Here is a 72,089-nt window from a genome sequence, read left to right on the forward strand (position 1 = left end):
ATCTAATTCTTTTTATAAAATCCTATTAATTAAATTACATGATTTAGAAAACAGTTAAAATTAGTTAAAAAAATAAATATGTAAAAATTAAATCTTTTTTTAAGTATGACCTTGTTTAATAAGAGAGCAAATAAGAGAGAGAAATATAAATGATAAAATAAATGATGAAAAAGAATGAAATATGAGAAAAAAGATTAGGAGAGAGAATAAAAAATTAATTAAGGACCAAAATTTGTAAAAACATATTTAATGTTCAAACAATCTTTTATAAGATTATTTAATATTCAAACAAAAGTTTATAAGATCTTATAAGAACAACCAAACCAATTCAAATTTTGTGATCTTACAAATAGGATTGGACGAAACACTACTCTTTGGAATTGAACTCCCAACCATTTGGTTAAATGACGAGAATTCGTACAACTCATGCTAACATAAAATGGCCATTCAAATCAAACTTAGAGAATTAAGACAAGGCAAGACATAAGCACAGACAAGAAAAGACATAAGCAAATGCAAATACATATGATTAAGAATAGACAACCATATTATTGTGGATGATATGCTTTGAAATAAAGAAGTGGCTAATGGTTATGGGTTAGGTTGGATATTAGGTGTTGGTGAGCAACATTGTATGTGTACTCCAGAACCATTCATGTTACATCATCTTAATTTCTAACCATATCAAAGCTTTCTCATCACACGTTTAAGCTATATTTTATAAATATTTTGTTGTTGTTATTATTAGTTATGATTTATTATATTTATATTATGAATCGAGTGGTTGTACCTTCCAAATAAAGTTTTCTGAGCCATAACCACCTTCTTGTACGTCCTCTATTATTTTTTAAAATTCTTCATGCACGTATGTATATATAAAGTAATTACATTTGAGGATTTTCCTAACTGTGCTTTAATTTGATTTCATCATGGGACCCTTATATATTTTAAAATTAGGAATTTAGGCGTTTCATTATTTACATATATTTAGAATTAGAAGAGAATCTTTTATTTCTGAAGTAAGTTTGCTTGCTAGCCTTCAAATAAAATTTTTTTTTGAAGCAACACGAAAACTTTTAAAATAGATTTATATTTTTTTAATTATTTTAAATATCACTTGTTTTCTTTTGATAGCTTGGGAGGTAGCAATTCTTAGCAAAAGGCATGCAAAGTTATTATATATCTTAAAAGTCGTAATCAGGAGTATATTTCAATCCATAATTTCAAATATAATCTCACACATAACGCAGTTGTCAAAGGAGATTAATGGCAATCGAGTTTTCTAGATCACAAGTAAACTTACTGGCGTCCATGGGTGGGGAAGTATAACTAGGAGAAGCCCGAAGAAGGAGACTAATGAGCCTAAACGAGACATGTCTTAATTAAATACTCCTCCGATCCTTAATATAAGACCTATTTAATTAATTTGATTAGATTAAGAAAGTTAGGTAAGTTAGTTAATTATAAAAAATGTGACACGTTTTTCCTAAAACACCATAATTATTTTTCTTAATGCCCCCTCTCCCTCTTCTACTTGATTATAACTAAGGGAGTATCCATAGGAGTAATTTAGAGAAAATTAATAAATATAAAAAATAGGTCTTATATTTAGGACCAAAACTAACTTAACAATTGGATCCTATATTAAGGACCGGAGGAGTATTTAATTTTCATTACTAAAAAATTGAAAAACCAGCGGAAAGTCCCAAATTAAAAATTTTATTATACAGAATGATTTGACATGTTTTTATACATAAAAGATACAAGTGCTCTGTAGAATTTCATACACGAAAAGTATTTGTATTTCAAGTCAAGTTCTTTCAACCAATAAAATTTTTAAAGATGTATGGAATTTTTATCAATTATTTTTTTAAGAAAAAAATTCTATAAACGTTGCATTAAAGCTGAATCCCAATGACCCTAAACCATGATTGTTACATGAGAGAGGAAATGGCAAGGGAATGTTTGGTTGCTATAATTGAGAATGCCTGAAGTGTTAAACAAGATTGTTTGGTTCATATAGCAAATTAAAAAGTGGTGACTGAAATGCTTCTTTAATTCCCTGATTCACATATGGCTTTCTCCCTTGATGTTATAATCATGATTGCTTACAATGGAATTCTACAATATCTTTCTTGGCACGCAACTTCTTCTACAATCCTACTCATATCCCACTATATATTTTCCCTAGAAAATTCATATGCGTTTACCAAGAAAATAGACATACCTAAGTTCAAGTTTAATATATATACTCGTCTGATCCTTTTCCCATTTGATTATGTTTATAACGCACTCTCACCAAATGTTATAAACTTATAAAAGTATTTAGAGTTAATTTATTATTCTAATTTTTCCCCAAAAGGATCATAATATTCTAAAACTATTCTAGAGAAGAAAATATTTGTATACAGCTATCTTATATCTAGTATTATTGGGCCAAAATCGAAATGATGAGGACTTTTTTTTTTTCCAATGTAGTTATTTCAATGTGATTTTTTTTCCACATGAAAAGTTTGAGCTGTATTATTGAGTCCCTTTCACTTTACACACTATTATTAGTAATATTCTGTTACTTCCAATTTTATTTATAAGATCTCGTTTGTAGATTACAAACGAGGTCTTATAAATAACACCAGAGGTAGTATCTAAGTATTCAAAACTCGTATTAAATATGGACTGGACGGACTAGAGGGAATGAGCCTTGGCTGTTCATTTTTTAGATGAAAAATGAGCATTCAAACCGGTTCTATGTCACGGATCCTAAGCAGAAAAGGCTTAATTTTTTTCATTTATAAAGCTCGTTTTCCAAATCCTATTTAAGTATTATGCGCCGTTTAATTACTTGATAATAACGTGTTGGTTATGTATTTCATTCTCCAAATAACTTTAAATCTTTTCCTCATTTTCCCACTCAAAGTCCTAGACGTTACTGGATTACCTGAGTTGAATGATGATGTGATCCACATAAGCTAATTCGTTAAATTAAAATAATTAACACGTAACGTTATTCTATAAGCCACACACACACACACACGTTCAACCTGACACATGCAAAGCAAGTTCTTGAACAATAATTCACCAGAAATGATTTTGTAAAGAGTTCTATTCGGGAAGCCAATTACAAATTAAATTTTGCTTTTATAAATTTTATTAGAAGTAAAATATAATTTTGACTATCAAATATTGGACGTTGTGTTTGTACAATCCCACGAACAGCACACAATAATAATTTTGACCATCAGATACCGGATGTTATGTATGGAGAATTCATGTCCTTTTGATTCAGTTGAAACTGATGGGCTCCTCAACTTTAACTCACTGTAGCTCAATTTACAATTTTAATCATTTAAAATTTTAGTTACTAAATTTTATGAAATACATAATTTTATTTTGTGTTAATATAATTTTTTTTCCTCAGGTTTACCTTTATTTTGATTTTGGTTCCTTGAGGTTTTTTTTTTGTGACCGAGTTTCCTCAAGCTTCAAACCACAGATTTTGATCCCTCAAAGGGCAAAATGGTCCAAGTTTTTATTGAATTATAGGGACTAATATTTTAAATAAAAAGAAACTTGAGGGATCAAAATCTATGATTTAAAATTTGATGGACTAAAATTAAAATGAAGGCAAGTTTGAAAAATCAAATATTGTATTAAAGTTTATTGACTAATATTTTGAATGATTAGGACTAAGATAAATATCAAAATTATGGAGACTGCAGGGGTGTTTGGATGAAAACCAAACCATAATTTTAAAAGTAATTTTACTATATATGAAATAAGTAAATGAGAAATGTTCTGCATCGAATTGGATGAAAGCACATTTTAAAAGTGCTTTCTGATTATTTCAAACACCCCGTGCACATTGTGTCAAGTAAAAGTTTATAAATTGAGTTATAATCAAATCCAACATATAAGGGCAAAAAAATTATTTTTTCCAAATATTTTAATGGATTATAATTAGCCAAGTGATTAATATTTTTAACAAATATTATATTATGATCAAATTCATGACTTGTCCCATTTTCGCCACCGCACCTTTTTTTTTTGGAAAAATCCTAAAAAATATTACTTAAATTTCAAAAATTTAAATCAGTCTTATTTCTTACACTTTAACAACAATTGATTATATTTGAAAAACAAATGATAACACATTTTTTTAAGAATTAGAGGTTTGGAAATTTAAATAGTATTTTTTTGGAATTTTTTATTTTTTATTTTTGGTAAAACCATAGAAAAATTATTGGATACATTAATATGAACAGGCCTCATACACACAATTGCCACATAAATTGACTGTTAATTCACTTGTAGTTATGAAAAGGGAAAGTTAAAAGAAATTGAGCGGCAAAAAGTCGGGTTGGATGACAAAGTCAAATTTTAGGTTGTTTTTAGAGATTATGTTTGATCGTGTCCGTTGGAAACCCCAAAAAATAAAAAAGTATCTAACATCTCAAAATATTTTTTCAGGTACATCCAGCACCTTCAAGTATTTTATAGTGCATTCAGCATCGCAAAGTATTTTTTAGATGTGTTTAACACTCTGAAGTATTGTTTTTCCTTTGGTACTAGATGCATCAAAAAAAATATTTTTGGATGTTATACGCACCTAAAAAAAATTATTTTGAGGTACTGGATGCACCAAGCAATACTTCACCGTGTTGGATGTCTCTAAAAAAATACCTCAGGATATTAGATGCATCATAAGATATTTTAGAATGGTGGATACATATGAAAAAATACCTCAAGACGTGAGATACACTTGAACCCAAAAAAATGACCTTGTCCCTTTCAGTTTACTTTTTTAATAAATAAAATTTATAATAATTTGAGCCTTGGGTCCCCATAACAATCACCTCAAGAAAACAGTAATTTACATGAAAAAACTAAGTATCAAATCTTGCAAATGCATGCAAAATTTCCGCCTTATACGCTTCCAATAATAATTAGTAAATATGTAATAATATAATCATTATATTGTTATTTTTATTTATTTAATATATGAAGAATTAAAAAGTTGAAATATGCTACAAATGATGTGTGATTTCAAACTACAAGGGAGAGGACCCACACACCGATACTTCAAATACGCCCTCCCACTTTGATCCTTGTTGGTATAGGACCCACAGCCTCTTCGATAAGAAAAGGTTTAGGGTGTTATTGAAGTATGAGATTCTTGACTTGTATCCATTACACTCAATATCTATAATGAAACGAGCTAGAGATGAGACTCGGGTTCTATAAATTAAAGTAAGCTTCCCTCCTAATGACTTTTATAAGAAATGGGAACAAAGTGGAAGGGAAAGTGTGGGAAACAACAAATGGGCTAGATAGCAACGGAAGAAGATGTGATAAGCATAATCTCAAAAGGGATGGTTCAATCCCAAAAGACTAACCTATTAGGAAGGAGAGCCTTTTAAACTTATAAATCTCACAACATTAAATCCCACAACATTTGTGAGATTTCCTAGTGTGGAACTCATAACAAAACACTCCCTCGAGAGCTAATGGGGGTACTTCACTCGGATCCTTTCCGGTTGGTTGACTCTCAATGAAAGCACTAATATGATAAGCATAAGCCTAAGGAAAGAGTCCAATCCCAAAAGACCAGCCTATTAGGAGGGAAAGCCTCTTAAATTTATAAACCTCATAATATTTATGAGATTTCCCAATATAGGACCCATAATAGAAGAAGAATGAGTGTAAGATCCCATAATTTAAAACTTAAGGCTCAAATTTATGGTTATTTATTTATTTATAATATTTAACACATTTAGTGCACTAGTGATCACCAGACGTGTTTTGGTCTTAAAAATGGGGGAAAAGAACAAATGGGCGATGAGTAGCTAGCAGAACCAACGCCATATCTTGCCATATAATTTCTCACTACTTAAAAAAAGGCTAATATTATTGTTAATCATTACATTTCGATCTTTCAATCTTGATCGAATTTTGACTTTGGCACTATAATTTTATAAGAAATTGGTCTATGTTAATGTCGTTAAGTATAAAGATAAAAATTAAAATTTATTGAAAGTATAGGGGCCAAATTCATTTATTTTCTGTACCTTTAATAATTTTTTATTTTAGTTCCTGTACTTTCAACCAACTAGTGTTGGTCTTTATATTTAATGACGTTAAACAAAATTTAACACTTCAGTTAATGTTATTAAAGTCAAACAAAGTCTTCTAGAAACTATAAGAATTAAAAGCAAAATTCAATGGAACTGTAATAATATTAATCATATAAATAATATATGACCTCATGTCCTTAATATAAAAGCTAGTTAACTAATTTGAGTAGATTAAGAAAACTAGTTAAGTTAGTTATTTGTAATAAATAGGTGTTGTATTTCCTAAAATATTATTGCTAATTAAGTGTATTAACTAGAACTATTATTATTATAAGAACCATCTTGATAAAAAAATTAATAAATATGAGAGACAAAATAAATTAAATATAAGACTAAAATAAAAGTCAAATAAATTTTCATATTAAAAAATAATATATAGAGCGTTTTCCATATCTGAAAAGGAGGTAAAGTTGAATTAATTCAATGATAGAAATAAGAATTCAAAATGTGCAGGGGGCAGCCTTAAAGCAAAAATTGGTCTTCCTATGATCTTCCAAGACAGTACGAAAAAGAAAAGAGAAAGAAACAATTCAAGTCAAATTAATAATACATAGATTCGGAAACGACAGCAAACAATAAAAAAGCAGGTAGGAATTAGACAGAATTAAGGCATACTACTGAGGGTACAAATTAAAAAGGGGACAAAGGCTGTTCTTTTTCCTCTGATTTTTTATTTATTTTTCAATTCATCTTTTTTTTTTTCCTGGGTTGGGGACCCTCCTTCTCCTTTTCTCTCACACCATTTTTGAAATAAATTAGCAAGTTGTGTTTTGACTATTGAAAACGGTACACTAACTGACCTTTATGTTAAAGACAAATATTATTGTCGGCCACAACTTATAATAAGGACAATTCCTTCTTAATACTCACTCAAGTCATGTACATGGATATCTGTAGTTTTTAACCGGGTTCCATTTGTTTTCTTGGTCTTTATTGACACTAACAAGTCATGTCTCATGTTTCCTATTAATTTTGGTTTGGGTAAATTGAATTCTCCCTTCTTTTTTTTTTAAAATTAGTCAGTAAGTTATAAAAGCTTTACGTGATTTTTAATCAGGTTAATGAAATTTTTCTTAATATGTCACTTGAAACTATGGGAATGAATCGGATTAAAAACAGGTAAAATTATAATAATTTGACCGATAAAAAGAAAGATACCAAAAACCTGATTTAAAATCAGGTGAAATCATAAGAACTTGATAAAAAAATATTATAGAAATTTTGACTAAAAATCATATGAGATTATATTAAAATATAGAAATTTACAGATTAATTTTTCCTTTTTGTTTTGCCTTTCATCGGAAAATGATTTTCCAGAGAGATACTAGATCATCACTAATTTGCATTGGGTCAGATTGATGACATGTTTGTAATTCTATCCCAACAACATTTTTTTTTTCCATATCTAAGACTAGAATTCAAAATTTTGTTTAAGAAAAACCAAATCATGCTAGAACTAGCTAGTTATAATCACTAAATTTGTAATTGATGAATGAACTTAATTCTCTTTGTTCATGTATTTGTGCATTTGACAACGCAAGATGACCCATGTGACCGGATGTTAAGTTCAAAATCGGTGATGGTAATTCTACTGTCTTTTGGCTTGATAACTGGTCTGAGATAAATGTTCCTCATGTTGAACTTATTCCCGATTATGAGGATATGATTAATGAGAAAGAGAGGGTTGTTCATTTTGTGACTCCTTGGGGATAATCGGACCAAAATAAGTTGAATGCTTGGTTCCACATCATTGATTGCATCATGAGTGCACATCCACATTGTGAGGAAAGAGGAGATGACAAATTTATATAGAAGCTGTCCACTGATGGAATTTACAGTTAATTCTGCCTATCATTTCCATTTTGCAGTCTCCATTAGGAAGCCGATAGTATTTGGAGACTTCTTCGGAGATGAAAGGTGCAGGGGAAAATGAAAGTTTTTATGTGGCTTTTTACACACAATAGGGTGCATACAACTCAACTATGGGCTAAGGAAGGTATTACAGAGTTAGGGAGATGCCCAATTGGCTGTGAGCAGGAAGAAGATCCAATGCACTTATTGAGAGCTTGCTTCAGTGCTAGACAACAATGTCTGTTGGTAATCAATGACACATTGTGGGAAATCTTCTCCTCGCTACAAGGTGCAGATTGGATTAAGAGGAATCTTAAACACGAAATGGGTAAAGAATTTACAAAAAAAAGTTTCTTGGCCTGTTCTCTTTGGATATAGTTGGGGACATGTGGTTATGTAGATACAAAAAGCTTTTTCAGGAAGAGGATCCTTTTGGGCATGAGAATGGGCATGCCAGCCTATTTCGCGCTTTCTAGGACCAAGATGTAGCCAATTGTAAGTCCTATAAGCGGATCTCCAGGCAGGAACCGAACAACTTTCCCAATACGAAAGAGTTTTGTCAAACTACAAACTGATGCTTCGGTTCTTTCCTCTGATCCAAGGGGGTGTGGAGTGCTATTTTGGGGGAGGATGGAAGTTGGATTTCGGGATATAGCTACAAACTTATGGCAGTCCCACTAGCTATATCCAAAATAATAGAAATTATCCATGGTTTGCATCTAAGCTAGAACAAGGGAATCAACAAACTCAAAAGATTGTTCTGATTGCATTGAGGTAGTTAATATGATGTTGCGAGGATGTGACATAAATTACTCTTAAAGGACATTTATTGTAGATGAAGGCAAACTCTTATTTCATAAAAACTGGCAAATATTTATCAAACATGTTCCTAGGGACAGTAACACCAGGGCAGATCAACTTGCTCATAATCTTGTAAGGAATTTTTATATCTTTGAACAACCACCTCCTCCCATTATTGAAGAAAAGGCTGTTGTTTAAAGAGATTAGGTTGCTTTTTCTTTATTTTCTTTTAATTTTTTCTGGGCTAATGTTTGTCTCCTTCATCGGTTGTAATTACTTGTGAAGTATATTTAGTTCGCATTCAAAAAGAAAAAGTTCATATATAACTCTCTCTTTCCCTAAATATAGTAATTATTACAATGTCAGTGTATAAATTAAAGGAAGAATTACCATTGAGTCTTGAAGAAAAAATTGTATTACCCTAAAGTCTATTGACAACTTGAAGAGCATGCAATGACAAATTCTAGAGTAAAAAATGACGACAAATTCATATTGGTCACTTGTCATTGGAATTTCTTGATAATTAAATTTCTTTCTTGGGACTGCGTGGTAATTCTCTCTAAATTAATTTATAACAAGTCCAGCATTTTCACATAATAATGCACTAATAATATAATAAATTACATAATTAGTTCTTTAGGAAAACGTTATAGCACTAAGCTCTGATTTGATACATGTGTTGTTATTAGCAAATCATTTGGTTATTGAAGAAATGTTGTTAAATATAATTATAATATTAATATAACTATAAAGAAGTGTAATTTGACTTCAAAAAGCTTAACTGTCAAACAAATGATAATTTAATAAAATTTAATTAAAAAAACAATGTTGTAAAGTCATACAAGCAATGAACTGTGGCAGTGTGGCTGGATTGCTGAATATATGATGCTGCCAATTGAAGCATGATGGTTGGCTTTCCTGTCCCCGTTAAGTCGTTCTTCTCATAATGGTTTGACTTCCAATTTTTTAAACATAAAATTAATAATCTTCTAAATTAAAAAAATTTAATTAGTACTTAAGCACCACTTATTTTGTCAACAATCTCATGGTGCACATTAAAAAGTACCGAGAATCAAAGCTTTTATAATTTTTCGTGTGAATGTATAATTTTAATTTTAATTTATTATTAATTTATTTTTATGAAAAATAATATATATTAAATAGGGATAAAATTGAAAAGTTATTGACTTTTAAAACATAATTAATGAAGTTTCAAATTTTTTTAATATAAAAAATTGATTTATAAATAGACCCAAAGAAGTAAGTTAATGCACCTCCTCTATTGTTACCCTAATTAATTATATGTTTTCTTATATATCTTTTTTCACTCACTCTCTTTCATCTCTTTTTCCCATCATTCTCTTTCTTACTCATCATCTTTATGTGTAACGGTATATTTGAAAAAATAATTAAGTCTGTTACATATTTATTACTTTTAATTAATTTTAACCAATATTTTGATGTATACAATTTGGTTAGTTGTTTCTCATTTGGTTCTATTTATATGTCACTTTTAACATATTTTACCAGAAATTAAAAAAAACCTTAAATCTCATTAACCTTGGCTTAAAATTTAACATTTTTCTATTTTGTCATTATATATAATATATATACACTTTTTAATAATAAATAAAAATAAAATAACACATTTACATAAAAATTTTAATAAAATGATTTATAAATAGAACTAGAAGAGAGTATTTAATACTTATTATACATAGTAGAAAAAAAGCAATAATATTTAAAATTTTGAATTTTTTCTTCTTTTTTCTTTCTTTAATTTTTTTTATAATACGTCATGTTTTTTTTTGGCCTTTTTATAATACGACATCTAAACTTTTAATTTTAAAAAAAAGGTCTTTATTCACCCTTTAGGAAATAAACTAGGAAAAATTGCAATTAAATCCCATCAAAAGGAGTTAAATAAAAAAAATCCCTTAAAATATGAAATTATTCTAATGTTTCAAGGAAGCTTTTTACAATAAATTTTATTTGTTTAATTACCAAATTATTCTTTTTTTTTTTTAAGATTTGTATTGACAACTAAAAGAGTAGGTTTGACAACTCAAGATGTAAGAATTGACAACTATCGCGGCATGTATTAATAATTCATACATTACATTTTATGATGTGCCGAGAAAATGTGTTATCAATACCTGCCATAATAGTTGTCAATTCTTACATTTTGAGTTGTTAACTACTACTTTGAGTTGTCAATGCAAACTTAAAAAGAAAAAAGTAATTTGTACTTCAAGTAAATTGGGCTTTGATAATAGAAGACCCAAACCTGCCTTGGTTTTATTTTTATAGTGGCCCTTTGTCTCAAAGCCCAATAAATCTCACATAGCCTATTTTGTGGGGAGAATTATAATGAGGTCAAAAAAAATTATAAAAAAAAAATTTCAATAACAAGCTGAGCCGCCTATAATGAGAAGTTTTAGAATAGAAAATAAAAAAAATTTAAAATTTTTTTATATTTATTTTCTCTTTTTGGGACTTCATTGTAATTCTTCCTCTTCTCATTTTTTTTGCCAACTTCTTTTCTCACCTTTAAATATTGCGCATGTGCAATCAATTTAATCACCAATTGTAACAAAAATTTAATCACCAATTCATTCAGTAGAATCTCCTACCAGCTTTAAAATCAAAAAATATACTCAATAATTAGGCCCATCTTTAGTCTATCTCTAAATTATATATTTTGAACCAAAATACCTCAGTTTTAAAAAAAATATTATTTAAACATTATTGGGTTAGGAAAAATAATTTTAATGCATATATTTTTTATATAAGTCAAACCAGGGGGCTTTTTGTATCTAACTTTTAAAAATTTGTAATCACATGGAATCCTTTAAATAAAATATTCCATTTTATTTATTCTTGGGATTCATTAAGGTCAGGGCATATATTCAGACCCAAAGAACACTAATAAAATATTTACAGATTAGTTACTAATAAGACTTTTATATTGATAGTAAGATTTCAACTCATAATTTTATAATCCTTATCAATTGGACCCATCTTTGTTGGTAAAATATTCTGACGCCAGGAGATAGGTTTCGTGGCTTTGTCCTCTTTCGGTTTCTTTTTTTTTTTTTCTTTTTTTTTTGCCAACGTCCTCTTTCGGTTTCTTTGGTTGGGTAGTTTGCAGAGTTTTTAAGATTTCAACTCATAATTTTATAATCCTTATCAATTGGACCAATCTTTGTTGGTAAAATATTCTGACGCCAGGAGATAGGTTTCGTGGCTTTGTCCTCTTTCGGTTTCTTTGGTTGGTTAGTTTGCAGAGTTTTTCATTAAAAAAAAGCAAAAAATATTCTGATGCCTTAACAGTTGTCCCAGTGATAGGCCCAAGCTTTCCTCCGGTTCAGTTAGGCTTGACTGTGCCCTTTGCTCTCCAAAAGCCCAATAAATTCTCCAATATGTGCCATTGCAGTTTAGTTTTGAAAAAAATTATCACATTTTTATAATTAACTAACTTACCTAACTTTCTTAATCTAATCAAATCAGTTGTTAAGGTTTATAATAGGTTTATATTAAAGACCGGAGGAGTACTTCCTACCAAAAGGAGAAAAAATAATTACAAAAAAATCTCAAAAGTTGTCATTTTTTATTTGAAATTTGTTATTACAAGTTACTTAGTAAAATTTTTTAGTATTTATTTTTCTTTTTTAAAATTTCATTATAATTCTTCCTTAAAAAAATTATAAAGGCCCAATAAAAAATTAATTAAAGAATAAAATCCCAATAGAGAATTTTGAATCTTTTTGTTTACAAAACCAGCATAGGATATATTTAGGAATAGCTTATAAATAGTTTTTAATCATATGAGATAAATGTGTAAGAAAGAATTTTGTTTCGTTTTATAAATGGTTTTAATCGCTATTAAAAAAAAATGGGGAAGGAGCTGAAGTGCGCAGGTGTCCTTCAACGGACAAATGTATTCCTTTTCGGCACTTCACAGAATTTCTCTCATGGCCTCCAAATCTCAGCGTCTCCATCAAAGTATCTATCTTTCTGCTTCCTGTGCCCTGTAATTTGGTATCTTGTTTGTGTTCTCGTTGACGCACGCCGTAATAGTCGCTGCTTAAGTGGGCATCACACTGATTTCAGTTTCAATTTCGTTTTGTCTGTAGTTGCTGGGTCCAACTTGCAGGGTTCGACGAAAAGGGCTAGAACAATGACCACTAATTCCTCTATGAAAGATGCTTTTGCCAAATATGCTGAATATCTGAACGACCTGGTAATGCCTCTTTTCCATCTCTTGCAATCCCTTTAAACAATGATAATGTTCTAGTGTTAGAGTTTAAGATTTATTACCCTTTGAGTTTCGTTGGAAGACTGTGATAGTTCTGACTGGATGAAATGATTAGTTCTGTTCTCATTCGGCTTTTGTTCGATTAGTTGGAGATTAGGGGATCTTTGGTTGGCCGAACAAGCTACAAGAACTTAGGAAGTACTTTTTCCCCCTTTAGATGCTTTCTACTGTGATGTGTAAATAGTTTTCAATCTAAGAGTTGGATTGGTTAGGAATTAATTCTTCTGGCATCTAGGAGATATTCTGATGCCGTTGTTTGTTTTCATCGCTGCCGCTTTCAATTTGTTGTATTGATTGTTGAAGCCATTATATTTCATGCCACTAGAATCCCTCCCCTCCCCTCCATTGAACCAAACACCATGTTAGGGTTACTGACGAGGTTGGAAATAGCATCAAAGGGGAAGTCTGTGACCTGTTAGTGGTTGTAATTTGTGAAAGAGTGTTAGGACATTGGAACTTTTAATCAATTAATTCCTCTGCTCTCAGCTTACTGTTGGAGAAGCACATGTATGTAGTGGAGATTTTTATGTTGGAAGTGTGGATTTTTGTGATGCTTTGGAGCACACTTCCCCTTTATAGAGAAATTTGCTTCACCCATAATATTCACCTGTCTGTCACAAGTTGTATAAATGGCTCTGAATCTTCCGTAGAGTTAGCCATTGATGAGGGGCAGTCCGCAGACACTGATTCCTGTTATTTTAATGCTTGTTAAATTTATTTGTGTAGAATGACAAACGGGAAAGAGTAGTCAAAGCAAGCCGTGATGTTACGATGAATAGTAAAAAAGTCATATTTCAAGTGCACCGGTAACCTGTCTTTCTCCCCTTTCTACCCTCTCTCTCTCTCTCTGTTTTTTTTTTTTGGGTAACAAACGGTAGAACTTTATCTTTAGAGAACTCGTTTTTTTTCCCTTGGCCAGACTGTAGAGAACTCATTATTATTCGTACACATGTTGACATATTTTAATTTATTAATCAGTATGAGTAAATATAATAAAGAAGAAGTTCTTGAGAAAGCAGAAAAGGACTTAGCAGCTGTCACAGATCACCATGTGTCTCGACTAGTCAAAGAATTGCAAGGAACTGACTTTTGGAAGCTTAGGAGAGCATACTCTCCTGGGGTATGCTGAAATTACCTTCCCTGTTGAGGCTTGGCTTACTGTTCCTCCGTATCTCCTAATACTTGTCTTGGATTTGGCAGATACAAGAGTATGTTGAAGCAGCAACATTCTGCAATTTCTGCAAAAATGGAAGTCTTTTGAAGCTTGATGAGATAAATTCTACTTTATTGCCACTCAGTGATCCATCTCTTGAACCTCTGCAGATAAATATTCTTGACTATCTTTTAGGGGTAATATTTTATACTGTTAACTTTTAATTTTTTTATTTATTTGCAAATAAGATAAAACTCAAGAAGCAGTGTTAGCCGTGTTAGGGTTACTCATATAAGGGAAGATTCAAGAATAAACGAAAAAGATCTAGTTCTACACAATCTTTTTAGTTTTTGAACTACTGGCCTTTCTTTTCTTTTCTTTTTATTAGTTTTTTTTTAATAATCCATTAATGGTATGAAGATACAAATCCATGTACTCTATTTGTTCACACCCTTCTCTTCTCATGGAAAATGCACTCTTATTTTACAGCTTGCAGACTTGACTGGAGAGCTAATGCGTTTGGCAATTGGTCGAATATCAGATGGCGAGCTTGAATTTGCTGAAAAGATATGCAGATTTGTACGTGATATATACAGGGATCTTACCTTGGTAGTACCAATTATGGATGATAGTTACGATATGAAGACAAAGATGGACACAATGCTCCAAAGTGTCATGAAAATAGAGAATGGTAAGGTGCTGGCAGTTTATTTCCAGAAATCTGTTTCCATGACTAGTGTTCATCTATACCATAGTTGGATGTCGTAGAATCTTAGTTGGAGGTACAAATAAAACAAACTAAACAGTTAATTGGAAAAGAAATTGCTTATCCCATTGTCCACTTATATTGTAAAAAAATTTACGACCAGAATGTTTATAGCATCATGAAAAATATGGCTAATGTCAAGTGAATGGGATACCTTTTGGAGCATTCTATTGCAATTTATGTCTGTTCGAAATTATGAATCCATCTGCACGAGTTAGATTGTATATTAAAATAAAATAGACTGCATTTGTAATCAAGTGCGGTCTACACTTAGCTGAATCGATAAACAAAAATTTGGGAATCATGCATACTTTGACATTCATTGATTTTTGAATTTTTCTTGTCACAACTCACAACTGTCACACTGGTTCATTGCTCATTGCTCTTGCTACTCTAACTAAGATCTTCTACGCTATTCCATGAAGAGAGTGATGACAAGGTTTAAATTACTTGATTCCTTTTGGGGGAGAGTTTGTTTTACAACTTGGTTTTATTTTGATTCAAGAACCTTCCTTGTGTAAATGCCATTGGTATTAGTATGGTAACAATCCTATCTTATACATCAAATCTAAATCTCATGGCACTCCTAGAACTATATAAGTGAGGTGAGGCATGACTTCTAGATCACCTAGTGCATGACATGTGATGGTGATTTGTATTTAACTTTTTGCCGCGTTAATTTTGAGTTCTTTCTGCTGCAGCTTGCTTTAGTGTTCACGTGAGGGGATCGGAGTATATTCCACTGCTTGGATCTAATGATCCAAGTTCTTTCTTAGTGGGATTGCCAGATATTGAACTATGAAGTAATCTCCTGTCAGCCTCTCAGCTTGTTCTTCTGAATGTCTGTTATAACTTTCCCAAGTTGAGAAGAGTTTTCCTTACTGTTCTACCTTTTAATGCCAGTAAAGTAATATATTGCAAAATAGTTCATTGGAGGATATCAAGTTTGGCTAAATTTTGTAAAAAGCTTAGCATAACCATCAACTTTGGAAATTGCAGCTAATACATTGGGAAGATGACATGTATGTGTTGTAGCTGAAGAGGCCGAGCAGACTGCATACTATCAGTTAGACTGGATTTTCTTTGATATTTTGACATAAACTCAATCATGCGAGTGTTTCCAGGTGAATTTTAGTAAATGTTTTGTGAAAAGAGGAGTGGGGAAATTCTTTTTTTTTTTTTTTTTAATGTCTACGTGTACTACGTGTTGGTCATATAATTTGGGCAAGCATCTTGTGGAGTTGTTTGGAATTACTAGGATAATAATAATTGTGTGAAGGGATTCATGTACAAAATCAGTTCAGCTAGTTGTCCTAACGGAGCTAATATTATTTGAGGTATTGTTAGGCACTAAATGTGGATAATTTTTTGAGCAGAAATTTAAACTTTGATTTGCCTTTTTATAAAAGACTAGCCTTTTAACCTAGACTAAACTCTTATGGGTAGCTCTCTCATTACTGAATTAAAAGAAATCCTTGAAGGGTTTAAAAAGAGGCTTGAAAACATTGGGTTCATTTCTCAGGCCCATACGTTGATAGACAGTTAGACAAAGAAGGGCCCATGGGAGGCTCGGCCTCCATGACAATAACAAAATACTTCCTTCCTTCCATTCTAATGGATTGGTGGGGGAGTCTGTTTTAGTTCTATTTGCAAGATTAATCTGTTTTTTCCCTCCCTTATTAATTAATTTCTTCTTCTAATACACAGTTTCTTCGCGGCAAAATACTGGGTTGAAGGAACTTTGTTTTTAGGAGTACTCACTATTCTAAAGTAATTTGTACTTTTGTAGTATAATTTTGCTTCTAAAGTATTTTTTTTTAAAAGTAATTTTATTCCTAAAGTATTTGCCAGGAGCAATTTCCCCCGGTTAACTCCTAAAAAAGAAAAAGCTCAATGCTACTGAAAAAATATTTTAGGGAGGCAGATGCACCTTACCGAGCGGATTTTTTGAGGAGTTGACCGCAAGTTACAATTGCTCCAGAAAGAAATGACTTTAAGTGTAAAATTGCTTCTGAAAGAATTGGGGTCGTCATTGATGTAGCTGACAGGTGGTAATTTGAGGAACAAAAAAGAGAGTATTGTTTCTTTGACCCAACTTGCTGTCATCTGCTGGTGATTTACAGTAAAGAACGAGAGAGAGAGAGAGAGAGAGAGAGAGAGAGAGAGAGAGAGAGAGAGATAGAGAGAGAGAGAGAGAGAGAGAGAAGAGAGAGAGAGAGAGATCATAGAAGGAAATAGGCGTCAGGGCGTGCTTCTCCTGGGCATGAAGGCTACAAGACATTGATTCCGCTCTGGGAACAAGTGTTTTGAAAGGGAAGGCCAGAAGCCAAAAATGGAAATTATGGAATCAAATGTCGTTAATTTAATTATATGACCCGTACTGTGTTAGAAATAAAATGTGATAAATGTTTGCAGTTGTAATTATCGTATTTATGACCGACAGTTACATGGACATGTATACATACCAAGCACATGATGCTATTTCTCTTCTCTCTTGCCAAGCAGCAATTTCCTTTCTGTTTTTCTCCTTTTCTTTTGGTATTTTGAGGCCAACATTTAGAGATCATAATGAGGAAATAAACCTACAAGCAGAGCAACCACATATTTGTGTGGTTTCTATTTTTATTGGGTTAAACTCTAATTTTATCCAAAAGTTTTTATCGAGGAACTGTGAGTATTTGCAAGTTTTTCTGTGATATGATGCAATATCTTTTGTAAGTTTAAAAACTTAGTAATATTATCCTAACTATTATTTCAAATTAAGTTTAACAGTTAAAGACCACACTCAATATGCCATCTCATCCCACCTCATCATCACCTCACCATCCAATTTATGCATATACTAATGTCTTCTTACTCTGCCCCCATCTTGCCTTTTTTTTTTTTTTTTATTTGACCCTCTCCCTTCCTTTCCTTTACTGACAAATCATTGGACTTGGTTACCAAAAATCAAACCAGACACTGAAGAACCCAGAAATTTAATTTATACCAATGTTTTAATAGAGAAGCAGCAACATTATGAGAATGAACCATAAACCAAAGTCAGCGCCAAGTTTGCATTTTTCTCCAACCCTTCAACCCCACGATCACGCACAATCTGAGAGAGTTCATCCCATCCATATTCTTCCGGCAGTGAGTGGAAATGATGAATCTTAAATCCCCCGTAATACTCCTTCGGTCCTTAATATAGGACCTAATTCTTGAGTTAGTTTTGGTCCTAAATATGAGACCCATTTCTCATATTTATCAATTTTATCTAAATTACCCTTATGCATACTGCTTCAACCATATCAAGTAGAAGAGGGAGAGGAGTATTAAAAAAGATGATTATTGTATTTTAGGAAAAATGTGTCACTTTTCTTATAATTAACTAATTTACCTAACTTTCTTAATTTAATCAAATTAGTTAAATGAGTCTTATATTAAGGACCGAAGGAGTATATAACTATTTGATGATTCTATAAGTAGAGAATATCTTACCTCTTAATATGTTGACTTTTTCATCATTTTAGATTAAGTTTTTTTTCCTTATCATTATTATAATTTTTAAGACATTAAAGTCGTAATCTTAAAGGGTGAAGGTGAATCCAACATCTTGAATATTTGTAAATGCATCTAATATGTTAAAGTATTTTGGAGTGCATTCAAAACTCTGAAACATTTTTTTCAAATGCATCTAGCAACCTAACATATTTTACACTTAGTAATTTAGGATATTAGATATATTAAAAAATATGTGATAGACACACCTGATAAAATACTTTAAGATGCAAAATGCATATAAAAAAAAACTTTAAAATGCTAGATATATCTTGACCCATCTTAAAAAGCTCATCAATCACCTAGTTATCAGAGGAAGGATTCACCCCCTTGTTGTACTTAAAAACTACAATAATCACAAACCCATATTTCTTGAATCAGTGATAGCAAGAAATGGAAAAACAAAAATTGACTTTTTTCTATCACAGACGAGTCAGTCAAGCATAGCTCATAAGAATTCTATTACTTTTCTCTAAGAACAACCAATTTTCTCTTTTTCTGAGTTCATAGATCCAAAACCAAATCCCAACGAATCAAACAACACAACTTTAAAAAAAAAAGAAGCAATAAATTAATTGAATTAGAAAACAGGAAATCGCAAAAAAAGACCGCCGAAATAGAAAAATTGCATATAGGACCTGTTCATAAAAATTATCGTCAAAACCCATACTGATGTTGTCATAGACTCATGGTTCTCTATTTACAATTTTTGTATTTCGGTGGTCTTTTTTTGTGATTTTCCCAAAACTCTTCTTGAATACTGGGGAAAGTGGAGGAACACATCCATGTTGGTTCCAAAACGGGGGGATGAAGACGATGAGGTTAGTTAAATGGTGGGGATTAAGGAGATGCAAACAGAAAAGATGAAGAGGGCATTTTGGTCAAGTAGAAGAAGTGGGTGGCGATGAGGCGGCATATTACTGTAATATCTGAGTGTCATGTGTCTTTAATGATCCAACTTAACTTGGAATAACAACCAATGCCACATTGTTATGTTCTGTAAGTTTTTGCACGATATTGCCCAAAAAAGAAATTCGGATATTCATATGTTTTTAGTAAAAATTTCGAGACAAAATTGGACCTTGCCCTCTTTTTATTTAAAAAGAAGAAGAAGAACAAACAAACTAAGTTTATATAAGCGTACAAACACAATGATGCAGTATTTAACTTTGAGATAGGATCTGTAAACCAAAAAAAAAAACACTTTGAGATAGGATCTGTTTTGGTCTCTTTACTTTGTTTTGTTTCATGCCAATCCTTTAACTTTTAGAGGTATTTTAACTGGAGAGACTATTATATATTTGTCAAAATTAACTAATTCATTGAACTTTTTAAATTTATTTAAGTTAGTTAAGTAGTAACTTGCACCTTGATTAATTTTATAATTACAATTGAAATATTTATGAGACTTAAAATAAAAAATTACCTACTTAAAAATATTTTAATTAAAGATAATAAAAAATTGTAATCTTAAAATAAATAATTTTTGCTTTCTAAAATATTTTAGTCCCATCTTGAATTAAAATATTTTTTTATATCATGAAATGATAACATCGAAGATTTAGTTAATTAAGATTATATATAAATATTGAGTAAAAAATAGAAGGTCAAATCAGGGAATATGTAACCCTAAATATCAATTGACACAGTTTGGTTATGCCATGGCAATAAATAACGCAGTTTCAACTTTGTTTTACAGTGAATTGAATAAGTTTTATGTTGTTCTTATGATGATTAGGATTATTTGTGTTTGCCATCACATGATCGATTAGAAATTTGATCTCAAATAAAAATTTGACACCTACGTGTGGGTGCAATACTCAATTAAATTCAGAAGTAATTAAAACTGAAATCAAACTTATATCTATCTTTATTAATTTTTCTTTCTAATAATATTTGACAACATTTTGAAACCCCTAACTAGGCCTATTGATCAGATTAAAAACTAATTAAAAGTGTATGCCTGAATTTAAATTTGGGTCAAAGTTCATCCAGACTTAATATCCATGCATTTTTGTTTTAAAAAGTCCAGATACAAACAAAACTATATAATCATAAATAGAGGAGAAAATCCGAGGGCCTTACTTTTATCTGATAAAAATAGGAGAAAATCCGATTTGTTGGCGATTTAAAAAAAAAAGAGAGGAGAAAATCCCATTATATCATGAATGATTTGGTGCAGATTTTCTACTGTTAAATAAAAGACCACTAGGAAAACGACATGGAAAGATGATCTACTCCAACCATGGAGAGTTGTTTCAGGTTAATGAAACGTCATGGGTTCAATTTTGTGAGCATATAATAATGGTAGAATCGCCAGTCATGAGGGTCCTACCATGATCCGATCTAGATTAGTTTTGTTTATAATTTTTTGAAGGGTTGATTATAAGACCCCATTTGACTTTTTATTTGGTCCTAATTATAAGACCCTAATCCATTTTGTCTCTTATATTTATGCATTTTTTCCAAGATAATCCTTCTAATAATGATAGTTTTAGCCAATATACTTAATTAGCAAGGATATTTTAGGAATGGCAACACTTATTTATTATAAATAACCAACTTACTTTACTTCCTTAATCTCCTCAAATAAATCAATTGGGTCTTATAATTAAAACCGGAAGAGTATAAGATTTTGTTCATAGTTTATAAATAAAGCCTTATAATTAAAAGCGGAGGTAGTAATAATTTGTTGATCTAATCCAAACATTGAAAATAGGAAATAAAGTTAAAACAATATAATATATTATCTTTATTTCTTTTGGGCATTATAATATATTTTGTCCGGAACAACCCAGCAATATGATTATTGCTTTAAACAAGAATAATTTAAAAAAATAGCACAACCGGATGTCTGTAAGGGACCCCAAAAAAAAAAAAAGCTACTCAAATGAGTCTAAATAGTAAGAATTTAAGACCATATATATTATGCTGGCTCTCATCCTTTTTGTAAAATTCAATTATTGAATGATTTAAAAATATGTTGACATTAATTAAATTAAAGTGATAAATATAAGTAAAGAAATGCATGTTTTTAAATACGCTCTTAGAGTAGGTGTGATTTATGAGAGAGAAACAGTAAGGGAAAAAAGTTAAAAAAAATATGTATGAGAAAAGATAATATAATTAATCAACAGTAAAATTTATAAAATATATTTAATATCCAAACAACTCAAACTGGATCTTATAAAAAAAGGTTAGAAGTATAATCTTCTAAAACAGCTGTTTGGATGCCTATGTGACTGCTCCTTTTTTTTTTTGTTTTTTTTTTGTTTTCCAGAATGTGCATAAATGCTTTTTGAAGTTTAATTTTTTTGACAAAATAAATATAAGCAGCTTTTTTTGGGGGCTACAATTATTATGTACTCATCATATTATTTATAAGTCACTTTTAACATGTTTATATAAATTAAAAAAAATCTTATTTTTTATTAACTCTCATTTAAAGTTTAACAATTTTTTAATTTTATCTTATTTATTCAATATACGTTTTATCCCACACAAACAAAGTTAACATAATATAAATGAGAGGTAAAATTATACATCTTATAAAAAAAATTTCTCTCAAAATTCTATAATATGACAAAAAAATATCTTTTCTCTGCCCTATAAATAAGACTAGAGGAGTACTTCCCTCATCCCTGTATTTATTAAAAAAAAATTAAACTGGCTAATAATGTGACTCAGCTTTTTTTTTTTAAAAAAAACACAACATTAAAAATTTTCCAACATTTCAAAATTCCATTTATTATTATGAATTATGACCGATTTGAAATTGCGAATTTCAAATAACTTTTTGAAGTTTTTGAAATTCAATTATTTCCTTTAGTTTAAAATATAAACATTAAATTTTTAAGGAGGTTTAATTTTTTTTTATAAATATAAAGTATATATTAAACATCAACTTATTTTTCTAGAATTTCTCTCTCATCATAACTGGCTCTGTCAACTTTCGTTTCTGAGATTCACAATATACTTTCTTTCGTCAATTTCACCACGGACAACTTGTCCCCCGGCCCCACCCCCGGGGGGGGGGAGAGACAATGGGCTGTTTTAATAAAACCAAATACGATAAACAGTAAAACTTTTTACCAAAATGCTACACTTTTAAAACTATTTACCAATATGCTACACTTAAAATCGTTCTTGGCAAGAACGATTTTCAAATTACACACAAGAAGTCGTTTCTTGGCGTGAACGATTTCACTTTAAATTTTTTCTTAAATCAAAAAGGTGAAATCGTTCTTGGGGGTGAACGATTTCTGAAATCGTTCACGCCAAGAACGATTTCACCCTTACATGCAAAAATAAGAATCCCTGACGATGCTCCAGTAAGGCTATAACATATATAGTAAATTTTACTTCATCTGACTTATATTGGATTAAAATTTGAAAACCCCAGTTTTTTTTAAATTTTTTTTCAAATAGAGCTTGATGAAATTTTCTATCATTTCCTCTTCTTTTTATCTATCTCATACCAAACAGTATGTAACAAAAAAAGTTATGTTTTGATTGTAAATTTTTAATTGTAGCAATTAAGTTGTAAGACTAAATTATTATTATTATTATTTTGGTCACAGGCATAAAAGGCCCATGCCCAATACTTGATTTCTTGTCAAACCGAACAAATACCACACGACAGGCTTTTTTTACCAAAATACTACAAACTGTAAAATTATACATCAATATGCTGCACTTTTAAAAGTATTTACTAATATATTACACTTAAAATCGGTCTTCAGGTGAATAATTTTTAAAGTCATTTATCTGGTGAACGACTTCTTCATAATCTGTCCTTGATGTGCATGAGGTGAATGAAAATCGTTCTTCTGGTGAACAACTTCAAAACTTCATCTGCTGTTGAATGACTTCTCCCCTTCTCTCCTGATTAAAATGATTAGTATAATGATTTATCAATCATTTGAATGACAAAATCATGACTATATAATGAGAGAAAAATGTTATAATGATGTTAAAACTAATTGTGAAATAAGTATAAGATTAAAAATAAAAAGTAATAAATAAAGTTTAAGTTTATAAAGAAAAAATTATCCACCTTACTGATAGTGACTTCCAGTACCACATCTTGGCCTTCTTCTCATACGTTGTGGGCGTTGTTGTTGTATGTCAATTTCTTGAGCTTCAAATGTCTCATTTGTTTGTGTAGTTGGCGTGTTCAAATCAAACCAGGGTGATTCATTTAAATGTATAGATTGTCGAGGAGTGACAAATGCTTCATTTGATGGTCCACCATGTTCAAAAGTAGAAGCATTGTATTCAGCTGAAAATAATGCAGGATTATCTAATAAAGTCATGAATGGTTGAAATTGAGAAGGATTGGCTGAGTTGAAAGGGGATGATGATGAGGGTGCCATGTAATGAGACTCAAGTTGTGTAGGATCGATAGAGATGAAGGGGGATGATGGTGACGGTGATATGTCAGAAGCCTGAGTAAAAATTGGAGGTTCCTGTTCCCTTGCATTTTTCGTTTTCAATTATAGGTTTGGTAGACAAGTAACCACCTCGTCGCTTGCTTGGTCTATCACGAGGAATTTGTGGCCGAGGCAACTCAATTGTTGGTGGAGCAGGCTGAGGGTTTACATTAAAACGTTGTTCTCTAAGTGCAAGTAAAATGTTACGCTGGTCGCGAGCAACCCTATCTCGATAATCAACACAACTAGGGCATGTTGAACGAGAATTAATTGAAAGCCTGTATAGCTCCTCTGCTATGTCAGACTGAAAAAAAAAGATATAAGATAATAAAACTTTTTGTGTAAAATAAAATAAATAATTAATGGTGAAAAAATGAAAAACTTACCGCACGACCCGTATCGCTACTGATACGTTGAATCCATCGTCTTGTATGTCTCCAATACCATTGCATGTACTGAGATATTCGATCAAGTTCATCAAATGCTATAGGAGCATTAACAATTACATGTGGCCATCTATCCCATGCTTGAATGAAATCTGCGTATTTGTCAATCCAATTTGTAGTTGTTCTACCTCGTAATTGGATCGTGTGGTAATTTCTCAAATGAACAGGCATGGAAGGAATTGGTTGCTGACGACCAAATTGCCGTAGTACACGGTCAGGATGATGCCATTCTATAATATTAAAACATATTAAAGGAACTGAAGCACGCCAAATTTCGGGTGTTGTCAAGCAATACTCAGGAATCAATTGGCGCACATAAGGAGATTCATATGGCTGCCATATTATCTCATCATCAGTCATTTTATCCAGAAAGCTCCTATATCGGATTAAAGACGCAGCAAGTGGACGTGGGTTTTGTCTCACATTTTTCCATCTGTTATTACAAAAAAGTAATGTTAAAAATTATATAATTTTAATAATATAAGAGCATAACAAATAGTTAGTTAATAAATTTAGCATACCTAAAACCCAAAGGAGGTAAGAGAGGGTAGATATCAGATTGTGGATCTGGATACCTAGGTTGTTGTGGTGCTAGCATAGGAAAACGATCCCATGCCCATAAATGAAGTAATGATAAGCATCCTCCAATCCCATCCTCAGTTGGGTTAGTAGCATTACACAATTCTCTGTATAGGTGAGCTAAAACTGCTGATCCCCAACTGTATTTTCCAGCTTCTTGAAGATCATAAAGTAGTGGAAGGTACATTAGATACACCCTGCTACCCGATCTATCTGGCATGAGATATCCACCAATCAACCTGAGGATATATGCACGAGTGAATTGTTGAACTTGTACATCATCCGCATTATCAGGTAGGTGATTAAAGTTCTCTTCCAACCAACTTATAAGTAGTCGCTGCCCACTTAGTCTATCTGCAGATGGTCTAATACCTAGAAAACATTCACACATGTCTTGCCAATTAAAGTCAGTTCGGCCAATAACTGCCATTCCTTCACATGGAAGGCCCAATTGTTTAGCTACATCCTCTAATGTTATGGTGCATTCTCCACGTGTAGTGTGAAATGTATGAGTCTCAGGACGCCACCTCTCAACTAGTGCTGAGACCAAACCTCGATCATAATCAAACTGTCCTACTCGAGCAGCACCATAAAATCTAGCTAATATAAGATATTCAATTATTTGATTAGGTGGGTTAATCATTTGATTAGCGTGCATGACTCGTCTAGTGTGTAGGACCCTGTTAACCTATAGTGGAAAAGGGAAAAAAATATTATTATAGAAACATCAATGAAATAATATATAAGAAATAGATTTTACTTACATTATCATTCCACACATGTTCGGAAATATGTTGGGTTTGCAAGTACAAAAGAGAGTTATCCTCTGGGCCAGGATTTATCACCTCTTCTGGAAGTTGTGCCATTTTAAAATGTCTCTGCATAAGGTAAAGGACAAATTCCAAATAATATAAAAGAAATCAAACTAATTATAATATAATCTTCATAAAACATAATGTTTTTATTACAAAAAGTGAAATACATAATTTATTGTCGAGATGCTACACTTTGTGGACAAGTAGAACGGTTATGACCAACTTGTCGACATAATCCACACTTGTTAGGTTCATTGGGTGTGGTCCAATCCATCTCATTTCTTATGCGACTTGAGCGAGGACGTCCTTTATCTCTAATCATTGATGGGTTAGGTATTAGAAGAGGACAATCAATCTGCGGCCAGTACATCTCATCTCCCACTGGTTGGAACTCATTATTATAAACCATTTGCATAGTTTCCAACCGAAAAACAGGATCCACATATTGTAAATGGTCTATGCCTACTCGTGCACAAGCAGCAATGGCATGCATACATGGAAACTTTTCTGCTTGAAACTCTCCACAATCACATTTTCTGTCAATCAAATTCACCTTGCAACACCGACGAAATTGACGACATCGAACATTATATGGCTCCATAACCTCAAATGATGTTGCTATTCTGTTAAAATCTCGAACTACACAGCAGATGCACTTTGTGTTGCTATATCTAACTTCTTTGTCATTGTCTCGGAAAATACCTTACCAACCATAATTTGAGCATGAACTTGTTGGGCACGTTTGACAAAATAATTATTGACTCTATACATGGTTGCCTTAACTAAACCTGTTATTGGTAGACTTCGAACACCTTTAAATACATTATTCATGCACTCTGCAAGATTGGTTGTCATGTGTCCAAAACGAAGACCTTCAAGGTCATATGCACGTGACCATTTCTCTTTTGGGATGGCTCCGATCCATCTAGCTGCAGGAGTATGGTGCAATGCTATTTCTGCTAATTCTCTGTCAACAACATGACGTTCATAAGCATACCCTACATATTATTATTAGCACTTGTTAGAATGATTATAAAATCATATAGTTATAAGATCATAAAAAGCACAAGGAATCTCACCAATATTTATAAACTTCTCTTTTAACCAATTTGTTCCATGTGCTTTGTGAAGATTTGAAGCCACGTGTCATAGACAAAAAACATGATGTCCATGTGGTGGTTGCCATCCAACTTGGGGTTGAGCAACAGCAGCCAAAATTGAACGATGTCTATCTGAAATTAAGCAAATTCCTGTTCTATCTTTTACAACACATTGGCGTACAAGGTGTAAGAACCATGCCCAAGCAGATCTTGTTTCCCCTTCAACTATAGCAAATGCAAGTGGCACAACATTTCGATCGCCATCTTGTGATATTGCCATAAGCAATGTGCCCTTGTATTTTCCATATAAGAATGTTCCATCAACTTGTATAATGGGCTTTAAATACGGAAACGCATCTATGCATGGCTTGAATGTCCAAAAAACACGATGAAACATTTCAATCGGTTGACCGTTTGTATTGACTTGAGAGCATTGTTTGTTTGAAAAATATATGCATGACCCAGGCATGAAGTGTTGAACTGCAGCTAACCATCTTGGGAGCAAGGAATATGAGGTCTCCCAATTTCCAAAGGCAATCGCAATTGCTAATTGTTTTGCCTTCCATGCTTTCCTATATGACACAGTATAACCAAACATTGATTGCATCCTCTCAATAATTTGTGACACTTTCACATCTGGTTTGTCAGTTACCATTGCCACAATGCAGGATGATATAACATCTGCGTCCAACTTTGGATGGTCTTGAGTTAATGACGTGCTCAAGCATACGTGAGGCCCCCCATATTTTGTAATTTGCCAATAGTTCTTGCTTTCCTTTTTGCAAGCCCTCACTCTCCAATTGCAATTATCTCCATAGTTAACACAACGATATTCTTCATACTTTTTACAAGAATAATAGACCTTAAATGTATGATGAACACGAACAGAATATAGCTTGACTGCACGTCTTAAAACTTGGACATTGCTAAATATTTTCCCAACATTTAACTCTTCATTATCACTAACATGCAGAATATCTTCTAATTCACCAAATTCAGGAGTTGTAACTGACTCAACATGAATTTGTGACAAGGAAGCATTTGTAACCTGATTTTGCTCATTCATCTCGTCATATTCATTGTCATTGTCACCATTATCATCCCCATTACCAGCATTTAAATAAGAATCATTTCTTCCTCATCCTCTGATTCATCCATGATATCTTCTACGTGAGGAAGAGAACATGATGATATAATGTTCCCACCATCTATGGGGAGTTCAAATGGTTGGAAACTTTCCATGTCATCACTAAACATAGATTCTTGTTCCATCATGTTCACCCTATTGCTACTTGATGGGGGCATATTTTCGACATAATCACCTATGGGTTGTGACTCAATATGGTGATTATCTGGTAAATCACATATGTTAGCATACAACTCTGCACATGTTAATTGAGTTGAAAATCTTCTAGTCACTTGCCACATTTGTTTTATATCTGTATCATCTTCCAAATTGCATGCTTGGTATTGTGGTGGATTTATGCATGTAGGATACCTATATACTAAATTTGTCACGTTTTGATAGGGAGGAAGTCGCAACTTTCGTCCAATAACTTGCTTCAATTTGCCCAAGGTAATGTTTTCATCAACTTTGATAATTTTCACATTATCAGATTCAAATGTTACACCAGCTGGGCCATTAAAAATTCGTCCATTTGCGAATACACACACGAACTCCTTTCTATGATCCATTCTACTTCCTAATCATTTCATTATAATCATTAGTCAAGTAAGATTAAATTATACAAATAAATTAACTCCACTATACCATTGCTTTTTTGTAAAATCAATATTTATTATTAGCTCAGAATATCCTATATAACCAAACACATAATGAAATCCATATCTAAGGGGAAAAAATATATAATGAAAACTGCATAAATCCAAATTAAAAACTACTATAAAAGATGTGTTATTGCTATTATTGTCAAAATCTGTTAAAGTATAGTAAACAAACTTGATTACAAATTTAGTAATTTTCAGAACTTTTTAATCATTTTTTGTAAATTATTTATTTGCAATTAAAATAAATAAATAAGTTTAAGAAATAGAGTTTTTTTCCTTTTGTTTCTTTTTGTATTTCTATAATTTTATTTACATCAAGTATTAATTAATATATTATTGCACTATATAAAATACATTAAACATATATTTTTTTAATATTAAAATTCTTTCTTGTAATATTATTTTAATAATAACATATCATGAAGATTTTTTTTATTTTACACATATATATTATTTATACCTTATAATACCTATTTATTATTTCATTATTTTTGTAAAATTTAATTTAATAAATATTAATTTATTGCATGAAATTAAACATTTAATTGGACTAAAATCTTTTAGACCATTGGGTTGAAATGAAGGGTTCAAAAATAAAGATTTTTTCTCTAGTTTATCACATTCATTAAAAATTATTTACTTTAATTTCTTTTAAATTGTAAAAATATATTTCAAATTCCTAGTTTTTATTTATCATAGAATTTAAATGATATAAGTTTAAAAGATTTTATAAGTTATTTCAATTTATAATTCAAAACTTTTAAACACTTCTTTATTACAAAGATTTATAAACATACTTAGTTAAATATATATATTTATTATAAAAAATTAGTTAAAATTTTAATCAAATCTTTTATGTTTGCCTTAACTGATTGAAATTAATGTAACTATAAAAATATAATTTAAGACTTTATTAGAATCAGAAGTAAAATAGTAAATAAATTTTATTTTAATATAAATTTCAGTTAAAAATAATATTTTTAGAATCTTTTTAGAATACTTCTATTAATAGTGTTAACTAATTGGACTAGATGTATGCTTTTAAAATAGAGGAAAGATCTATGTAATTGATGCAAACTAGAAGAATAGTCAGAGTATTTTATTCTTGATTCAAAACACTCATATCATGACATGTCATCATCAATTAAAAAATACAACATAACAAATAGCATGGAAAAGGCAAAATGAAAAAAAGAAATTATGAGTGCTCTTCATTCATTTCAATTTTACTTACACCTTATTTTTACCTAAAAAATATATGAAAGCAATGGTTCATTAGAAGTGGGTAGAAGACTTTTTTTTTTTAATTTACCAACTAAATATATACCACATATTTGATATTTAGGGCGTATATATAATTATTTTTCAATTTTATCTTACCAAATTTAAACTTCTCGAGAAGTATACTTTCATAACAAAAAATAATAATCATATACCAAGAAAAAATGAAGCTTATATCAAAATTTAACATCTTAAAACAATATAACAGATGATAGTTTTACCGTTAAAATAAGAGGCACCTAGCTTAGAAAGAGTACAAATATTCCAGATTGTTGAACCCACCACTCACTTCCTGAAAATTAGAACAATGAAATATTAACTCATCAAGGATAGTATGGATGAAAAATCAAATTGTATATCACAACTGTAAATTTTTTAAAAGAAAAAATAGAAGAGAAACAACATACCTACAGCAGCAGTAAAAGAGCTTGTCTTGTTTGGAAACAAGAGTGAAAAATTAATAGTACAGGAGAATAATGAAAATGAAACAACAAGTGAGAAGAAGAAGAAAAGAGAACTCATCGAAGAAGAAGAAGTGAAGAGGTGTGAAGAGAAGGAATTCACATATCATATATATAAAGCCATAGCTGTAGCCTCACGGGATTCTCGCATGCTATGTCAAAGATGTTTATAGAGCACACATAATTGGTTGGTCTTGCACGCATAATTGGTTGGTTTTGCATGCATAATTGGCAGAAATTCAGACGCATAATTGGTTGGTTTTGCATGCATAATTCGTAGAAGTTTTGCATGCATAATTGGTAGAAATTCAGGCGCATAATTGGTTGGTTTTGCATGCATAATTGGCAGAAATTCAGGCGCATAATTGGTTGGTTTTGCATGCATAATTGGCAGCAATTCAGAAGACGCATGGGGTGAACAGGAAAAAGTGAAATCGTTCTTGGCGTGAACGATTTCACTTTTTCATTTTAAAAAAAATTAAAAAGTGAAATCATTCACGCCAAGAACGACCTGTGTGTAATTTGAAAATTGTTCTTGCCAAGAATGATTTTAAGTGTAGTATATTAGTAAATAGTTTTAAAAGTGCAGTATTTTGGTAAAAACTTTTACTGTTTATCGTATTTCGGTAAAAAAACCGAGACAAGGCCTTAATAATTTTTCAAAAGGATCTTGTTTTCAGCCACCCAACTTTTTAAAAATATCTTTTAAATAAAAAAAACACATAAAATAGTTTAACCAAACACAAGTAAGAAATTTATAAACTTTAAGGTGAAATAAAGCACACTTAAATATAACAGCATTTCTAATGTTTTGTCTGGAATTAATTATAATCACCTCATAATATAAAAGTTTTTAAAAATTATATTATTAAGTTATAAATAATATATTTTTAATTTGATTACAAGTACCAGCAGGACCACACACAGCCACCTCATAAAAAGCCATGCAGAGCGTAGCGTGTTTGTTTTTTTTTTTTTGACCGGAGCGTGTTTGTTGGAATTAGAGACAATATATCAAGTTTGTTTGATGAAAAACGTGCACTTGTTATATGAACATTCATATGATATAGTCAAAATAATTCATGGAAGATCTATGAAAGATTACAATGGTCCCACCTGATCAATTTACTAGTGGGAGAGAGATTCCTTCCTAGCTATCTAAGTATGCATATTGCTTGCAATTCAGCCTAATTGCCTTATCTAAATGATACTACTATTATCCTTAATATAAAAGTTAAAGTTAGTTGAGGTGTTGGATTTATTCTAAATATATAAAATTTTAACAGTCTATCAAATTTATAATTTTTTCCAAATGTTTTTACCCATTATAAGGAGTTTCCATCAAGAGATAGTTTCAATGTACATTATTAAAGAAGATAATTTAAAAAAAATATATCAAGTTTGTTTGATGAAAAACGTGCACTTGTTATATGAACATTCATATGATATAGTCAAAATAATTCATGGAAGATCTATGAAAGATTACAATGGTCCCACCTGATCAATTTACTAGTGGGAGAGAGATTCCTTCCTAGCTATCTAAGTATGCATATTGCTTGCAATTCAGCCTAATTGCCTTATCTAAATGATACTACTATTATCCTTAATATAAAAGTTAAAGTTAGTTGAGGTGTTGGATTTATTCTAAATATATAAAATTTTAACAGTCTATCAAATTTATAATTTTTTCCAAATGTTTTTACCCATTATAAGGAGTTTCCATCAAGAGATAGTTTCAATGTACATTATTAAAGAAGATAATTTAAAAAAATAAATACATATTCATTACAAATAATTAATTTAATTAGTTTTTTTAATATACCTAAATTATTTATTTAACTCTTATCTTAAAAATTTGAAATAATATTAACTTTATTTCATTTCAATCAAATAGCATTCAATGCTACCATTGCATTGATTCACCCGCCATCATAAAAAGTATCTTTCCAGGTACGTTGAACACTCTAAAAGTACTGAGAAAAAAAATATTAGGAGAATCCCAATTAAATCTAGTTAAAATACTAAAATTAAAATTAAAATTTATATTTGTAACAAATTCTTAATCAAGTTAAGAGGTCTAGTTGGAGATTTTTTGAGTCCTAAAAAAATTAGAGATTTCTAAATATTATTAAAAGGCTAAAGTGCCCTTTATAATTAAAAAGCAATATTGTTTAAAAAAATAAACCATGAAAACTATTATATGATATTTATCTATAAAAACATTTTAGGCTAGAAAATTTAAAAATACCTTTTATGTCTTTATATCTATATTTAAGTGGTTCTTGACTTCTTGGACGTCTTTTTCCCATTAATTAAAATTTATTCTATGGGTTTCAAAGGTTGCTTTCAATTCATGTACTAACTGAAGCTCGACGTGCCCATTCATATTGGGAAAAAAATAAACAGGCTCAATAGCCAAGAAAAAAAAATTTACAAACTTACATCTCAATTATTACCTTATCCATAATTTTCTGTGCCCCAGTTTTAAGTTGATCAGAAATAAATATAAAAGGTTTGAAATTGCCTTTTCTTTATAGTTTTTTTGTGTCAATTTTGCGGATGCAATATGCGTAATAAAATAAACTTTGAAATCAACAACTTATCGAAACATAAAAGTTGAACTAATATTCATTAGATATGTGACCAAAAAAAAATATTCATTAGGTCATATTCACCAAAAAAAATATTCATTAGGTCAAGTGAAAAGAAATCGAAGTTGAAATTGAAGGGATATAGGAAAAGATTTAATAATATTGGTTGAATGGTAGTTGCTTAGTAGTGTTAAATATTAAGTTATTATCAACGAAAAAAACAAACAATTGGGAGAAAATGCCAGGTTTTTTTCTAAGAAAAAAACCCATCTATTTATAAACTTTTTTGTCAATAAATATTATACAATATCAGGTTTTCTTGATTTGATTTTTTTGTTTTTTAAACAATGCAATTTTTAATTATAAAGAACATTTCAGTCTTTTAACAATATTCAGAAATTCCTAATTACTTCTCTAGGTTTGATTAGAAATTTGCTAAAAGTGTAAGTTTTTAATTTAAATTTTAGTATTTTAACAGAATTTAATTAGAATTCTCTCAAAAATATTTTAGGTTGTTGGATGTACCTTCATTTAATGGATTTTTTGGGAGTTAATAGAAAAGGATGAAGCTTCTCATAAAAACCAAAAAAGCTTAGTAGCAAAATTGTTCCTAAAAAGAATGCAATACTTTAAGAATAAAATTATACCACAAAATTTTTTAGGATATTTAACCCATCTAAAAAAATATTTCAAAGTGTGGAGTGAACTGCAAAGTACTTAGGGGTGTGAAACACACTTTAAAAAAAATAATTCAGCATTTTGAATTAACCTTAACAATAATAAAACTCCTTCCATCCCTTTTTATCAGAAATAACTACCTTTTTTCCATTATTTCTATTTATAAGAAATATTTGTAAAATATCTTAAATATTTTTATTAGTTTTTTTATTTTACTCTTATTAATTACTTATTTTAATATTCAGTATATTTATTATCTTATTTTTTGAAACATCGGTTTTTTATTTTAATAATTTCTTTATTCTTTTTCTTATGCTTTCTCCCTTTTACAATTAAATAAGGATATGTTTTTCAAGAAAAACTCACAATTTTTATATATTTATTACTTTTAATTAATTTTAGCTAACATTTTTATTTACATAATTCAAATGTTTCTTATAACTATGGACACAAAGAGTAACATAATGTACATTTGGCTTTTTCTTTCATTTATTGCCTCGTCCTTAATTATTTATTTTTTTCCATTTATTATACTCTTTATTATTATCATTTTTCTTTATATATTCTCTTTTATTATTTTTTATTTATTATAAAGGTATATTTGAAAATAAAAATATATTTCTAACGTATTTATTGTTTTCAATTAATTTTATCTAATTATTTATTATTTCTCAGTTAATTATTTAAAACTTAGAATAAAAATTGGAGGGAATATATGAAAGACCAACTCGTATATTTATGCTCCCTCCAATATTTTTTATAATGGCTTTCTAGATTCAAATTACTCACAAAGCTTTATATACAAGTTATTTTCAGTATGTTAATTAGAATTAAAAAAATTTAAATCTTATTACCTCTACTTTAAAATTTAACAATTTTTAAAATTTATTCCTATTTAATATATATAATAAATTAAAATATTATATTTAGAATGAAAATTAATTTCTTAATTAGTTTTTACATTTAAAACCGAACAAAATATCATCTTTAACATGTTTGAGATCACAATTGGATAAGGCGTACACCCATCAACCCATCAACTTTTTTTAAAAGTGTGATTAACACCATATATTTTTTCAGGTACAAAAATACTCATAAATATTTAAAAGCAGAGTAAAAATGATATGGTCATTAATTGTGGTTACTTTGACTGTTAGGGAGTGAGATTTTGACTGAATATGCTTTCAACCCGTCTCCAGCCATTTCGGCTTAAGAAGCGTCTCTCTTTCGGTAAGAACAGTGCTCTCCGAGATGTGAAGTGGGAGAGAAGAGGTTTCAGTTATACGCATATGACAATAACAATATCCTATGTGACCATCCTCGCTCATGCTTGCTGCTATTTGAAGTGTTTGGGATGGCATCCCCAGGTAGTGAGTACTTGTCTCTGACCGCGATTAAGGGTGTGTTTGGATAGAAACCAAACCATGGTTTCAGAAGTGCTTTTACGGATTACGAAGTAAATATGTGGAGGAGATTATCTCGTTTTACGGAAAAGTGTTTATGAAACTACGGTTTTAGGATACCCAAACAGGCTCTAAGAGAGAGCGAATTCAATTTCTGGCTGCATCATCATCATCTAGATATGACTTTGAATTCCAAATTATTTATTAAAAAGAGAAAAACGAGGAAGGGAGGGACTTGAGTACTGTAGGTGACAGGGATGTGATAACAAATGTGTGTACCGTGTTGTTGCCTTTATGCCCAGAAACTTCGGCCCGGCTGCTTCATTTTTATTGGTTTTACGGTGACGTTTCAGAAACTGTCTGCAGTTTAAATAGGCACAGTGCATATTCCCCCAAAAAAGGTCAATAGGCTGGCACAGCTCATCAGCACACACCCTCTGCTGTTCCTTACAGCCGATAAGGATGGCCCCTTTGGTGGAGCGTTTTATAATTCGGTTTGTACATTTGAAAGTTGTTTGAAATACTTTTTTTATTTTTTTATCAGTTTGACTTATAAGTTAAAAATTACTTTTGTTAGCGGAAAAAAAAATACTTTTTTAAAGAATGATTATAAAATTTTGCTAAACAAAAGAACGATTATAAAATATTTAAAATTTACTGATAACTTATGTGGAAAATTTTTTTTTAGAATTAAAATATATTTTTATTCTTGTATTTATATTGTTCTTATGTTTTTATCTTATATTCTTTATGCTTCTTAATTAATTTTTATTATTTATTTTTAATATTCTCTTAAGTAGAAATAGTTTTTAACATAATTTTTATAATATTTTTAATTTTTAATATTATCTTTCATTTTATATTTACATAAATTATATAGAGTATATCATCCAATTAATTATTTAATATTATTTGGTTCAAATATTTTCACATTACCATGATTTGTAATTTAAATATATTTTATTTATTAAATATAACTTCTTCTTATTAGAATAATTCAAAATTATTATATTTTGTAAATTGACATTTTTAATTATTTTTTATTATTTAATAAAATTCATACTCATTTTAATCATTCAACAAACTAAACTTGTTTATCCAACCATAACTTAAACAATTTTTTTACTTTGCAAATTAATTTTTATAAAAATCAATTTAAATATATTACTCAATCTCATTTGCTTTAAAATTATATTAAAAATAACCCCCGGGGGAGGCCAATGGACCCTTAGCCTCTCCCACGCTAGTTATCACTGTCATATAAACCCAGTTCCGAGCTCCTCATCTTCACTGTTCGTCCTCCATCGACCTAATTGTTTTCTTAACCATGCCTGCAGAAAGTTCTAAGGCCCCTGATGATCTTCCTGATTACCTCCTAGAAGACGACCTTTCTCAGGAATGCAAAGAGCTCATTGCCACCTTACCAGCTGAACCGGGTTGGGTTGCGAACCGGCTCCATCAGTATCAAGGCTTTTGGCACACCACCAGGCATATGCAAGGAGTTCTCAATTGTCAGAACCATTTTCAAGCTCATGATTCTGATATACTCCTTATTACCTCACCCAAATCTGGCACTACATGGCTCAAAGCCCTCACTTTCGCACTCCTCAACCGGAAAACCTATTACCCGAACCCGAGTCCAGAACCGACACAAACTGATCAGTCTCATCCTCTTCTTACTACTAACCCTCATGTTCTCGTACCCTTCTTGGAGCTCAGCCTGTACCTTCACAAAACCAAGCCTGATCTGAGCTCGTTCTCGTCACCTAGGCTTTTGTCAAGCCACCTCCCTTATGTTTCCTTACCGGATTCTGTGAAGTGGTCAGGGTGTAAGATAGTGTACCTGTGTAGAAACCCAAAGGATATATTCGTCTCACTCTGGCACTTCACAAACAACTTAAGGCTAGAAGCCAAAGGCTCTAATTCAATTGAGGATTCATTTGACAGGTTTTGCAGAGGAGTGAGCCTTTATGGGCCGTTTTGGGATCACATGTTGGAGTACCATAAGGCAAGTTTGGAGAGGCCGGATAAGATAATGTTCTTGAGATTTGAGGAACTAAAGGCAGAGCCAGTTAGGGTGTTGAAGGACGTAGCTGAGTTTATTGGGTGTGGTTTTTCCAGAGAGGAAGAGAATGGTAATGTTGTGAGTGATATTCTAAGATTATGTAATTTTGAGAATTTAAGCAATTTAGAAGTGAATAAGAATGGGAAGTTGTTTTCTGGAGAAGAGAACAAGACTTTTTTCAGGCGTGGGGAAGTTGGAGATTGGAAAAATTATCTTTCATCTGAAATGATTCAACAACTTGATATTATTACTCAGGAGAAGCTGCAGAAACATGGCTTGAAGTTTTAGATTCCACATGCTGAAGAAGACAACTAAATTAAGTTCAGGTTATAGCTTCCAATTATTTGTTGTTAATTACATTTAGCCAAAATCCAATTAAAATTTCATCCTTGTACGTTGTTCAATTATCATCATTATGTTCTTTTATAAATAATGCATGTTTTTCTGCTGTTGGGTCTTTCTGAATTATGAAGAAATCTTAGGAAGTGTTGTGGGATTTGTGAAGGGCAAGAATGTTCTTGTGAAGCTTTTATGCCTATGATTTGTGAAGTTATATATGACAATCCGTATCATTTCATAACTGGGATTGAGCAGAAGGGATCTGTCAAATTCTTTTGTTGCTTTGAGTTTCTTTGCACTTTAATTTAATTTGATTGTGACTCCTCATCACGATGAGATAGTGATTAATTTTCCTCCAAGTTGCATTAAGCTTCAAAAAGACTATGATCAATAACAAACAAAGATCAGTAAAGTTAAACGTGGTCCTCTATGATGGAATGGAGGGAAACAGGCTGGCCCCTGTGAGAGATAGCTTAATTGGGGTCAGATACGACTTGGCATGTTTAGCAAATAAATCAGGCTTGTTAAAAAACTTTTTATTTTTAAAATAAAAAGGTTGAACTTTTAAATTTAAAATCTGGCCTGACCTGATTAATTTTTTAAAATTTATTTTGTTAACGTATATTAAAATATGTAGTCTTTTAAGTGTACTGAAAAGTTACATTTGTGTAGGATCAAAACCTATTCATGACTTTCAATACTTAAAAGATTAGGTCTTTTTAAAGGCCTACATTATAAGTATGTTTTTAAAAAAGCTTCAGGCTTGGCAGATATTTGGGCGTAAAAAAAACTATATGCAACTTCATACTCAGGTTCAGATTTTAAACTCCCGTTACAAGGTCTGTCCTAATTATTTGGCCAAAATCTGGCCGGCCTAACCAATTTTCATTCCTAATTATTAAAGTGACATTTTAAGTAATTATTTCATTAGTAAATTATTGGGTAGGTTTCGTAGGGGTGAGGAGAAAAGCAATTAGTTTAAACTTGGCTTTATGTATAGCGGCCTTTGTTTGTTGTCAGGTTGTACTGGTTCCATTGTGCTTCTTCATCGTTGATTTCCACTACTTATAATAAATGCGAAGCGGGATTGGTTGGTAATTTTCTTTTTTAATAAAAACTGGATACTGTTACCACACTCTACAAAGTACAAGAAACATCAACGCTCGGTTTCCCTCGTCATGAAAGTGGTTAAATACTGGTAATTTAACAGTAATATTTAGACTCGTTAAAGAGGAAAGAGAATATAGTTAGGAGTAAAATTAAAAAAAACTCATTAAATATTTAGACAAAAATAAATATTATTTTATTAAAAAAAATTAAATCCCTCAAACAAAGCTTATCGTATACTACCTCCGGTCCTAATTATAAGAGTCAGTTGACTAATTTGAGGAGATTAAAGAAGTAAGTTGAGTTAGTTATTTGTCCTAAATAGATATTGTCTTTCCTAAAATATCCTTGTTAATCAAGTATATTGACTAAAACTATCATTGTTAGAAGGGTTACTTTAGAAAAAAATATATAAATATGAGAGATAAAGTGGATTTGGGTCTTACATTTAGAACTAAAATAAAAGTCAAACATGGTTTTATATTAAGGATTGGAGGTAGTACTTTCAATTGGAGGGAGTACATATTTTACTTCATTAATTTGGAAATTGTAGAGTTCCGTATGTATCATTTAATTTTTTTATATAAAAACTCTTAAAATTCAAGAAATTCTACACTTTTTGGTATCTTTTTTAATACAAAGCTTAAAAGAACTAGACACTTCAACTTATAATAATAATAATAATAATAATAATAATAATAATAATAAAAGGATAACGTAATATTCAATAGATTTTATTTTCTAAGTACATTCAATATTTTAATGTTATTTATAGCATATTTACCCTCTCGATTTATTTGTAACGTATTTAGCACCCTAAATTTAAAAAACAATGTCAGGACTCAGGACACTGAGAGAATCAGAAAGATAAGAGCAGATGAAAGTGAAGGTCTGAAGGAGAATGGGGGTGTGAAAAAAGAAAAAAAACCTTTATCCTTCCACTTTTTCTTCCTCTTGTCCTTCGTTTTTTCACCTGCCTCCGCCAATCTCAAGTCCCTCGCTCCCATGTGATTCTTCTGTTTCTTTATTAGCTTCTTTCTTTGCGCCTCCTCATTATGCGCACCTCACTTTCTTTAATGCTTCAGTCAAAGCATCGTGCTGCCGCCTTTATTGTAACCCTCGTATGCTTTGCTTTGCCACAAAAGCCACGGATGCTGTCAATTAAGTGTCTACCGACAGTGACAGGAATTTTTTATAAACACGTTTTATATAAATTAAGATAAATTTTTTTTTTCATATTTATGTTATATTTCGTAAATTATTATTAAAATATTACTTATAAGTTGTTCTAAATAAATTTTTTAAGTATTTTTGTCACGGGTTGTGACACGCAGCCTACCCAGCTCTATTTAGATTGGTCAGTCAAGTTAAAGAGGGCCTCAAACAAAATTTGTTTATAATAAGAAGATAAGTGCACCTAGTAAAAACAAAAAAGATCAATTTTTTTATTAACTTTATAAATAAGATTAGAAGAGTATGTTATAAGAGTGAAACTCATGGATATAGACTATAAAGGCATTTTCAGCCACAAATTTATATTTATGCCCACATTCATCGCAATTAAAAAATGTGGTGATATTTTTCTTTAAAAAAAAAATTTGGTAGCATTTATGCAACAAAATCTAATACTCCTCTAATTATAAGGTATACAGTTTGTAGCGAAATTGAATATGAAGCAAGAGTACTTGGTTAAAAAAAAAAAACTTACGAAAATAGCAAATTTTTTCTAGAGGTTTTGTTTCCTCATTTTCTTTGGAAAAATTAAGAAAATTTTTTTTCTATTAAAAATTGTATTGGCGAGAAGAACCTGAATCAAAATATTAGTACTCTGTATATATAAAATTTATAAAATACTAATACTTTCTGTGTATGAAAATTGATCAAATTCTTTTCACCGATAAAATTTTTTGATGGAGCATTTCCCCCCAATTTCCTTTCTTTTTTTTTTCCCTATACAAAAAAATGGTAAAAATCGGTTTTTTTTACATGTGTTTTTCACTAAACTAATAACGATTTTATATTGTTAGGTGAAGTGATTTTTAGTGGGTGGAGTGGAAATAAACAAATGTAGTTTTAAATATTTATAAGACTAGATTTCCTTAAAGGTAAAATTTATTCATTTATTATATAAGAAACATACGTAGATAAAAAAACTGAAAGAAAACTAACATTACATATGTTCCCTAAATAAATCTAACCCCTTGCTTGGATTGAGAGAAAATTAGAGAGAGAAAACTAGAGAGGAAAACATGAGGAGAAAATATGGGAGGAAAGAAAGTGAAGGAGAAAATAAGGTGGGTCCCATGCCTTATTTTCTCTCCATATATGGAGAGATTTGGGAAGGAAAACAAGATTTACATGATTGTCCATTCTCTCTCTTCCTCTCCATATTTATTTTTCTTTTATTATAGGGAAAATGGCATTAAGGTCCCACACAAGCATAAATACAGCAAAAGGGTCCCCTGAAATCTCATAATATTTCTGAAGTCCCAAAGGGACTTGTGTGCAATTTTCAGAATCATCAAATGACACTCTTGCCCTAACTATCAGAAACAAAGATAGGTGAGGAGTTTCTGATGCAATATAGTTGAGAGAGAAGAAGTTAGGAAAGAGAGAATGAGCCATTGATGATGAAGTATCTTCTCCATTACTATTAGTGAACTCCAAAAAGCTTTTATGTGAATCTCCACAAATCTTCAGGTGTGGAACTTTCTTTCCTTTCCTCTCCTACCTTTCTTGACAGATTGTGCATTTGTTTGGGAATGGGAAATCAGAAAATCGTTTTTGCCTTTGGTACTGTAAAGCTTTTGTTTTTGGTATAGGATTCACAAGTTAATCAATGGAGAAGCTGTGTTTTTGGTTAGTGTGTGTTGGTGATTTAAGTTGGGTGTGTAGGATGATCATGGGTGCTCTGTTTTTGGGTTGCTTGTGAGTGGTTTTGCTCTGTTCTGACGTTAGTTTAGTGGCAAGGGAAAAAGAAGATGAAGGTTAGTGTGGGTAGAAACCCTTAGCACGAAATGAGATATTGTATTGTCAATCAGGCCGCGATAGTTGTCAATGTGTGCCGCAACACTTGTCAATATAGCTCATTGACTTGTCAATGACAGTTGCGTGATTCTTGATGCAGATTTAAATTACTGATGGCTAGTACATCTGTAAAGCATCTATTTTGCTTTGTTCACATAGGGGGAAAGTTTATAAATGATGAAAAAGATGATATGAGATATGTGGAAGGTAGTGTGAGAACAACAAATGTAAAAGATGGTACAAATTATGAAGAATTAAATGAGATAATATCATTAATTGTTGGAAAAGAAAGCAACTCATTTCTTTTGAAATTCTCAGTTGTGTTTGATAAAAAAAAACTTTTGTGGAGTTGGTAGATGATGATAATGGGATAGAACATTTGATAAAGTTCAATGAAGAAAGTGGTCATGTGTATGTAGAAGAGAATGGAAATAAGGACCACATAGAAGCAACAAGGGATAATACACTGGAGGAACAAGATGTGTAAGTTTAGTTTAACAAAACTGTTATTATCATTTCTTGGTATGTCAGTTGTTACTGTCTTACTACCAACTTGTCAATGTATGCACCCTGACTTATCATTTCCTACAGGATTGATCAATCATTTGGAGGTGTCAATGAATTGTTTATGTCTTCACCTACCTTATCTAATGTGATTGGAGAGTCATCATCAATTCTTTGTGCTGTTGAAATGATCCCAACACCTACGCCACAAATAAATTCTACAAAGTGGAGGGATTTGATTATTGGAGAAGGACAAATATTTCCAAATGTCACTGCTCTCCGAAAAACATTATACAAGATATGCAAGAACCCAAATCCCAGCTGAGAACATATTGAAGTCAGCTATTTTTTGTACATAGATGTGAAGAGAATATTTTGTAAATGGGTGTGAAGGAATTTTTTTGTAAATAGATACACACCACTAATTAGTTTTGTAATTACATGCAACCTGTAACACCCTATCTAGAAACTTGCCATATTTAATATAATATAGGAATATCAACACTATTACCATGGTAATTAAAGAAAACAGGTTGCAGACTTTATTTCAAAATTTTCTTACTTATTATGTCATAACCATGATATAAAAGAATGGGAGATACAGTTACCAATATAACATATCATGGTTATAAAAGGATTATACTTACTTATTATGCATAACCATGTTAGGAAAGGATTATACCCCTAACATGGTTATAAAAAGCCTTTCATATACCTGATTGACACAGTTTGTCACAATTAATCTAACAAAATTAAGTTTAACTCATTTCAAAGACATCCTCATAAATGTATAATCATAAATTTTTCAACATTGATAATATTAAAAGAGATGCATAATGATATCCTAGGTGGCAAATAACTAATGACTAAACATAACCAGAGTTCGGGGTGTGATCACCAATGAAGGTGACCTCACACCTCTGATTCCTTCCCCGCCGCGACGCCTCTGTTACGCTTACCTGAAAATTGTAGATGTAACGGAATGAGACTACCGTCTCAGTAACGAAAACTCCTACCTACCTCACCTACCAGCACCCCTAAGAGGTGCCAAGTGGGACTAACAGTTAATATAATCATTAAATATGTTACTATCACATAACAGATACCAGATATCATAAACATATAAGCTAAAAGAAAATATCAACATATGTGCTTGCTTTACTCATCATTTATTATCATTATTCATCATTCGATTCCTACCTTATATTCTCCTTATACCCGCCGACTTGAACCCATGGGCTAAGTCTTAATCATGTGACTGATGACTCTCATGAGCTTCCCACGTGTGTGATGCAGACTGGTCAAAGTCGGCAGAGTACACGCGAGCCATGGGTTCCTCTAGAAAAGGGGGATCATGCCCCAATGAGTTTACTGCCCAGTATCCTGACGGGGATGTTGCCCTCGGGGGATACTGCCCCGGGATACTCCTAGAGTGTTGCAAATGAGGGGATACTGCCCTCTCTAATAGGCCAACCATAGTGCGCGCTATGGAGGCAAACCACGTGGTAATATGTGTATATCAAGCTCCATCACCACACCTCTTCCCAAATATTAAATGAATTAATCACAGTCATGACAGTTCTAAATTCTCATCAGGTATCTTAAGAACATGCATCTTAAGATATTCGAAACATACATTAACCATATAGGATACTTAATATCATACCATACAATAGCATTCTTAGATAATCAGGGGCATAAACATATCATTCCAGAAGCTCATGCTAACATATAAAACACAATCAAATAAAATAGCAACTTGGATAAATCGCCTTGGTCAACAAATAACCTTTCACCACAACAAACTACACAGTACATCCCAAGTCCACAATTTCATCCAAAAATCACTCATGAGGCTCCTATCCAGTCCAAAAGTTGTAGCAGTTCATTCATTTTTCACAAATCACTCCCATAAAGCAACTTCCAAATGTCTATAAAGTTTTCTAATAGTTTCAAAACAGCTTTCCTATTCCATATTATTCAAGCCTATCCTGAAAGGGTTTAATTTAATTAAAAACTCCTCTTAGCGGAACCGATAGGAGAAAACAAGTAAGAATTTACGTTACCTGGTGTTCAACAAGTGCTTACAAGTTAAAGATTAAGACCATGAACTTGGGATTGTCAAACCAATTATCATATCTACAAACAGAAAATATACGTTACTACAGTATCTTATGGGTAAGCTACGTATCAAATTTTAACCCATAACTCCCTCTTTAAGGTTTCCGAATTGTTACTCAGAATTCTAGCTCGTACAATTTTTCTAAGATATGGAGTAAGAACATGGATACTATGCTTTAGATTCAATTCTTAAATTTCTTTAGCTTATATTATCTTTAAATTTCTAAATCATGTCATTATAATTTATTCATAACCCAAGTACAAAACCTTCAACTTATAGCCTATGTTCTATTTTCGAAAACTTAGGAAAACATATTTAATACAAGTTAAATTATTCTCACTACAGATGTTTAATTATTAATCTAACCATTGATACTTTACTTCTCAGTGTTCTATCCATAAAATCTGAAAATAAAGAGTTTAATGCATATCTAGTAACTCATACCTCAGATATTGAACCACTAATCCAACCGTTGAAATTGATGAAATAGATGTCTCGGACTGGAAGACCAAATTTTGGCCCGATCCAACGGTTTACGGACTTGTACATGGCATTTTACTGAGACAGTCTCAGTTTTGTGCGAAAATATTTAACTTATTCTTAATTCTTTCCTACTACCATGAATAGGCTCATAGAATCCCATCTTCATATCATTTAGTCGATGTGGGACTTCTTAAACTTTTTGTTTTATTTATCAGTTCATATATAAATAGTTATATATAAACACACACATATAATCATAAATATTTTAATTGTTTATAGATATAATTAACCACTATTAGAGTGATGTCAATAAATATTTACTCACAAATTTACTTGAGTCTTAGAGACTAAAATTGGGATGTTACACAACCCCTATGTTTTTTTTGGAATGGGTTGTGAAATAGGTATAGTTTCATATATATGAAGGTGTAAACGAAAGTTGACTATGAATTGGCATGTTAGATTCTGCTGTCAGTTCAGTTGTTATTACCTGCATCCTGCGTTGTCATTAGACCTGTCATGACTTGTCAATCATTGCACTATGACTTGTCAATAAATTTGCTGATATAAATTGTTAACAATATGAATTCAAGTAACATAACCTTTTTACCATCAAATGATATGTTCAATCACTCTGTCATATTATACTTTGGTTATATTGTCATATATAATCATTATTAATGTAGTGTCAAAAACTTACCTCTTCCTGTCCCCTGTCAATGGTGGCATTGTAACCTGTCAATAGTGGCACACTGACTTGTCAATGGAGCTCTGTGTCTTGTTAATGAGAACACTGTCCCTTCTCAATGGTGGCACTATGACTTGTCAATAGAGTACTGTGACTTGTTAGTGAGAACAATGTCCCTTGTCAACGGTCGCACTATGACTTGTCAATAAAGCACTATAACTTGTTAGTGAGAACACTATCTCTTGTCAATGGTTGCACTATGACTTGTCAATGGAGCACTGTGACTTGATAATGAAAACACTGTCCTTTGTTAATGGTCGTAGTATGACTTATCAATGGAGCACTGTAACATTATTTATATAAACACCTTTAGTTGTGAAAATTTTGAATATCAATTGTTAATATCCACACATTCATTTGTTATGAAATTCTTACATCACTTGTCATTAAATTAGAATATTTTATAAAACACTGTCCCTTAATATCTTTGCACATATAAAACAGAAATGTAATTAAAAATGTAATAAAACCCTAAGAAATTAGTATTACAACATGTGATGACAAAGGTAATAATATTATAAACATAATTTGATCAGTTTGTTATAAAATGACCTATTTGCCAATCATCTTACAACACATATCATGGGCTAACAAAACAAAAAATTAATAGACTACTCTATCTCCTCTTCTTGCTCTTGTTGTAGTCAGATAACATCGACATCACCTCACCCCCATATTTATTATTTGGATGGATAACCAACCACCACAAACAGTCAACCTTCAACTCTTGTAATTCACCACTGGAGTATCATGGCATTGTAACACAGCATCCAGTGACAAAAAATAGAGCATCCAGTGACAAGGGACAGAGCATCCAGTGACAAGTAACACAATATCCACTAACAACTAACAGAGCATCCAGTGACAAGTAACATCAGATAAGGTAGGTGGAGATATAGACAATTTATTTGTGGTGTAGGTGTTGGGATCATTTCAACAGCACAAGGAATTGATGGTGGCTCTCCAATCATATCAGATAAGGTAAGTGGAGATATAGACAATTCATTAACACCTCCAAAGATTGATCAATCCTATAGGAAATGACAAGTCAATGTGCATGCATTGACAAGTTGGTAGTAAGACAATAACAACTGACATACCAAGAAATGACAATAACAGTTTTGTTAAACTAACTAAACTTACACATCTTGTTCTTCCCAGTGTATTATCCCTTGTTGCTTTTATATGTGGTCCTGATTTTTATTCTCTTCTACATACACATGACCACTTTCTTCATTGAACTTTATCAAATGTTCTACCCCCATCATCATTATCTACCAACTCCAGAAAAGTTTTTTTTATCAAACAGAACTGAGAATTTCAAAAGAAATGAGTTGCTTTCTTTTCCAGCAATTGATGATATTATCTCCTTCAATCTTCATAACTTGTGCCCTCCTTTACATTTGTTGTTCTCACACTACCTCCCACATATCTCATATCATCTCTCCATCATTTATAAAACTTTCATCCTATGTGAACAAAGCAAAATAGACGTTTTACAGATGTACTCACCATCATTAATTTTAAACCTGCATCAAGAATCACGCAACTGTCATTGACAAGTCAAGGAGCTATATTGACAAGTATCGCGGCACACATTGATAACTATCGTGGCCTGATTGACAATACAATATCCCATTTCGTGCTAAGGGTTTCTATCCATACTGACCTTCATCTTCTTTTTCCTTTGCCACTAAACTAACGTCAGAAGAGAGTAAAACCACCCACAAGCAACCCAAAACAGAGCACCCATGATCATCCTACACACCCAACTTAAATCACCAACACACACCAACCAAAAACACAGCTTCTCCATTGATTAACTTGTGAATCCTAGACCAAAAACAAAAGCTTTGCAGTACCAAAGGCAAAATGATTTTCTGATTTCCATTCCCAAACAAATGCACAATCTGTCAAGAAAGGTAGGAGAGAAGAGGAAAGAAGTTTCACACCTGAAGATTTGTGGAGATTCACATGGAAGCTCTTTAGAGTTCACTAATGGTAATCGAGAAGATACTTCATCATCAATGGCTCCTTCCCTCTTTCCCCCAACGTCTTCCTCTCAACCATATTGTGTGGGAAACTTCACCTGTCTTTGTTTCTGATAGTTAGTGGAGATATAGACAATTTTTTGTGGTGTAGGTGTTGGGATCATTTCAACAGCACAAGGAATTGATGGTGGCTCTCCAATCATATCAGATAAGGTAAGTGGAGATATAGACAATTCATTAACACCCTCCAAAGATTGATCAATCCTACAGGAAATGACAAGTCAATGTGCATGCATTGACAAGTAAGACAATAACAACTGACATACCAAGAAATGACAATAACAGTTTTGTTAAACTAAACTTACACATCTTGTTCTTCCAGTGTATTATCCCTTGTTGCTTCTATGTGTAACTTGATTTTAAATTGTTTGGTGATGCTAATGTTAGTATACTTTTTATTGCAATATTTAACTTAATTTAATTTTAAATATGATATATTTTGATAAGGACATTTTAGCCATTTAGATATTTGTTAATTTTCTTTCCTCTCTATTTTCTCTCATCCATTCAAGCAAGAGGAATGATAACAACTTCCTTCCAGTTTTTCCTTCTTCCTCTATTTTCTCTCCTCTCATTTTCTTTCCTCTCAACTTTTCTCCCTATCCAAGCAGAGCATAAAAGAACCTTACATTCTAACACCGGATTGGCTTCTCTCCATTGACACTACCATTTGCTGTTGTCTGCTGCTTTAAAACGACTGTGTTTTCATTTGGCTGAGTGGGCAGTGTGATGCAGGCGAATAGAAAAAAAAACCGTCTTTATGGGATAATAAATAATAAATAATTTGTTATAAAAATAAAAGAGTTAGAGAGTAGAAAGAGGATAGCAAGACAAGAATTGGGAGAGAAAACAAGGAGTATTTCTCATATACATAGATGGATACAAATGCCTTGTATGTGGCTTCTATTTATAGGCCCCCAACCATACAAGTCTAATCCAAGAGTTACAAAGAAATGAATAAGGGAATAATGACAATAAACATGAAAAACTCCTCTAAAGTAATCATTGGGGGGTTATGAGTTTAAGACATTCAAAGATCAAGAATCCTATGAAGAATCCCAAGAGTTGGGGGTTATGGACATCCACATATATACAATATTTATAACACTCCCCCTTGGATGTCCATAACAAATATTGTGCCTCATTAAAATCTTACTTGGAAAAACCCAGTGGGACAAAAACCTAGTGGAGGAAAAAGAGTACATAATATATATTAAGGCTGTCTCATTAAAAATCTCAACCAGGAAAACCTTGTGGGACAAAACCTTGGTTAAGAAAAAGAGTACAACATGATCTTTGCTCCCCCTGTCAATAGTATAACTCTATATCATTTTATCATAATAAAATATACTAGTTTCTCAAGTCGTCCAATGCTTTTTCAAGCATATCTTCTTTTTAGTCAAACTATGCATAGTATATCATCATCAGCTTATAGAAATGTATTCCTCTAACATATCTTAGATATGTGGAATTATCAATATATTCTTCACTTGCACTAAGAAAAACTGCAAAGAAAGGTTACTCTAAAAAAACACCATAATATATCTTGCATCAACATGATTAATTTAATTTGAACAAAATGATATCATATAATAGTTTTATAGAACTATATATCCAATCTTAATTTCGTTATTTACATGCATACTTGCAGAAACTTATTACATGCATACCTGCAGAAACTTATTTTTACTAATAAAATTATAACACGTAATATTGACAATATATGTAAATATTATTATAGAATAAATATATGGGGCTTCTAGTCTATTTAGTTGAATATATTTTGCAGACAAAATTATCATAACAAAATCAATCATTTTGCAATCATTGATGCATTCAATAACTTGATTTATGGGTCAAGTAAGATACGGAATTATTTATTTTCTAATACATTTTTTTATTTAAAGTAAGATTTTTATTTTCTAATACATTTTTTAAGCCAGATATGTATACTCAGATTATCTTATTCAACATAATATTTTAAATATTGGATGATTTTCTTCTATATAAATGCTTCTGACATTTTAAATCCCTCAAGAATTCTCATGTAAACCTCATTATTTGGTGAGCCACATGCATAGGCTATAGCGATATCTAACAGACGTATATTTCGTTTTTGATATACTACTAGACTAGTAATATATGCAAAAATTATTGCATCCACCATAAAATACTATGCCTAATCATAATCACTAGACCTTTGTGAAATTCTTTATTTTCACAAAAATATTCATATGTCACGTAATAACTTTGTATTTGATGTGTTTGGACTGCAGGTCCATAATTTTCACATATTAAAATAATAATTATATTTCCATTGCATCTTTTCTCTTTTCCTTTTGCTTTTGGCCAAATTTCTATTTTTATATGAGATCCTCTTTAAAATCACGTGATATTATTATAAAAAACGTTGTCGACAACTTTATCTTTTTGGTTCCATTTTTCCTCTTGTGACATAACTTATTGAGATCTCTTCATTACTTTTTAGGTACCTGAACCTCTTCTGGGGCTTTTTTTCAACTAGTTATGTCTCAGTACTCTTCTAGAGCACATGCCTCCTTAATATAACTTTTAAATTTCATGCTCCTTTTTGTTCGATATAATTATATTGGAATCCGATTAATCTCTCATGCTTCAGGCATGTCTCACTTTTATTTATACCAATTGGAGCATTTTCAGCTGGAATATGAGATTTAGTAATACTCACTTAGGTTAGTAATGGCATCTGGCACATATTTTGTAATATCTCATGAATGCATTCTTTGATGAACTTCTGGTTCATACTATCATATATCTGAGGATCTATACTTGATAATAATAATGCATTCTATATGTTATCTTTTCCAGCTACTCAATTTCTCCCCCTCATGTTGGGAAAATTTTGTCGAATGACAATCAATTAATCATGCAGTATGAGTCTCCTCAATTCATTTGCTTCTTTTAGAAACATCCTTTTTGTTTCTTTTAGATACAAACAAGAAGAAGGAGGTTCTTACCCAACATTCATTCCAATTTTTTATATCCATCTATATGTACATTGTGGTGGATCAATAGACATAAGCATTGCACATTCAAACTTTTAAGATGGAAAGTATTTGGTTCTTGACCAAAAGCCAATTTCATTGGGAGAATTTTATTGGCTTGATTTGCATAAATGTTGCAACATATCAAACTAAACAAGCCAACCCTGAGATAAAGATCTTGTTCTCAAAAGTATTGATCTAGCCATTCATGGAGGCTAATAATTCTGCCAGATCGTTTTGTTAAGTAGACTTTTCAATTATTTTTCTAACAAATGCATGTTGATCACTGAAATTCTGGGATATAAATTCACAATCTTTTTCAATAGAAATTTTCTGGATCTCATAGTCTAGAACTTGTGCACTCAACATAATGATTACTCAAGTAATTTTGCAAACTTCAAGCTGCAAATTAATAATAATACATGTAACCATCTTATAGATGCATCTATCAAATTTATTAAATACTTGTATAGTTTACATGCTATTGGTATGGGCCCATATATCTGAATTTGATATATTTCTAGAAATGTAGAGATCCATTTTACATCATAACTAGTGATATCAATGTAATCAATTTCTCATTGAGAATAAGAAGCATATGAATTCTTGGATCATATAATATGTTGGCTATTCATGAAGAATCTTCTGGTTCTTCAATGAATGTCGATACATAATCATCAATAATTTGTTACATCATATATATTACTTATGATAATCAAACAAGCCACCCCAACTATACATTAATTGGGTGAGTAAACTTTTGGTTTACTGTAACAAGTTTTAAGTAGAACTCTATCTAACATCAACTCACACTTGTATTTCAACAGTCTCCCCCTCAAGTGTGAGTCATAAAAACATGTTTTCCTTATTCATATATTTCAAAAACAGTGACTAGCATATAATAGGCTAATAACCTCTATCACTTGGAAGTCCAAATACTTTCTAGTTCATATATAATTATGGATTTTAATTCGAGTAGGCTATTACTTTTCTGACTCTTTTGAAACTGAAGTTCTAATGTAGATCAATGGATCATTTTTTTTACTATTAATTCTTTATTTGCCCATAAAGAAAAATATGTATTAGTTCTTCAGGAACTATATTAATATTTTTACACATAATTCTTCAGGAACTAAGTAATTTGAGAAGAATAAGGAGACAAATTCATCTTAATAATATCGTAATACATAATAATAAATAGTTATAAGTATCATAAGTTTAACTTGTAATATTTATAGAATTCACACTTACTGCAAAGATGATTTTGTCCAACCAATCGAAATTAATATAAACTATTTATAATAAATTTTCTGATAAAGTTAAATAAATTTCCATTTTCTCAATTCAAATGTGACATGAATATATGATTTTTTTCTCTCAAATGTCACAGCAAAAACTAATTTAATTGTAGATATACGATTTTCTTTTATACTTTTTCAAAATGTATAAACTTAAAGAATTAAATAATGTTTGAATTAATCCAATAATCATAATTTTTTAAACTATAATTATCATTTGCACAAGCTTAATTCATTCTCATAAACAAACTCATATAATTAAAAAGAACACAAATATAGAATATCTTTTAAAATAAACTTTCTGAGAATAAAGTGTAAAATTGAATTTATTGTCAAAACTTCTTAACATCAATATATATTATTTATTTAATTTGTAATACTCAAAACATATCTTTTGAAAAATTACTTACACATTGTATGAATACTTAACTTTCTTTCTCAACTAATTTCTTGTTTAGTTAAACTGAAAATAATTTCAAATGCTCACAGTAAAATTTATTGTCAATAAATCACGATAAATCATTCAAACTAAGATCATACAAATAGCATATAAATAAACAATATATGAACAATATATCATCTCTTTAATTTGCGCACAAATAGCACAATAAAGTACCAATATCATAATATGACCATTTTTTTTGGGCTATTCTATTGATATGAAAATAAATTATATTCACAATTCATATTCATAAATATGCAGGTAAATTGGCACAATAAATTAACATTTCAAAGTGACCGATAACTACTCTTAATGTTTATCAATATCTTAATATCAAATACTTATAATAATATATTTCTACCAATCAGTCACAAGAAATTTAAAATAATATTATATAATCTTTTGGATATAGCCTTCTGGGCTAATGATTATATTTTTCAACTTTGACTAATTTGAACATATTTCTCTATAAGACATTACCTTGAGCATTATAACTACATTTTCATACTTTTCATAATATCTCTTGATCTTTTGATTTCATAACCAATTTTAACATTTACTTTCAATAGATTGGTACATATATTTGTCTATATGACTTCTGGTCATATTATGATATTTACTCATAATTGTTTTTTACTATAGAGGTATCAATATCTCCTCAATTATGGTTTAATAGCTAAAACCAAATATTATTGCCCTTTAATTATTAATTCCAATAGTATAATGTGGGCATGCTCTTTATCATTCTTATAGACATGTTCCTTACTTTCAGTAGCACATAATCAATTTATTCAAATATTAGTCTTCAGGACTATAATAAAAATCTTTCAAAGAAAGCTCTTTTATGCCATTTGATATTTGAACTATTAGCCTTCAGGGCTTTGATATTTGTCACTATCAAATCATCAAAGTGCCATAGATTTTTCTTGTCATTCCATTTAAAAGCATCCATATTGTTCTTTCACAAAAGAACAATTGCAAAAGTTATATGACTTCTGGTCATCTAATCACATATGGCTTCTAGCCATTTAATAAAATAAAATAAAATAATATTGTAATGAAATAAATTAAAATTCATAATCAAATATAAATAACATTATATAATCATATATATATAATACTGCGATAGATATAAAATGACATAATATAAACCAAACAGATATATGTAAACCAACAATAGAACAAGAAGTATGAAAAATAAATAAAATAAATAACACAATATCACAATGGGGAGATAATAGAATTAAAATGTATAAAAAGAATAAATTAATAAATAACATAAAATAACAACATAATATATAGCAAATATATAGAAAATTAAAATTAGACGTGATAATAAAATAAAAAGAATAATTGGGCAAGGAGAAGTTAGTAGAAAGTATTATCATATACTATAAGAATATATTAATTTACAAAGGGCTCATACCTCAAATCTTCATAGCAAACTCGTGCTGATAACGTGTTATAAAAATAAAAGAGTTAGAGAGTAGAAAGAGGATAGCAAGACAAGAATTGGGAGAGAAAACAAGGAGTATTTCTCATATACATATATGGATACAAATGCCTTGTATGTGGCTTCTATTTATAGCCCCCAACCATACAAGTCTAATCCAAGAGTTACAAAGAAATGAATAAGGGAATAATGACAATAAACATGAAAAACTCCTCTAAAGTAATTCATTGGGGGGTTATGAGTTTAAGACATTCAAAGATCAAGAATCCTATGAAGAATCCCAAGAGTTGGGGGTTATGGACATCCACATATATACAATATTTATAACATAATTTGTATTTTTATAAAGTTTATATTTTCTAAATTAAAATAAAATAATTTTTAGTGCAATGTTATCCTTATACTCCTAGAAAACAATACAATTTTAACATTGTCATTAATTCTCAGAAAGACCGATTTTCTATCTATAACTCCCTTTTGATTTGAATTAGCAAAAGCAATGTCTCTTTGCATAACTTAAATTAGCACTTTAAAGTATTTTCTCAGTTAGATACAACACTTTAAAATAATTTTTTTACAAATTTGCTCTTAAAATAAAAAAACAAATAATTGAAAAGGAAACATTTTTGAAAAACGCAACAAAAGAAAGTAGGAAAGATAAGTATCTTGGGATTGAAGTAGGGATAGGATAAAGGAGAGGCTGTTATATCTTTGGGTCTTCAAATATATCAAAACCCTTCGTAATTGCATGAAAACCAACGTAACGAGGTTGTCATGTGCGAACCATTTTCCAAGTTATATGTAGTAGCAGAGTGCTAGCATTCCATATTCTCTTATACACCGATATACTGGGATTTCCCAATCAATCAAACTAATGATTTTCATAGGCTCAGCTACTTCATTTTATCACTAATCAATTTATGACAGTGTTTTTCACGATAGAATTGGCAAATTCTAGTATTAAATTTCCTCGCTGATTCCTGTTTGTTTAGGTTATAAAATACTCATTCTAGTCTTTAACATAAAATCTGAACAACTAGTTTGTAGATACTAAAATTAGTCAAGTTATTTATTTGTAATATGTATGTTGGTTTTTTTACAATATGCTTTCTAATTATGTACATTGCAACTACCTTTTAATAAATAAAAAAAATCCCTCACTATATTGTGTAATACATGAGGATACTTTGGGAGAAAAAAAACATTATAAGATAAAACAGCTTGCAGAAAATTCTAATTAAAGATAATTGATCATAATCTTTCTCAATATCTATGTTGATCACACACTAGTCTTGCTTATGTTCTCTCAAGATTTTCGTTTTGTCATTACTTAATTAACGAATTTGAAATTTATTAAGACTAAAAAAATTATGTCTTTCATAATACATATAAGCAAAACCTTTATTGCTACTAGCTAGAATTATGCCTTTTTTTTTTAAAATTAAACATAATTTATTTATCTCTTCTGTATAGCCAATAAACTTTTTGCGGTGAAATTTTTCATTCAAACATTTAAAAAAATTATTTCTAAACTATTACTCTCTCCATTCTAAATCATCACATGATCATTTCTCTCATCTGTAATTGTAATTTCAATTGTTTATTATTAGAAAGTAATTAACTCTATAATCCGAGTTACTAACTTCCTAAAAAATAATTATTCCACCACTTCATCTCCTTTCTATCTTTGATATCTGAATTTTTTATCATGAATTTTTTTCATCAATAATATAAATTAATTAAAAATTAAAAATTATATTATATGCGGTCTTAAAATAAGAGATAGTTAAGATATTTGCTTTAATCCTAAATGTAATACTAATACCTCAATTTACTTTGTTCAGCAAATTTTTTTTTCAATAAACAATTCTATTGATTCAGCATATTAAAAGAGTTTTTTTTTCAAATGATTGTAATTTTTAATGAAAAGGATTACATGTGATATATTTAAAGGAAGCTACCATATGTTTATTATAAATAATTAACTTAACTATTTTTGTACTCTTCTATTTCTATTTATAGGACATTTTCAATGTATTTTAAAAATTTTAAACTGCATTAACTTTACCTTAAAATATACTCCCTTCGTCCCCTTTTTTATAAAAAATAATTACCATCTCTACATTATTCCTATTTATAAAAAATATTTGCAAAGGTCTTAATTTTTTTGGCCAGTTTTTCCATTTTGCTCTAGTTAATTTCTAATTTTAATACTCAATATATATATCATTTGGAAAAAGATAGAAAAATGACACTTCAATATTAAAATTCCCATTTGGTCACTTAAATAATGAGAATTCTCTTTTGAGCACATGATCAGATTGGAATTTTAAAATTTGCTGAAAAAACCAAATTTCCCCTTAATTGTTTTTTAAAAACCCAACATGTACCTTCATCAGCCAGTCACCCGAGCCCTGTTAGAGTTCAAGTTGGCTGTTGGTCTTTGAAGCTTTGGCTGCTAGCCGCTATTTTTAAAAAAAAATTTTCAAGTTCAGTAACATGATTAACAAGTTCTTTAAAGCTATTAACAAGTTTGGTATAACAATTAATAACAAGATTTTCAAAAAAATTCAAAAAGTGATATTTTTACAACTTCAGTAATGTAGTTAATGAGTCATGTAACTATATTAATAACTCTTATGATGCCATTAGCCATATGATCTGAGAACTTTTTACACTTCAAAAGATTAGCCATGGTATCATAAATAGGGAATTTCTCACGTCTTGTAGCGTGGTTAATGAGTTCTTTAAAGCCGTTAACAAGTTCGATATAAAAGTTAATGATAGATTTTTCAAGAAATTCAAAAAGTAGCATTTTCATAACTTGAGTAATGCGGTTAACAAGTCATATAATTATATTAATAACTCTCATAACATTACTGACAAAATCTTTTTATAAAAGTTGATGTTTTTAATATTAGCTCTTTATGAAAATTGTACAATAGTTATTAGACAATCATTATGTTTATGAGAGTTGTCAATGGTGTTATGAGAGTTGTCAACATTGTTACATGACTTGTTAAATGCATTACTGAAGTTGTAAAAATGTCACCTTTTGAATTTCCTAAATAACCTGTTGTTAACTGCTATATCAAACTTGTTAATAGTTTTAAAGAACTTGTTAATCGTGTTACTAGATTTAGAAAAAAAATTCCTAGAAAATAGTTGTTGGCTGCCGGAGTTTCAATGGTCGTTTGTTGGCCGACCGGCGGAGCTCCGGTGGCCAACTGGCCTATGAGGGTGTTTGATGGTTTTCTTCAAAAAGAAAAAAAATTAAAGGGCAATTTGGTCTTTTCAGCAAATGTCAAAATCCTAATTTGGTCATGTGTGTTTAAAGGGGAGTTTCCATTATTTAGGTGACCAAATGGGAATTTCAATATTTAAGTGTCATTTTTCTATCTTTTTCCCTATATCATTTCATGTTCCGAAGTTCCATTCATTCATTTCCATATACTCTCTCTTACGTTCTCTCTTCTCATAAATAACGATATTTTCAAGAAAGAATTTACAATTTTTCATATTATTGTGTTTCACCAATTTTACCTAACTTTTCTATATACGTGATTTGGTCAAATATTTCTTATAAAAAAGTAGGGAGGGAATATTAACTTTTTTAACTTTACTCCTATTTATAATATACACACTTTTTTTTAAAAAAATAACAATCTATGTTATAATAAATAAAGAACATAATAATATATTTATACAAAAATTTTAATGATGTGATTTATAAATATAATCAAGAAAAACCTTCTTTCTCTGCCTTGTGAAAAAGATCAGAGGAGTAATTTTTGTAAATTATAATGATCTAATTCAAGGGAGTACTTTTTATGCAATTGGAAATATCTCAATTGTGTAACTTTAAAACATATAATAAAACCATTACCGGGGCAAAAAAAAAAAAAAAAAAACCAGGCAATGAAGCCGGAGAAGTGACGGAGAACCACGGATGCTCAAGTCTTTCTTACAAACATACATATAAATAATCTGAAATCTTCGATATTATATTATTATCATTAGCGGTAAAGTTCGTGAGGACGACGGAGATTCCAAGATTGTGTAGTTCTCTTCTTGCCTTATAACCCACAAACCAATAGCCTCGACAATGACGCACGCCTTCTATTATATATATATATATATATATATATATATATATATATATGTATGTATGTATATGCTTAAACGACCACCACTGTTAGTGACCGACGCGCCGGCCGGCTTTGACTGTGGCCAAAGATGGTCAACTTCGCATATTCCTCACCATTCTCGTGGAAAGATGCTGACTGTTTTGCCTACTTCTTTCGTCTTCATCAACATTATATATAAATCCATCAACAATCTCCCTACCTTCACCCATCATATCGGTCTCGTTAAACTTTTTCCCTCTATATATATATATATATATATATATATATATATAACCATGGCTGCAGAAAACCCTAAACCCTCTGATGTTGTGCTGCACAAGTATCTCCAGGAAGAAGAAGGCTTGTCCCAAGAATGCAAGGACTTGCTTGCCACCTTACCCACTGAAACGGGTTGGATTGGCTCACAGATTTATCAGTATCAAGGCTTTTGGCTCACTGCTAAGCAATTGCAAGGAGTCCTAAACTGTCAGAATTGCTTCCAAGCTTCTGACTCTGACATCCTCCCCGTCACCTCACCCAAATCTGGAACCACCTGGCTAAAAGCCCTCACTTATGCTATCCCCAGCCGTAAGACCCATTATCCAAACCCGACCCAAAAATGTACCCCTCATCACCCTCTCCTCACTAGTAACCCTCATGCTCTTGTACCTTCTTGGAGTTTGAACTCTACCTCCAGAAAACCACACCTGATTTGAGCTTGCTCTCGTAGCCAAGGCTCTTCTCGAGCCATCTCTCGTACGTTTCATTGCCGGAGTCTGTGAAGCAGTCAAAGTGTAAGATAGTGTACTTATGTAGAGACCTAAGGACCTGTTTGTCTCACTCTGGCACTTCACATACGGGTTGATGCCAAAAAGTCAAGAGTTCGATTTGACTGAGGATTGGTTTGAGAAGTTTTGCCAAGGAGTGAGTGTTTACGGGCCATTTTGGGATCACGTCTTGGGATACTATAAGGAGAGTTTGGAGAGACCAGAGAAGATAATGTTCTTGAGGTTTGAGGAACTCAAGGACAAGCCAGTTAGTGTTCTGAAGGAGCGAACTGAGTTTATTGCATATGGATTTTCTAAGGAGGAAGAGAACGCTGATATTGTAGATGATATATTGAAACTATGTAGTTTTGAGAATTTGAGCAATTTGGAAGTGAATAAAAGTGGGAAATTATCGTCTGGGATAGAGAATAAGACATTTTTCAGACGTGGAGAAGTTGGAGACTGGAAAAATTTTTTGACGTCTGATATGTTCGAGAGACTTAATGCTATTACTCAAGAGAAGTTGGAGAAACATGGCTTGAAGTTTTAGATCCATCATATTCATTCTTCAAAACATGCATCTTGTATACTTAAAATAACAAGGTTAGAGTAAAACCACGAAATATTTTATTTGAATTCATAAATATACTTTTGAAAAAGTTTATGAGCTTGTTTGGAATGACTTATAAGCAGTTTTTTTAATCATAATTTATAAAATATAAAGTAAGTATGTAAGATGAATTTTGTTTCGACTTACGTCGACGTGCTTATTGATTGTGGATCCACACAAGCATTGTATATTGTTAACAAGCTAGGATTCCTTTTCCCTGAATTTTGGTTAGCATATATTGTAGTATCCACTTATTCTCCAGTTTTCATTTATTTGTTCCTAACAGCTTAGGCACTCATTTTCAACTATTAGACTGCACCTCCACTTAGATCAACTCATTTTGTTTATGAATTAATAAACAGTACAATTTTATTATTATTTTTACAACTTATTGTTGACTACAAGGATCTTATGTCATTTTAGCCTATTTTTCTTAAGTTTTCGGTACATCTTGTTATACTTGTATATGTTCTCAAAAGTACAGAATTTTTAAAAGGCAAATATAATTTTTGTAGTCCTTATAATTTTGAAAATTTTTCAGTCCCCATAAAACGTAAAAGTAATTTTTGGAAGTGAAATTAAACCACCACAAATATCAATCATTTACAATATAGATGACACCATAAAACATATATATAAAGAGATCTCCATCATTTTGGTATCTTTTTTCCCTCAAGCAAATTTTGTAATGGAGAGTTTTTGTGATGAATAGCTTCAGTATTCTTAAGGACTTGGACCACAAAAATGAAAAAAAATGAAAATATCTGGGTGGGCTTAAGAGGAGCAGCGTAGGTGGGAATTATAAACAGAGGGAATGGAGGTGTGATATAATTTGGATGTTTCCTCTCTAGTGCCATTCTTTGGACGGGCCAAATTTATATGATAAATTAATTTTTCAAGTTTCAATGATAAAATTATCTTCAATTTAAATTATGTATTTATTAAAATAAAAAATAAATTGAATTGAATCAGGATAATCGAAAATCAATATGAATGATCTAAATTAAAAAGGCCACTTTGTACTCATTTTTTAAAATTTTTTTATGATCATGAAACGTGCTCCCCAATTTCTCTCCGCTTTATAATGTTACTTTGGGAGTATTATTATTATTACTACTACTATTTATTTTCCGCATTTTGATAAATGTATTTGTGTATTATATTTGTATTGAATGGGTACTGCTTTAGGTTGGATACCATCAACATAGTTTTAGTCTTTTAGATCTATCCCCTTTGTTTTCTACATCGGAACAATTTGTTTTTGCCTTTAATTCCGTTAAGGTTCACGTTAAAAAGGCAGTTTTGTTGGTTTTTTTTTATTTTTAAAAATGAATCTTAACTTTTTGAGGTTGCTCTTGTTTATTTTCTGTCATTACTTCTCTGTTCGGTCCTTGTAGTGCTTGATTCACAATGATCTCTGCAGAAAAATAAATGTAACATAATTTGATTTAGAAATTACTAATTTAGTTAAAATAATATAATTTTAGACTCAAATAATGCTACAACTTCTTTATATATATATATGTGTGTGTGTGTGTGTGTGTGTAGTGGAACTTTCAATTCAAAGTCATTAATGGTCCACCCAACAAATAAGGGTGTGTTTGGATTAGTAGTGGTAAAAGTGATTTTTATTTTATTTGACTTTTACAAACTTAAGTTAAGATAAAAGTCAATTAGTGTAATATGATTTATATTTGGATTGACTTGTGTAAAAAAAATTAATTTGACAAACTAAAACTTATTTGGATGATAAATGAAATGCAAATTTAGAACCAAAATAGTTGAAAATAGCATGAATTTTATTAAATAATACACATTTATAATGTGTGTATAATGTGATAATTCTAAGAGAAATATTAAAATCAAAATTATAAAATAAAATTAGCTATGGATTATAGGAAAAATTTGAAAATACTAAAATACTTAAAATTTATGGAAAATTTAATTGGTAAAATTATTTCAACGAGAGTACTAGACATTGGTACTCTATATGTACAAAATTTGTAGAGTACTAACGCTCTATATGTATAAAAATTTATCAACTTTAAAATGATTTGAATAGAAGTACTAGACACTGGTATCCTAAGAGTTCGTTTGGTATAAGGGAAAAGAGGATAATAGAAAGGGAAGAGAAATTTTAATGAGTTCAATTTAAAAAATTAAAGAAGGGTAGCTAAAAGCTTTCAATTGATTTTTATTGGTCTTTTATCTTACATTTTCTCTTTATTAAAATTTTAGAATTTCACTTCTCTAATTTTTCAAATTAAGGTCATTAAAGTTTTTCCTTCCCTTCTGTTCCCTCCATTTACCTCATACCAAACATAGAGAGTACTCTTGTAAGTATTAGATGATGGGCTTTTTTTAAGAAAAATTGTCCTTTCTTTTTAATAAACTAAATTAGGTGGATTCCATTATGTCTTTTTACCTCACATATGTTACCCTCCCTCCATAGCAGTAACCAACCTTTTTTCTAAAGTACTATTGTAGGAAAATGGGCCAGTCCACCCTTGGTAGATTGGACCCAATCCCATTTTTATTGGGACTCTTATGCAAATAATAGGAAATTTGGGTCTTCAGTTGTGAATTTTACCATTTTATATAAATTACACAAAAGGAGGGAGGGAATGGTTAAAGAATAACCGTGTGGAGGTAGTTTTTCTTTTTTAAAAGAAAAAAAAGGTGGAGTTAAGAAATGACTGAGTGATCAGTTTTTTCAAATGCTTCAGTTTTTCCAGACTCCTCCCTCCTATCCCCTCTTCTTCTTCCTCCAAAGTGCATTTGCCGTGTAACTAAGATCCGAATCCATCACCGTAATTGGACCTCTGCATGGCTATCTGAAACCGTTATACACTCCAGGTATGCTCAAATCCATCAGTGTTATCAGAGCCTGCGTTTTTTTTGGTTGCTTTATCTATCTATGCTATGTAGCCTCCTTTTTTTACTGCTTCAAAGTAACAATAAGTTCTGTGATTTGCTTCAATATACTATGCAAATCATTTCATTTATTTTTAGTATGATTAATATCTGACTTATATTTGTAAGTAGAAATACTAGATTATTTCTCTGCCTCCATGAAACTCATTTTACATCACATTCGTTTTTGGTTGCTTTGTTTTTTTGTTTGGGGTCTGCTTAAAATTAAATTTTTAGACTCCAAAACCTATCCCATTGTGTAGAGGACCAAAAAACAAAGAAAACAATATAAAGTAAGAAAAATTTGGATCTCGGATAGAGGAGATATGAGGGAGAGAAGTTTCGAGTCCAACAAGTCTGTCGGACCCGATCCGCTTGCAGAAACCGGGTCAAGTCAACCCAGCTGGAGATTGAAGATGACCTCCAGGTGAAGTGGCGTTGTTTTGCTTGGAGGAAGGTCTCCCTCCTCCGCTTAGCAAAACATAGTGTGTTTGCTAAGTGGGTTCTAAAAAAAAAAGGGACATAGGCCCCAATTGCTTTAACCCAAACCAAAAAAAAAACAAAGGGGGGAGAGGGAGGAACAGTTGGGCTAGAGGAATGGACCGAGCCCAACCGGTCTAAGCCTTTAAAAAAAAAAGGGAAACCTATCCAAACTTTAAAAAAAATACATATTAAATTTTTTAAAAAAATTTTGTGCAGAAATGCCATGTGGCACGTGCCGCCAAGTGGCATGCCAGTTGGACACATGGGCACCACTGTTTGAAAGGTGGTGGCATGTGGAGGCCACAGGCACAGCACATGTCGTCTGCAATAGGCTGCATAACGGCACGTGGAGTCACGCGCTAGTTCCGTGAGTAGGCTTTAAATTTCTTTTTCATTTTCTCCGTTTTAACTCTTCTTGGGGTATGTGTAGGCGTGAGACCTCCGTTTTAGGTACGATTTGTTTATAAAAATCCCTAAATCCATGAGCTTCGTTATGGTATCTAATTTTCCTATTTTTAGGGCAATTTTGAATCTATTTTTTAGTATTTCAATGTATTTCTGGTATTTTTGTGTGGTTAAAAATTCCGGAATACCTCTAATAATTTATATTACTAAATTCCCAGGTAAAAATGAGCCAAGAGGATTAAAGCAGCATTGAAATTACTAAATATGATTCATTAAACCTCGTATTCTGGGACGATGAACTTGAGGAGGACACTAAAGAGGATCCTGAAGAAGACCCAGGGGAGTTAATAGAAAAACAACCACCTGAGGAACCTCAAGTGGTCTACGAAGATTCCGGAGCTGACTCGAAAACTTTGTTCCCCATTGAAGCCCTTCGTGACGAACCTCATTTGGTATTTAAAGATTCACTTGATCTTCCTGATAAAACCGAAGTTGAGAAAGGAGAAGAGTTGAATCAACCCTGTACCCCTACTTTAGCTATAAGTATAGCTGAAAGAGATGCGGCCAAACTGACAAACATAAAAGGCATCAATGGCATGGTCGCCAGTTACATCCAATATATGATTGATAAAAAGAATACCAAATTCTGCCTCAAAGTTATAATGGAATACATAAAGGCAATAAGGGTTAGAGGCAGGCCTAAAGGCAAACCTATAAGGAAATCTTATTGGATTTGGTCTATAGAATTAGTTTCCTCCTTTATGACCAAATCATGCAAACTTAGAAAACTCAAGCACACAATGCTTGATTATTGTCGTGCTCATATTAAATGATATAATGTTTGTTTTTGCTTTATCAATGTTTATTATCTTAAGTTTTTGAGTTCATGCATTGTAAACAAACTAAATGTCTTATTTTATTTAGTGAAATTACTTAAATTATTGTTAAATGATTATTTGTGAATAATAGGTATGTTTTTTATAAGTGGGAGCTTTTAAAAGATAAGACTTCTAAGAGTCACAATTTTTCTGAAGTGCTTATATAGAATTCTTGATAGAACATAGTGATTATTGCTTGTATCTGTGTGATAGGAGGTAAAAACGTATGCTCTTGATCATAGATCTTGTAATATCATTATTTTCTGATCAAGGATAAAATAAGTACATGAGATTGTATACTTCGCTATGCTATATAACTGAAATGTTCTATGGTACGTTGCTCTTTTAGAGAGAACGTAGAATAATATGGGATAAATTTGTCACAGAACTGAAAATGGCAACTAAGAATATTATTGCTGAGCTTAATAAAAGGGAAGAGCTTAATAGGGACAACTAGGACATATGGCACCGGAAGGTCTAATACATCTTGGAGGAGCAAGATGCTGTTGAACCTCTAATCACCACAATAGTTGAACCTCTAATCACCACAATAGTTGAACCTGAAGCTCGGAGTACGGCCCAACATAAGAGAGACCAAGAGGTTTACCAAGTTTGGAAGAAGAAAACAGCATAGCAAGAATTGCGCTTCTAAGTGCAATGGCTGATGACATAATGTGCAAATTTGAGAGGCACAAAACTGTATGAGCTATGTAGATAGGATTGAAGGATAAGTTTGGTGGTCCTTCTACCACCAAACTTAGGAGGTTAATGATTAAGTTCGATACATACAAACTTAAGCCAAACAATCCTATGAAGCAACATCTGAGAGAGATGGCCAACATGATCAGGAAACTTAAGGAAGGTGGACACGTTCTGTCTGATGAATAGTAGGTGTAGGCTGTTATCAGATCACTCCCTGCTAGCTAAGAGCACATGAAGGTTAATCTGACCCATAATGAAAACATCGTTACTTTTAATGATGTAGCTAAGCACTTGGAGCTAGAGGATGAGTGTTTAGAGGCTTACAAGACCTCTAGACAAGCTTATTATATTGAGGATGTTGGCACTTCTCAATCAAAGCCTAATTCCAAGAAGGACAAGAAGTTCCAAAAGAAAGGGAAGAAGGGTGGTCCTTGACCTAAAAAGGGAAAGAAGCAATTCAATAAGAAGGGAAAGAAAGGCGAGAAGAAGAACTAGACCTAAAGAAGGTCAAATGCTTTGCCTGCCAGAGAATGGGCCATTTCGCACGTGACTGTTCAAAACAGACTGAGAGAAAAAAAGTATTAGTGAATTATGTGAATTCACATGTTTTATATGTTTCTAGTACTGTTTTTCTAACATAACCTGTTTCTTCTTCATGGATTATAGACTCAGGCTCCACAGACCATGTAACTAGGGATTGAGGATCCTTCATTGAGTACTATCGGTTGCCGTGTCAAAGCAAGTGGCTTTACATTAGGAGCAACACAAGAACCGAAGTTAAAGATTTTGGCACCTACAAATTTACTTTGTGTGGTGGAAAGAACTTGATACTCCATGATGTGCTTTACGCTTCAGACATCCGGCAGAACTTGGTTTATGTTTTATGTCTTTTAGAATTTGGATTTGATATAAACTTTTATGGTAAAGTTACAAACATTTTAAGCAACTCAGTTCTTTATGGTTCAACTTTCTTATTTAAAAAGTTTTTCGTTTTGGATATTGTTGGTGATTTTAATCATAACGAATGCTTTGTTGTTTCTTCAAGTAATGTTAACATAAACACCGGCATGCTAGACTAGGAAATATTACTCAAAATAGAATGATTAAATTAGCCAAAGAAGGTTGTTAGGTGCCATTCCAAATATGGAAATGTCCCTGTGCGAAAATTATCTAGTTGGTAAGGCAATAAGAAAACCTTTCAATAAGGGAACAAAAGCTGAAAATCCATTACAATTAATTCATTCTGACAAATACGATCTAATAAATGTGAGGGCGAGACACGGAGCTTGGTATTTTATTACCTTTATTGATGATTTTTCATGATATGGTCATGTCTATTTGATCTCACATAAGTCTGAAGCCCTTAAGTGCTTCAGACGATACATAAACAAGGTAGAGAATCAAATGGACAATAAAGTTAAAGCATTATGTACTGATCGAGGTTTTAAATATTTTTCTGAACAATTTAAATAGCTCTGTGAAGAGAAAGGGATAATTAGACAACTCACTATCCTTGGTACTCCACAACAAAATGGAGTTGCTGAAAGAAGAAATATAACTCTTTTAGACATAGTTAGGTCTATGATGGCTCAAGTAAACCTGCCAATTTCATATTGGGGTGATGCTTTGTTAACAGCAACCTTCATACTTAACCATATACCCTCAAAATCAGTCGCTTCCATACCCTACGAGTTATGAACGAAACGCAAACCAAATCTAAGTATCCTAAGACCTTGGGGGTTAGCGGCATATATCCATGACAGTTCCCACAAGTATGAGAAATTGGGTCCTAAAGGAAAGAAATGTATCTTTATAAGGTACTCTGAACAATCAAAGGGATATATTTTCATAGGTGAAAACAAAGATGGAACAGCGACTGAAATAGAACCTAGGGATGCAACATTCATTGAGATCGAATTTCCTAATAGAGGAGATGTTGACCGCACTCTTTCTTTTTATGAGACACAGGAGCAAGACAATACAAAACAAATTGACAAACTAGAATCATCTAAGGGTGTGTTTGGATGAAACCAAACCATGGTTTGGAGAATAGCTTCTGGAGAATAGATTCTGAAAAAATAGATTTTGGGAAGAATAGATTTTGTGAAAAAGTGATTTTGAGAAGTGTGAGTGTTTGGATAGTTGTTATTAGAAGTACTTTTTATATATACAAATTGGCATAAATTAATATGATAATTATAGAAAAAATATATTTTATGATATATTTTAATTTGAAGGAATAAAATTGTTAATAATATATTTTTTACTAACATATATTAATAATATAAAGATAATATAATTAATAAATAATTAATATGTATATATATTTATAAGATATAAGATTAAATATGTTTATAAAAAATATGTTTATAAAAAAAACAACAAGATACATATCCTATAGGCTCTCACACTCTCCCTTTTTTCTCCAAAAGTAAAAAATTTCTGCTTTTCCCAAAACCATAGTTTTGGAGTCAAAACCATGGTTTTGAACCCAAACCATGGTTTTGATTTTTTTAAGGGTGTTTGGCTAACATTTTTCCCAAACCATGGTTTGGGGTGCTTGCCAAACACATCCTAAGTGTTTCAATCTGAGTGGGAGCCAAGAAAGGTCAACACCGAGACTTGAACAAATAAAGAATGATAAACAAATAGCTCTCGTCAAAAGGAGTAATAGGGAAAGTATTCCCAAAAAACACTTTCAAATAAAACGCAAATCTTTCTTAGTTACTCCAAAAGAGGATGCTAAGCCCCGTTCTGTACAAGAAGCCTTGTCAAGTCCTGCCAAGGAGGAATGGAAGAAAGCAATGGAAGAAGAAATGGACGCAATGAAAAAGAACTAAGTTTGGGTGTTAGTTGATCTTCCAAAAGGGCGTAAAGCCATTGGGAACAATTGGATTCTCAAGATTAAGAGAAAAGTGGATGGATCAATTGACAAATATAAGGCTCGATTAGTAGCAAAGGGATACACACAACAGGAAGGCATAGATTATGAAGATACGTTCTCACCTGTTGTGTGTTTCAACTGTATTAGACTTATTCCGGCAATAGTAAACATTTTAGACCTGGAATTACATCAGATGGATGTAAAAACCACATTCCTGAATGGTGATCTGGATTAAAAAATCTGTATAGAACAACCATTAGGTTTCATTGAAAAAGAAGAAGAGAATAAAGTTTGTAAACTCAAAAGATCCATTTATGGATTGAAACAATCATCCAGACAGTGGTATTTGAGATTTCACAAAGCAATAGTCTCATATGACTTCCAAATAATAGAGGAAGACCATTGCTTCTACATTAAGCGGTTTGAGGGTAATTTTGTTATATTATCTTTATACATAAACGATATAATATTGGTCAGAAATATTCTAGATTCAGTGGTGGCTATTAAAGAATATCTTTCATCGAATTTTGAGATGAAAGATATGGGTGAAGCAAGGTATATACTTGAAGTTAAGATCCAAAGAAATCACTCAAAATGAATCCTCTCTCTTTCACAAGAGAATTACATCAACAAGATTCTTGAGCGATTTAACATGAAAGAATGTAATCCCATGAGTACCCTGACTGCTACTGGAGTGGTCTTGAGTCCTAACATGTGTCCCAAAATTGAGTCTGACAAAAAGAAGATGGAAAGAGTTCCATATACCAGTGCTGTTGGCAGTCTGATGTACACAATGATGTGTACAAGACCAGATATCTGTTATGCAGTGGGACTAGTAAGCACATTCTAGTCTAATCCAGTGAAAAGCATCAGAAAGCAGTGAAGAAGATCTTGAGATACTTAAAAGACACTTCTAATTATGCATTGTGCTACGAAGAAAGTGATCTGTGCCTTGTTGGGTACTTCGATACTAATGTAGGTAGAGATGAAGAAGAACGGAGGTCAACTTCAGTTATGCCTTCTTGCTAAACAATGGTGCTATCTGTTGGAGCCGCAAGAAGCAAACGTGCATTATCTTACATTCAATGGAAGCTAAGTTTGTGGCATGCACCGCAGTAGTGTAAGAGGCTTTATGGCTGAAAAGGTTTATAAAACACCTTGGATTTGAAAACAAGAGTACCAATCTGGTGTTAGTACACTGTGACAATACTGTAGCCATAGCCTATACTAAAGATCCTAAGTATCACAGCAAGACCAAGTACATTTTGTTAGAGATAATATAGCACAAAAGATTGTTACTGTACAATACATTTCAACCAAATGTATGGTAGGAGATCTCCTAACAAAGCCAATAGGCGAGAAAGTTTTTAAGGAACATATCTAAGCCCTTGGCATGTGTAGAGTGTAATATGCAGATCTTATATAATATGATTTTTATAATTAATGAAATTACATATTTTTCTGTCATCACTTTATGTGTCTGTCCAAAATATACAATGTATGGTATATCATACAGGTTAAAAAGGTTGGCTCTCTCACACGGGCCACCGCCTTTGACACTCAGGTGGAGTGAGCAAAGATGAGATATTTGTGTTCACCAGTAAAGCAGCAAAGAATGCTGATATGGTAGAGAAGAAACATAAACTATATGTCGCCTTGACCAAAGTGTAGCAAGTCAAGATGAGATCCACATATATGAAGTTGGATCGAAGCTTGGAATCCCACTTCCATAATACTTGTAGCCAAATAACAAACTCTGCAATGTCAACATCATAGATATGAGCAGAGTTGAAGAATTTGAGTTTAGATACTGAGTGTGTCTGGACTTAAGTCTGTACAGTGTTAATGATAAGTCCAAAATGACATATGCTCTTATAGTAAAGGAGTAACACTGTAACATGTGTTTCATACCACATGTGATGGGAGAACCGTAAAAGGGAAGCAAGTGAAAGATCCCTGCTTTGTTGCTGTGTGAGTTCCAAGGAAGGAACAATCCTCCCATTGATGTCCTTTGACTTTGACAATATCATGAAAATATGTTTCAGTGAATGTTACTTTAGCATGTTTCCTACCGTCATGATAGATGCGATCTAAGGTATTATGCTAAGAAAGCGACTGATTCATATCAAAGTGATATTTAGGTGAAAGGAAGATTAACTGCGATATACACACTTATGCTAGTGTCGGTGACATTTCCCTTATGACATTTTGTTGTCGTAAGTGTGGATACTAGACATATGAGGAAGGTAATTTGAGTCAAACATTAACTCGAGAGGGATTGGATTTACCATGAAAAAGTTTATATAGGTAAATCAAGGACATCTGTGGCATAACTTTAAAATTCAAGCTACACGAAGGAGATGGTGACTTGTGCTGATTCTATAAAAGGATTTCTAGTACAGGGATCCAAGTGAAGACGTCATGCCCATGCGGTTACGGCAAAGTACTAAGTATGAAATTGAGGGGAGACAAAGAGACTAGACCCACGACATCCAATCCACCAAGTGTGAGTGGGAGATGTAGGAAAATGGGCCAGTCCACCCTTGGTGGATTGGACCCAAGCCCATTTGTATTGAGACTCTGATGCAAATAATAGGAAATTTGGGTCTTCAGTTGGGAATTTTACCATTTTATATAAATTATACAAAAGGAGGGAGGGAACAGTTAAAGAATAACCGTGTGGAGGTAGTTTTTTTTTTATTTTAAAAAGGTGGAGTTAAGAAATGACTGAGTGATCAGTTTTTTTTGAATGCTTCAGTTTTTCCAGACTCCTCCCTCCTATTCCCTCTTCTTCCTCCTCCAGAGTGCATTTGCTGCGTAACTAAGATCCGACTCCATCACCGTGAGAGGACCTCCTCATAGCTATCTGAAATCGTTATACACTCCAGGTACGCACGAATCCCTCAACTATAAAGCAACTTCTCTGTTAACGTATGATGAGACCAAAAGCCCATTTCTATAAAAGTCATGTCAAACAAGGGCAGACCGTCAAATAATTCCTCAACCCATGTTTCGCACTTTCCAAGACGTGTTTTGCAGTCTAAATGGCAATCCAAACACGGCTTAAGTTGAATAATAAGTGTGACATTGATGGGAGAAGTCTACGGGTACAGGTCAACTCATGAGTTGTGGGTTGTGCTTATGCTGTGTGAACTAAAAATGCTCATTTGTAGATGGATTAACTTTTAGCCCCGTTTTGACAATTATTTATTTTTAATATTTTTCTTATACAATATAAAAATAATGATAAAATTCTTTTTTTTTCCAAATAAGCACCAAATAAATGATGCACTACTAGAAAAAAGACTTTTAATGTCGCAAAATAACGGCGGTTAAGCAGAAAAACGATGTGAAAAAAAAGGCGGTGCCATTTTTGTAAATAAAATGAAGAGGGGCTGAACTTTCCACGGCGGTTTTCTTGAAAACCGCCGTGGAAAGTGTGTTCTTCTAGCCCCGCGGCGGTCGAGTCGCTTCACTTTCTTTCTCATTTCTTCAGTGCGCTGTGGTCCCCCTCTGCCCCACCACCGAAAAACTGCCATTACCGGCCATTCCCGTCACTATCCCACCATTTAAACTCCTCCATTGAGCTTGTGGTGCCTTGCCACCGTCCGCCACCGTTCGAACGCCTCTCATTTCGCCTCATTCTTGCTCAGCCGCGGTTCCCTCTGTCCCACCACCGAAAACCGGTCATACCCCACACTATCCCACCGTTGAAACTCCTGCATTGAGCTTGTGGTGCGTCCGCCGCCGTCGCTGCCGTTCGAAGCCCTCACTTCGCATTTGAGTCTTCTCTTCTCTCTGTGAGTATCCTCTTCTTCATTCTTTTCAATTTTTCTTGTTTTATTGAATATTTTGGCCATGAAAATCTGTTATATATGAAATGGGTTTGTTAGTTTTACATTATGATTGGCTTGTATTGTTCATTTTGCATTTTTTATGTGGTTGAACTGTGGATTGGTGTTGATTGGTGGGTATTGGATGTGAGAAAACCTTAATTCCTTCTTATATATTGTATTAGAAACATGTTTAAATGTTTGGAGTTGACTAGTTGTGAAGTTTTTAAGTTTTTTTATAATTTTTTGATATTTATTTCGAATTTTTGGTAATTTTCTTGTAATAAATATAAGAATTTAGTAATAAATAATCTGTTTGTTATTTTGTGTTTTTTTTCTTCGTTATGAATTTTGATTGATAGTAAAGTGTTTAAATAATCTGTAGAACAATGGATCGTAGTTGGATGAAAGTTAAGAGAATTAGCAAGGAATATGAGGATGGGGTTGAAAAGTTTCTTGAGTTTGCTCAGAGAAATGCCCCTAGTAAAAGAGATGGATTGTACTATTGTCCTTGTGTCAAATGTTTAAACAATAGTCGACGGAGTATTTATGAGATAAAAGAGCATCTTATCTGTGATGGAATAAATTTGAGGTATACAAATTGGATATGGCATGGAGAAATTAGAAAGACTACACTGTCTGCAAATGAGAAGGTTGTGAATGAAGACTTTGGTGATAGAATTTCGGATAT

The 72,089-nt window shown here is 31.6% G+C and overlaps 2 protein-coding genes, 1 long non-coding RNA gene and 1 pseudogene across 5 annotated transcripts; 3 read left to right on the forward strand and 1 right to left on the reverse strand.

The window, feature by feature from the left end:
• Nucleotides 1-12,702: 12,702 nt before the first annotated feature.
• LOC114758595 (translin-associated protein X) lies at nt 12,703-16,423 on the forward strand. Of its 3 annotated transcripts, none has more exons than XM_028947650.1 (8): nt 12,703-12,788; nt 12,920-13,026; nt 13,828-13,907; nt 14,080-14,221; nt 14,302-14,451; nt 14,744-14,945; nt 15,722-15,833; nt 16,020-16,423. In XM_028947650.1, exons 1-7 carry the CDS (start codon nt 12,722-12,724, stop codon nt 15,820-15,822), a joined length of 849 nt encoding a protein of 282 aa, XP_028803483.1. In that variant the 5' UTR covers nt 12,703-12,721; the 3' UTR covers nt 15,823-15,833; nt 16,020-16,423. The 3 variants fall into 3 exon arrangements, with proteins under 3 accessions (XP_028803483.1, XP_028803484.1, XP_028803485.1); XM_028947651.1 differs by having other exon boundaries at nt 15,722-15,823; XM_028947652.1 differs by lacking the exon at nt 12,703-12,788 and adding an exon at nt 12,801-12,824.
• Nucleotides 16,424-25,625: 9,202 nt separating this feature from the next.
• LOC114758596 (uncharacterized) lies at nt 25,626-30,456 on the reverse strand. The gene is made up of 3 exons (XR_003741825.1): nt 30,223-30,456; nt 25,782-25,895; nt 25,626-25,705 (listed from the first exon to the last, which is right to left on the reverse strand). It is a non-coding gene; the product is annotated as an uncharacterized LOC114758596 (long non-coding RNA).
• Nucleotides 30,457-36,415: 5,959 nt separating this feature from the next.
• On the forward strand, nt 36,416-37,756 carry LOC114758652 (cytosolic sulfotransferase 12-like). Its single transcript, XM_028947715.1, has one exon. The coding sequence runs from the start codon at nt 36,462-36,464 to the stop codon at nt 37,485-37,487; it is 1,026 nt and encodes a 341-aa protein (XP_028803548.1). The 5' UTR covers nt 36,416-36,461; the 3' UTR covers nt 37,488-37,756.
• A 20,463-nt stretch (nt 37,757-58,219) lies between these two features.
• Nucleotides 58,220-59,240, forward strand: LOC114758630 (cytosolic sulfotransferase 12-like; annotated as a pseudogene).
• Nucleotides 59,241-72,089: the final 12,849 nt, after the last annotated feature.

This window comes from Neltuma alba, unplaced genomic scaffold (genome assembly GCF_004799145.2).
Source record: "Neltuma alba isolate B1F8T4 unplaced genomic scaffold, ASM479914v2 tig00010740_pilon, whole genome shotgun sequence".
NCBI classification, from domain to species: domain Eukaryota; kingdom Viridiplantae; phylum Streptophyta; class Magnoliopsida; order Fabales; family Fabaceae; genus Neltuma; species Neltuma alba.

Bases quoted from the DNA above. Each gene is read 5' to 3' on its own strand.
- LOC114758652 (XM_028947715.1), top strand. From the start codon at position 36,462: ATGCCTGCAGAAAGTTCTAAGGCCCCTGATGATCTTCCTGATTACCTC.
- LOC114758595 (XM_028947650.1), top strand. From the start codon at position 12,722: ATGTATTCCTTTTCGGCACTTCACAGAATTTCTCTCATGGCCTCCAAA. The intron at 14,222-14,301 runs GTATGCTGAAAT...TGGATTTGGCAG, and splicing joins GGAGAGCATACTCTCCTGGG to ATACAAGAGTATGTTGAAGC. The intron at 14,946-15,721 runs GTAAGGTGCTGG...TTTCTGCTGCAG, and splicing joins TGTCATGAAAATAGAGAATG to CTTGCTTTAGTGTTCACGTG.